The 72,089-nt window shown below is 41.1% G+C and overlaps 2 protein-coding genes and 1 long non-coding RNA gene across 3 annotated transcripts; 1 reads left to right on the top strand and 2 right to left on the bottom strand.

Annotated features, from left to right (window-relative positions):
- Positions 1-41,615: 41,615 nt before the first annotated feature.
- LOC307166750 (trace amine-associated receptor 13c-like) lies at positions 41,616-42,659 on the bottom strand (the record flags this gene model as incomplete). Its single annotated transcript, XM_079885373.1, has 1 exon — positions 41,616-42,659. Exon 1 carries the CDS (start codon positions 42,618-42,620, stop codon positions 41,616-41,618), a length of 1,005 nt encoding a protein of 334 aa, XP_079741499.1. The 5' UTR covers positions 42,621-42,659.
- Positions 42,660-59,361: 16,702 nt separating this feature from the next.
- Positions 59,362-60,408, bottom strand: LOC307172439 (trace amine-associated receptor 13c-like; the record flags this gene model as incomplete). The annotated part of the gene is made up of 1 exon (XM_079894818.1): positions 59,362-60,408. The coding sequence occupies exon 1, from the start codon at positions 60,364-60,366 to the stop codon at positions 59,362-59,364; it is 1,005 nt and encodes a 334-aa protein (XP_079750944.1). The 5' UTR covers positions 60,367-60,408.
- Positions 60,409-69,341: 8,933 nt separating this feature from the next.
- Positions 69,342-70,468, top strand: LOC307172153. The gene is made up of 3 exons (XR_013823665.1): positions 69,342-69,412; positions 69,676-69,883; positions 70,310-70,468. It is a non-coding gene; the product is annotated as an uncharacterized lncRNA (long non-coding RNA).
- The last annotated feature ends 1,621 nt before the right edge of the window (positions 70,469-72,089 follow it).

The following is a 72,089-nucleotide window of genomic DNA, read 5'->3' as shown; positions in this document are numbered from 1 at the left end:
CTACGTAAATAGTCATGCTATTGCATTTTATTTTCAGATTCAAAATAGCTCTTCACCAGCACTTACAGTTCTTCTTCCAACACACAATGTGAGACCACTACGCTTCACTAGGTCAGTCTCACAGGCACTCATTCCAGTTCCCCCATACAAAAATAACTACGGTCAGAAATCCTTTTTCTATATTTTTACTAAAATTTGGAATGACATTCCCTATCACATTCGAACACTATCATCCATTACATATTTCAAAAAGTCATATAAATTGTTTCTTCTTGATAGTCATATTTGTACGCACTGATTGTTCATGTATTGTTTTTAGTTTTGTTTTTCTGTATTTAATGTTTTATTTGTTTGTATTTGTTTAGTCAATAACAATGTCTTGTATAAATGTGCCGAAATTGTGATCATTGTTCTATGTTGCTGCAGAACAGGAACCTGCTGTAAACCAGTTTTTAAACTGAGTCAGGCCCGTTTATTGTAACTTAATTGTTGCTTTTAAATTTTCCTGTATAATAAATGAAATTAAAAATGAAATGAAAAATGCTTTGCTGCATACCTCGGTTGTAACGAGTGGTTATTTCAGTAAAAGTTGCTCTTCTATCAGCTTGAATCAGTCGGCCCATTCTCCTCTGACCTCTAGCATCAACAAGGCATTTTCGCCCACAGGACTGCCGCATACTGGATGTTTTTCCCTTTTCACACCATTCTTTGTAAACCCTAGAAATGGTTGTGCGTGAAAATCCCAGTAACTGAGCAGATTGTGAAATACTCAGACCGGCCCGTCTGGCACCAACAACCATGCCACGCTCAAAATTGCTTAAATCACCTTTCTTTCCCATTCTGACATTCAGTTTGGAGTTCAGGAGATTGTCTTGACCAGGACCACACCCCTAAATGCATTGAAGCAACTGCCATGTGATTGGTTGATTAGATAATTGCATTAATGAGAAATTGAACAGGTGTTCCTAATAATCCTTTAGGTGAGTGTATATACCTCTTTAATTAGTTTAATAAGCCATCTTATAAATATCCCCTTTATGTGGCCACGCTACACCGTTCATTTTGTGAATTGTGAATTTAAGTTTTGTCTGGGCGCAAAGAGATATAGAGCTGAGTATCATTGGCATAACAGTGAAAACTAATGCCATGCTTCCTAATAATATCTCCCAAGGGTAGCATGCACAGAGTGTGTGTGTGTGTGTGTGTGTGTGTGTGAGGGTAGCATGTACAGAGTGAACAGCAACGGTCCTAGTACTGAGCCTTGTGGTACACCATACTGAACTTGTGATCAATAAGACATCTCTTCATTTACTGCTACAACCTGATAACGGTCATATATGCCAACATAATTAGGAGTGAATTTTGGAGGCGGAACAATGAAGAAGGGGTGTGTCTGTTTGGGTTGATTTCAAACATCAACATTGACCAACAGCATTTTCAAAAACTACTAATCCCACCTTTAATAGTCAGCTTAAAAGTTTTCAGTACATATCCTGGTGACAAAGAAGAATTAATGATATTAAGGAGAGGATTTATGACCTATGGAAGCATCTCTTTCAGTAGCCTAGTCGGTATAGAGTCTAACATACATGTTGTTGATTTAGATGATTTAACGAGTTTAGACCATTCTTCCTCTCCTATTGCAATAAATAAATAGATTTTTTTTTTCTCAGGACTACAATGCACTGTTTGATGTGATGCTGTTGTAGACGGTTGCATAGTTATAATTCTCTCTCTAATTGTCATGACGCACTGGAAAAAGGAAGCAAATGCAGGCGATCTCAAGAATGTATGTTTATTAAACACTTAAGCACAGAAGTTCAGACGCAGGCAGATGGTGAGGGTCAGACGGCTGAAGCAGGGTGGCGCAGGGACTAGATGGTCGCGATGAATCCGGCGGTGAAACGGCGTGAAGGTGAAGACAGGATCCAGACACGAAGAACACACAGCACAGGACTCCAGGAAGAAACCAACTCACGGGAAACAGGAAACACAGCACAAACATCGACCAACGATCTGACAATGAGAGAAGAATTCAGTGAGTCTTTAAAGGAACTGGAGATGAGTGTCAGCTGGCGCCGAGCTGATTACAGATGAGATGACTGACTGATAATTGATACGGTGACACCCACACACACACGCACATGGCACACAGACAACAATAACAAATGCACGAGACAAGCAGGAAGCAGCGCACTCATGAACCGTGACAGTACCCCCCCTCCTAGGGACGCCTCCTGGCGTCCCCAGACTCCCTTACCTGTCGATGGAATTCATCAATAAGGGAGTGATCTAGTATGTCTCTCGCAGGAACCCAACTTCTCGCCTCCGGACCGTAACCTTCCCAGTCCACCAAATACTGGAATCCTCGTCCCCTCCGCCTGGTGTCCAGAATACGGTTAACCGAATACGTCGATTCCCCATCTACAAGACGCGGCGGTGGGGGAACCGGTACAGGCGGGTTAATTGCTGATCGAAACAGGCTTAATTTTGGAGACATGGAACACGGGGTGTATCCTCCTGTACGCTGGAGGAAGGTTGAGGCGGACTGCCACCGGACTAATAATCTTGGTGACAGTGAACGGGCCAATGAATTTGGGTGCTAACTTATTCGAGACGGAACGGAGAGGAATGTTCTTAGTAGAAAGCCACACTTTTTGACCGACGACGTAAACGGGAGGCTTAGACCGGTGGCGATCGGCGTTAGCCTTAGTGCGCGCCCCCACCTGGAGTAGAGTCTCACGGGCTATAGTCCAGGTGCGGTGGCACCTCTGGACAAAAGCGTGTGCGGAGGGAACCGCGACTTCGGATTCCAGACTGGGAAAAACAGGTGGCTGGTATCCTACACTACCTTCAAACGGAGAAAGGCCCGTGGATGACACTGGTAACGTATTGTGGGCGTACTCCACCATAGACAGTTGTTGACACCAGGAAGTCGGATTCTTGGAAACCAAACACCGTAACATTCTCTCTAAATCCTGGTTGGCTCTCTCGGTCTGGCCATTGCTCTGAGGGTGAAACCCAGAGGACAGGCTAACAGTCGCGCCCAGTAATTTACAGAATTCTTGCCAGAATTTGGACACAAACTGGGGACCCCTGTCAGAGACCACGTCAATCGGAAGGCCATGTAAACGAAAGACGTGGTCTATGACGGCAACCGCTGTCTCCTTGGCTGACGGCAATTTGGGCAAGGGAATGAAATGAGCCGCCTTCGAGAACCGGTCCACCACGGTCAAAACAACCGTGTTGCCCTGGGAGGGCGGGAGGGCGGTAATAAAATCTAGAGCGATGTGGGACCAGGGTCTCGAAGGGACTGGCAGCGGTTGGAGTAACCCATCTGGCGCGCGATTGGAAGTCTTACCAGTGGCACATACCGAGCAAGCCAATACAAAATCGTGAATGTCGCGGGCCATCCGTGGCCACCAGAATCGCTGCTTAACCAAAAACCTCGTGCGATTGATTCCTGGGTGACAGGCTATGTTGGAACAATGACCCCACTGAATAACCTCAGACCGTAGTTCCTCCGGCACGAATAAACGGTTCGGTGGGCACCCGACCGGGGGCGTTACCCCTTCTAAGGTCTTCTTGACCTTCGATTCGACCTCCCATACGAGTGTGGAGACAAATAGACTCTCCGGTAAAATGCACTCGGGAGTAACCAGGCGTTCGGAACGATCAAAAAGACGCGATAAAGAATCGGGTTTAATATTCTTGGAACCCGGGCGGTACGAGAGAGTAAAATCAAAACGACCGAAAAAAAGTGCCCACCGAGCCTGCCTGGAGTTTAACCTTTTTGCAGTACGAATGTATTCCAGATTCTTATGATCGGTCCAGACAATAAAAGGTACCCCCGACCCTTCCAACCAGTGGCGCCACTCCTCCAACGCTAGTTTGACGGCCAACAACTCTCTGTTACCAATGTCATAATTACGTTCGGCAGGAGACAGACGGTGTGAAAAATACGCGCAAGGATGCATCCTCTCGTCCGTGGGGGAACGCTGGGACAACACTGCTCCTACCCCCACCTCTGACGCGTCGACCTCCACCACGAACTGACGTGAGGAATCAGGGGCGATGAGAATTGGGGCCGAAACAAAGCGGTCCTTGAGTTTGGCAAACGCGGAGCCAGCCGCGTCTGTCCACCTGAACGTAGTTCGGGAGGAGGTCAAGGCGGTCAGAGGTGCGGCTAGTTGGCTGAAATTACGGATGAAACGTCTGTAGAAGTTGGCGAATCCCAGAAACCTCTGCAGGGCCTTGCGGGAATCTGGAATTGGCCACTCTACCACAGCCTTAACCTTGTCAGGGTCCATGCGAATCCCCTCGGACGAGATAACGTACCCCAAAAATTGAACCGACTGTGCGTGGAATTCGCATTTCTCCGCCTTGACAAAAAGCCCATTCTCTAGCAACCGCTGAAGCACTCGTCGGACGTGCTGCACGTGTTCCTGGAGAGATGAAGAAAAAATCAATATGTCATCCAGGTAAACATATATGAACTGATCTACCATATCTCGCAGCACGTCGTTGACGAGTGCCTGGAAGACCGCTGGACTGTTGGAAAGCCCGAAGGGCATAACCAAATATTCAAAGTGTCCCCGGGGGGTATTAAAGGCGGTCTTCCATTCATCACCCTCCCTGATGCGGACCAAATGATAAGCATTGCGTAAATCCAGTTTTGTGAAGAGAGTCGCTCCCTGCAACCTCTCGAAGGCTGAAGACATCAACGGCAAAGGATAAGTATTCTTTACCGTGATGTTGTTCAGTCCCCGGTAATCAATGCAAGGTCGCAGGGATCCGTCCTTCTTCCCCACGAAAAAGAACCCCGCCCCTGCAGGAGAAGAGGAAGGGCAAATGAACTTGGTTGCCAGAGAATCAGAAATATATTTCTCCATGGCCTCCCTTTCTGGAGCAGAAAGTGAATACAACTTGCCCTTAGGCGGAGATTTACCTGGCAGTAGATCTATAGCACAGTCGTAGGGACGATGAGGAGGAGGAGAAGCAGCTCGAGACTTACTAAACACCTCCTTCAGGTCGTGGTACTCCTCGGGCACGGTTGACAAGTCCGCTGCTTTCTCCTGTAAGACAGACACGGAAACAGACGAACAGGCAGACAAAAGACAAGACTTATGACATTCAGTGCTCCACTCATTGATAGTTCTGTGTTGCCAGTCTATTTTGGGATTGTGTTGAGTGAGCCAGGGGTGTCCAAGTACTATGGGGGCCAGGGGGGAGTCCATGATGTAGAAGGTGATGGTTTCAGTGTGGTTTCCGGAGGTGGTGAGTGTGAGAGGAGCAGTGGACAGGGTGATAACAGGGAGGTCTTGGCCGTTGAGTGCGTGGACAGAGATGCGTTGGGTGAGTGGTTGTAGAGGAATGTGGTGTTTGATGGCGAAGTGATGATCCAGAAAATTACCTTCGGCCCCTGAGTCCAAGAGAGCATGACAGTGGTGTTGGTGATGCGACCATCTAAGTCTAACCGGGAGGAGAGTAGATGTCGCTGATGGTATTCCTGAGGTCTTAGCAGCGGAGATCCCACCCGACAGTAGCCTCATAGTTACTGCCGGGCTGGGCCTTTTAACGGACACGTGTTCAGAAAATGTCCAGATCCTCCACAGTACAAACAAAGGCCCAGGGATCTCCGCCTCTCCTTCTCCTCCCGGGAAAGCCGAGCTCTTCCCACCTGCATGGGTTCGGTGTCGTGGATGGGGCTGACCGCGTCGGTGCCGCTGGACCTCGGGAAGTCGAGGAAGTGGACTGGACGTTCGGTTGGCGCGCGTCGACTCATCCGGCCAAGCCTGGAGTCCACCCGCAACGCCAGCTCTATCAGACCATGGAGGGTCGTCGGGAGGTCCAGGGCGTAGATCTCCTGATGTACGCGGTCAGCCAGCCCATGCAGGAACATGTCCCACTGCGCCGTGTCGTTCCATTGGCACTCGGCGGCCAGGGTGCGGAACTCAATGGCGTAGTCTGATACAGAGCGATTACCCTGTCTGAGTTCCGCCAGCCTCCTAGCAGCCTCCTTCCCGGCCGCCGCGCGGTCGAAGACGCTCTTCATGGCTTCCGCGAGTGCCTGGAACGACGTGCAGCAAGGGTCTCTATTCGCCCACACCGCCGTGCCCCAAAGGGCCGCCCTCCCAGTCAGGAGAGTGAGGACAAATGCCACCTTAGAAGTTTCCGTGGCAAACGTGCGTGGCTGTAGGGCGAAATGCATCTCACAACGGGTAATGAAAGCACGACAATAATCAGGTTCTCCAGCATACCTCTCAGGAACTGGCATACGAGGCTCGGACTGGGAGAGCGGATCAGCAGGAACGGGGGGCACGAACGGCGTGGGTGGCGCAGTGGGCATGCGCAGATGTTGAATTTGCTGGGTTAGCTCGGACACCTGCGCCACCAGTGCCTGTATGGCACGTCCGTTGTTGTTAAGCCCCTCCTCTTGAGCGTCCATTCGTTGAATGCTCGTGCCGATGAAAGCTTCCATCGATATCTGGGTCTCGCCTGCTGCTCCCATCGATTGGTCAGATCGTTCTGTCATGACGCACTGGAAAAAGGAAGCAAATGCAGGCGATCTCAAGAATGTATGTTTATTAAACACTTAAGCACAGAAGTTCAGACGCAGGCAGATGGTGAGGGTCAGACGGCTGAAGCAGGGTGGCGCAGGGACTAGATGGTCGCGATGAATCCGGCGGTGAAACGGCGTGAAGGTGAAGACAGGATCCAGACACGAAGAACACACAGCACAGGACTCCAGGAAGAAACCAACTCACGGGAAACAGGAAACACAGCACAAACATCGACCAACGATCTGACAATGAGAGAAGAATTCAGTGAGTCTTTAAAGGAACTGGAGATGAGTGGCAGCTGGCGCCGAGCTGATTACAGATGAGATGATTGACTGATAATTGATACGGTGACACCCACACACACACGCACATGGCACACAGACAACAATAACAAATGCACGAAACAAGCAGGAAGCAGCGCACTCATGAACCGTGACACTAATACTATCAATCTTGTAAGTAAAAAGTTCATAAAGTCATTACTGCTATAATTTTTATGAACTTCTCAAAACCCAAAACCTGCTTACTCGGGGTATGTCGGTTCCAAAACACCTGTGTCGAGTTAGTTTAATCAACCTACTGCTAATAACCTCGAGTTAATGCGCGCGCAAGGCGAACATATAAAGGCATTTTCAATGGAACTCCGAATTCAGGAGTCACCATGGAAACTAAGGGTGAAAAGTTACGTGCTGCGTACTTCTCCGAAGCGGAGTTAGAAGTTTTAATGTTGGCTTATGAGGAGTTCAAGCCCATTATAATGAAAAAAAGCAAGACAGCTGCATATGCGAGGGAAAGACAATTGGCTTGGCAAAAAATAACTGACAGAGTAAATACGTAAGTTTTTTTTTTTGTTACATTTTAAATATGCTTGCCTTTCTTTTGTTAATTTGCACAGTTGAACAATTTTCTTTTTGAGCATGTGGCATGACTTGACAAGCATTTACTTTTCTCTACATCAGTTTCTTAAGAATACAGTGCAATGTATATTGACAAGAAATATGTAGGCCTCTTGTTTTATAAGGTGTAATCCTTCTGGAGCCCTCTTTCCCAAGTCAAAATGAAACACAAAAACATTCTCCAAAAAGGTAATATTTTATTTTAACTGTTGTAAGATCAATGTCTTAAGTTACTTTTACAGTATTCTTCCTATATAGCTAATAGAAAGAAGGCTGAGGCCCGTCTAACTGGCGGGGGTCCACCTCCTCTCACCCCATCTGAGGAGTTGGCTCTTTCACTTTATAAAGGTCGCCCTGTGGTCGATGGTATTCCAGAGGGGACTTCGTCAGACTTTGCTACCTCCCACAACAACTCAAGTGACTTGGTAAATGTGATGGCCCCGATGCAGCCACACATCAGTGAGCGGTAATGTTGCGCACGCACACGCATACAAACACTTATTCATATGTTCTTGTAATTTATCCTGCACATTCTTTAGTATTTCGTTTTATTCTCTCAATAGTTTCTGTTTATATATTTATTTTAGTGGTGGGCCGTTATCGGCGTTACCTGCGTAACGCACGCGAGACTCTTATCGCGCGATAAAAAAAATATCGCCGTTAATCTATTCTCCAAGTTGGGTTGGGAGCGTTGGGAGCTGGCTCAAGCTACACAAGCTATGATGACGCAATCTACCCGCGGCCGCGAGGAACACCCGGCTGCAACGCATCATATTCGTCGTCATCTTAAGTAAACACGGCTGAAAGTGAAAGCTGGTGTAAAAGATCCGTGCAACATCCATTATTTGGACTTGGTTTGTATTTAAGCCGTCCGACGTAGACTGTGTGGTGTAACAGTTCGGTAAGTAAACACACGACTAATCCGTTCTACCACCTCAAATTCAAAACGAAACATATCACTGAATACCAGCGCGCCGCGCGCGTATTATTCCCAATATATCTTAGTGAGTGGTGTAGCACATAATCTCTTTTTATTAAAAGCGCCCGATTTTAAGAATCGTTGTTGTGTTTCTTTTTAACTGAAAATACATCAGTTAGACAATATTCTAATTTTAAATTTGGGGTTTCATAAGCTCCAAGCCATAATAAACATTAGACCTACTTAAGTCTCTGCAGCTAGTGTACTTAAATTTTATTTATCTGCAAAATTATGTTGTATACTTACAGTTTTGCACAATATATGTTCTCAAAACTACATACACCCTTTCAAAAAAACAAAAACAAAAAACAAATACATTTAGCAGTTGTTTAGCAGGGTCTGTGTAACCTGTTCTGAAATGGTTTTATTATAATATCGTTATCGCAAGAGGCTGCAATGTATATCACAATATGTATTTTAGGCCATATCGCCCATCCCTAATTGATAGCCTATAGTAGTTGATAATAACATAGGCCTACCTAATGTTGCCTACGGACGGTAACAGTACAGTAGTAACCTTTTACAGTCTATGAGTAGAACAGCTTTCTCAAGCAGTTTGTGATGCATTTTGGAAACAGGAGATGAGCCCCTGGTCTAATGCGCCACCTGGCTTGAGAAACCCGTTCTCAAAGACTTACTTTATAGTCATTATTTGGGTAGCACACATACTCTGAATGCCTTCGGCAGAATTCAAATGAGCCATTTTAATCTAGATTAATCTAGATTAATTTCAAAATTAATCTAGATTAATCTAGATTAAAAAAATTAATCTATGCCCACCTCTAATTTATTTGGCAATAAGACTCAAACACGGTTTATTTCTCATTAAGATATTTATTTGCGTTGTAGTACATCACTGACTGATTGAAGTGCACACAATTTAGTTGGTGTTGTGCAGTACACGCATCTATTAATATTACTTTCTTTGAGTTTAAGTTACCGTTGTGTTGCTGAGGAGTGGATGATTGGAGCTTCGGATGGTTCGGCTAGTTCCGGTTGTGGTCCGCGTGAATTAAGGGCCGGCATGCCGCCTCAACCGCTATTTTTGTTCCGCTTGCCGCTACCAACCAGCAGATTAACTGTGGGGGGGTTCTCAAATGTTTGTGTTTGTATTTTCTTTCCTAATTGCTTGTTCTTTTCTTAGATTTATTATTTGTGTTAAAATTATGCACTTAATTATAGTGTAATTATTTAACTGACCTTGGTATTGATTTTGTTGTTGTATTAGTGAAGTTGTTGTTTTTGTCTTCCCTTATGTGTTAATGTGGACTAGTCCATTTGTATAAATGTGTCCCTGATTGTTTAACTTGTAGGCAAGGCAAGTTTATTTATATAGCACATTTCATACACAATGGCAATTCAAAGTGCTTTACATAGAAGAAATTAAAATAATAAAAGAAATAAGAATAATTAAAACAGTTTAGAAAAATAAAATAAAATACAGTACAAACAGTCAGACGAACAGCGGCACAGTGCTCATTCAGTAAATGCACAGCTAAACAGAAGTGTTTTGAGTCTGGATTTGAATGTGACTACTGTAGGAGCACATCTGGGGGCTGTTCCATAAAAGACGCTTAGAAAAGCGGGGATTAAACTCCAAAACCGGACTTGAATGAGCCTAACAAATGAGTTGGGGCTAAAGTGGTTCCATAAAAGGTAATTGAAGCTCACGCAATCTCACTAATTTGATCCAGGTTTATCTAGTCTAGATAATTGCGTGTGCACGCGTTTCTGAAGCAGCCCATAGAGGTCGATCGTGGATCAAATCGATCCACCATCAAACAGCGTATATTTTGTGCTGTTTTATGCGTTTGTAATTGTAACATGTTTTTTTCCCCCTCAGTGCAAAACTTACATTTTACAGTTATATTCTCCATCTGTAAATGTTCGAAAGTCATGCAAATGTATCCATTTTGCTGCTAATTTTCATATTGAACGAGCGCTGCTGCGCGCATGTGCGCCAAATAGGAGCACAATAATTCTGACTAAAATATACATTTTGCTTGGAAAATTAATATGCGATATTTTATAACACTAGAAATATCTTCTAATTATAATAATTTATCTTTAGGATGTTGGATAAGTTGCACTGAACTTCTAGCGAACAGAAGTACTTCAGTGAAGTAGCCTATAATTCAGGGAAGATTTTTTAAGAAACTAAATGTATAGAGATACAAAATATAGTTTTGGGTATAGGACCTATGCTACTTAATAAAGATGATGTATACTTATTTAGAATGCTGAGAATTACAGCTTTTAATGCAATATTTTTTTGGAGAAAGCAAGAATCCCCAGTTTTAAATGAGTAGATTTAGTTTCTAAAGTACATTATGGAGAGGATAACATTAAATTAAGAGCAAATGTATACATTTTGAAAAGATATGTGCAACTCTAAAATTAAAGAATATTCCATAAAATAAAGGAATATATATTAGCCTACATTAACTACATTTTTATATAACCCTCCCTCCCTTTTATTTCTAGTTATTTGTTATTTTATTTATTTACTTATTTAATATTGAATATTTGATATTTAAATAATATTACTTGAATAACTATTAGGAATTATGTGTCATTATAAGAGTTTGATATAAATGTTAATGTTAAATTTTTATTACTATTTATTTATTGTTTTTGTCTTTTCCCCCTTAAATCATATGTAAAAGTGTCTAACTATGTACTTTTTGGTTATTGTTCTATTCATGTGTGTTTTTAGGCTATGTGTTGGTGGGTATTATCACAAAAGAAAAAAAGTAGAAGGAAAAATAAGGAATATTTATTGGGGGAAAATATGATGTCTTTAAAGGAACTGTCAATTTGTGTAATTGTGTTAAATGTGTTTGAATTGAAAGACATAATAAAGTACTATATATATATATATATATATATATATATATATATATATATATATATATATACTAAAATATTTGTTATTTGGACATTAGATGTGCCTTATTTAGAATTTTAAACCTGTGTATATTTTATGATAGCAATAACTGTAAAGGGACTATTGTAATGGGGTAAATCAAATGTAGGCTAATACTGTCTACTAAGCTCAGATTCATCTTACCAGTTAAAATGTATACTCTGCTTTTGTAATTATTTATTTTTAATTTTGTGATTTTAACTTATGCTTTACAAAGCTTTTTTCAGATTGTGTTCTAATGTCCTTCTAATCATAAACATGTACTACAGCTGCCAAACAAAACCAGAGAGAAATGTATTCATAAATCTTTAAAACAATAATTAAATCTTGGGCACAAAACATTCAGCCAGTAAAAAAAGAAAACCTGTAGTGTGTATATATATATATATATATATATATATATATATATATATATATATATATATATATATATATATATATATATATATATTGTATTTAGGCCTATCTATCTATATATATATATATATATAGGTCTATATTGTCTAATTTATCATTGTAGCCTTATTTAAGTTGATTTTCTGTATACTGTGTATTTATTTTTGGACTAATAGTGGTTAATAAAGTCCAATAATGGACTTGAGAGAATGAATGAGAGAGTCAGTGGTAATATCATTGTGTTCTTGTTGGTCAGTGTTAGAGGATCTGTGTAACAACTGAGGCTTAGCCTGACAGTTAGCCTGCCCTGGACCAGGCTAGTTTCCCAGCATAAGTTGCCAGGGTAACTGAGTTTGAACTATTTTAAGTTTGCTTTATGAAACAGAATCCACCGACAATAAGTCTGACTAACCGAAATAAGCCTGGCTTATACTCTAATCTTGTTTTATGGAACAGCCCCCTGATCTCCTCTGGAAGCTGGTTCCAGCTGCGGCTGGCATAATAGCTAAAAGCGGACTCGCCATGCTTAGAGTGAACCCTTGGTATTTCTAGCTGATGTGATCCTAATGATCTGAGTGATCTGTTGGGCTTATATTCAGTGAGCATATCTGCAATGTATTGAGGTCCTAGGCCATTGAATGATTTATATACCAGTAATAATACTTTAAAATCAATCCTAAATGTAACTGGGAGCCAGTGTAAAGACCTGAGGACTGGTGTGATGTGTTCATGTTTTCTGGTTCTGCTCAGAATCCTGGCGGCAGCGTTCTGTATGAGCTGCAACTGTCTTATGGTCTTTTTGGGAAGGCCAGTGAGGAGTCCATTACAATAATCCACCCTGCTGGTGATGAAAGCATGCACAAGTTTCTCTAAGTCTTGTCTGGAAACAAAGCATCTAATTCTTGCAATATTTTTCAGATGATAGTATGCTGATTAAGTTATTGCTTTGACATGACTACTGAAACTAAGGTCTGACTCTAGGGACACACCGAGATTCCTGACTTGATTTTTAGTTGTTTGACCCCTAGAGTGAAGGTATGCATTCACCTTGAGAACTTCATCTTTGTTTCCAAACGCAATGACTTCTGTTTTGTCTTTGTTTAACTGAAGAAAGTTTTGACACATCCAACTGTTGACTTCGTCAATGCATTGGCACAGGGAGTCAATGGGGCTGTAATCGTTAGGCGATAGGGCTAAGTAGAGCTGTGTGTCATCTGCATAGCTGTGGTAAGCAATTTGGTTCTTTCTCATTATTTGGCTCAATGGGAGCATATACAGGTTGAACAGGAGTGGCGCAAGAATTGAGCCTTGAGGTACTCCGCATGTCATGGATGTCCACTCAGACTTATGGTCACCTATACTCACATAATAACCTCTCCCATCTAAGTATGACCTGAACCATTTTAGGACTATCCCAGAAAGCCCCACCCAGTTTTCCAGCCTGTCAAGAAGTATGTTATGATCAACAGTGTCAAATGCAGCACTGAGGTCAAGTAGTACCAGCACTGATAATTTGCCTGAATCAGTATTTAAGCGAATATCGTTTATTATCTTTATGAGCGCTGTCTCTGTGCTGTGGTGTGGTCGGAAACCAGATTGAAAATTGTCAAAGTATCCATTCGAGCATAAGAATTTGTTCAGCTGATTGAAGACAACTTTTTCAATGATCTTGCCTATGAAAGGAAGATTTGAGATCGGTCTATAGTTGCTTAATATGGTCTTATCCAGATTGCTCTTTTTCAGGAGGGGCTTGACAACTGCAGTTTTCAGGGAGTATGGAAAACTCCCAGAGTGAAGTGAGACATTTACCACTTCTAGGAGATCTGCTTCTAAACTGTTTAACACACTTTTGAAAAATGATGTGGGAAGTGTGTCAAGAGCGCATGTTGATGTTTTAAGGTGCTGTACAGTTTCTTCCAAAATTTTACCATTAATTTCTTTGAAATCAGACATAGTAACTACTTTCTCAGGTGGTTTGATCTGTCTGACCTCAGTGCAACTCAAGGATGTGCTGATCACCTTTCTGATATTACTGATTTTCTCAGAGAAGAAAGAAGCAAACTCACTACACTTGTTCACTGAGAGCATTTCACTGGGAATCTGGCTTGGAGGGTTTGTCAGTCTCTCTACAGTAGCAAAAAGAGTGCGTGTGTTGTTTAAATTACTGTTTATAATATTTGAGAAGAAAGTCTGTCTAGCTTTGCCTAGTTCCATATTGAAAGCATGAAGGCTGTCTTTGTAGATGTTATAATGGACTACAAGTTTAGTCTTCCGCCACATGCGCTCTGCTTTTCTGCATTGTCTTTTCATATTTTGCACTGCTGTTGAGTTTCTCCAAGGTGCTTTTTGTCTGCCACTCTTCTTCCTGACTTTAACAGGAGCAATATCATCAATTATACCTTTAACTTTTGAGTTAAAAGAATAAAGGAGAAAATCAACAGAGTCAGCAGATATACTTGGTGTTAAGGATATAGCCTTCATAAATAGTACACTGGTGTTCTCATTTAAGCATCTCTTCTTGACAGACACAGATTTAGCTTCAATGGCAGGAGAGATCAATATATCAAAGAAAATACAGAAATGATCAGACAGTGCTACATCCTTAATAACAATTAATGAAATGTTTAGACGCTTACTGATAAGTAAATCTAGAGTGTGTCCACGATTGTGTGTGGGTCCATGTACATGCTGAGTCAGATCAAAAGTTTTTAAAACACTTTTGATTTCTTTTGCCATATTGTTTTCTGCATTATCTATGTGAATGTTAAAATCTCCAGCAATGGCAAAACAGTCAAACTCTGAGGTAATTGCTGATAACAGTTCTGTAAAGTCATCAGCAAAGGCTGGAGAGTATTTTGGAGGCCTGTAAATAATGATAAGTAAAATGCGTGGAGCACCTTTCAACACAATACCCAGATATTCGAAAGAAGGGTAATTCCCAAATGATATTTGCTTACATTGATAGATATCTTTAAAAAGAGCAGCTAGACCCCCACCTCTCTTAACAGCTCTGCAGACACTCATAAAAGTAAAGTTCGGAGGGGATGTTTCATTGAGGACTGTTGCACTGCAGCTGTCTTCTAGCCAGATTTCATTTAGAAGCATAAAATCCAGGTTGTTTGTGGTTATTAAATCGTTGACTAGAAGTGATTTATTTTTAAGTGAACGAATGTTTAAAAGTGCTAACTTAACAGTCTTACTTTTTGTCCCCACATCAATCTTACTTTGACGTGTAATAGGCACCAGATTAGTTAGGTTTGCTGCACGGCTATTGAAGGCCTTAGACTTTCTATCTTGTAATAGAGCAGCAATAGAGAAAGATACAGGCACACTGGGTTCCCGCTTGTTCTGTAAACATTTGAGAAAGTTACTGTTATCAGAGCGGGGACCCAAAACACATCACTGAGAGCTGGTATCAGTTGTTTTTGGTTCACCTCGAGCAGAAGGAGGATGGTGTGGGCCCTGGCGTTGTGGCAGAGGCCGAAGAGCTCTCACAGGAGGGGGAGGGCGAGCTGGGCCCGCAGGCTTTGGTGCGGGTGGTAATGGTGCCTGTCGTTTTTTAGTTGGTATCTGGGGGCTTGCAGCAAAGGAGTGGGATAGTCTGGTTCCAGCATACACCAGTTCTTCCATTTTCTGTGAGAAACACAGTAGTGGCGATGCTGGAGAGAGGGAGAAAGTGTCTGGTGAAAGGGGCTGTTGCTCTGGTGTTATAGGAGGCTGTGATATGCTGTCCTGGCTTCCCTGGCTGTTTTCCAGGAAGTCGTCCTTGGGTGCTGAATCTTCAAGCAGTTCTGATATGTCTCTCTGTGGGCAGGGCTCAGCTGAGATTGTGTCCGTGAGCAGAGGTTGTTGTGGCGGAGTGGTGTTATCATTGTCCTTGTGTGATATGTCAACCGCATGTCCATTTTGCTGCTGAAGTGAAGTCCCGTGGTCATTCATACTGTGTCCATGTGTGTGTGTGCCGTTCAGATTGAGTGGATTGGCACAAACTGCAGAAGGATGATTGAGGGAGAAGTAGAAATTGTCCTTTAACACTCTTGAACCAAGTTTGTTTGGGTGATGGCCATCCCGATGAAAAAGTTGTCTCTGACTCCAGAAAAGATTGAAATTGTCAATGAAGTTCACTCCTTTTATATTGCAGGTTTTTTGCAGCCATGTATTAAGCCCAAGCAACCGTGATAACCTGTTTGTTCCTCTTGCTGGGAGTGGTCCACTGATGAATGTTTGAACTTTCAGTCTTTTAAGTGTTTCAAAAAGTTCATGGAAATCCTTCTTAAGGAGTTCTGACTGCTCTTTATGAATATCATTCTTCCCCACATGTATGATGAGTCGATTTGCAGTCTTATGTTTCATCAGAATGTTCTGAAGTTCCCTGTTTACATCAGAAGTTGTTGCTTGTGGAAGGCAGCATGTAGTTGTATCCCTGCCGCTAATGTTTCTGATTATCGAGTCCCCCACTATCAGAGTCCTGGGCTCGGCTGCGCTCTGAGCTGAGTGCCGCTGTCTGCTCGACCTTGAGCGCCAGTTAGCATCAGTATTAGCTACTGGCCCATTCAGTCTGTGTTCGATCATATTCATCACATTTGGGGATTCCTCATTTACATTCATTAGTACTTCAAATCTGTTCTCAAGATGTATAGGCGGTGGTAGAAGACCAGTGTTTGCAATCCTTGTCAGAGCTGTTGAAAAGAAGGTTCTCTGCGCTTCTGTAATCCACAAACAATCCGGTGCAACCAGGGCAGGACAAAACGAACCAGACAAAAGGAATCGCCGGTGCAGCACAGATGTCTACTGATTAAAATATTTATTTAAGGTGCATAACAATGAATGACTAACGTTTCGATGTCAGAGCTGTATCTGGGGTAGAGGATGCTACTGCGGCAATATGTGATGCTCGTGACAATCTGATGTCTCGAGTGCCTTTGGGTCTAGCTCCCTGTTTGTGCCATCGATTAGTAAGTCGATCGGCTTGTTTCTCTACCTGTCGAGGAGCACTAGTTTCATGGGACTCACCGGTATGCTGAGGGTGTCCATGACGAAGCTCTGTTGTGTGCTCCGTCTGGTTTGGTGGTCCCATAAGTAACTTTGTTTCGAGAACTGCAATCCTTTGTAAAAGTCTGTGGCAGTTGGTGCAGCAAGTAGATTCTTGAACCTGAAGAGGCATTTTCTCTCTTATCCGTATGAATGTAGGCAGTTGTGTTTTCCTTTCCCGGAATGTAAGCTGGTCGGGTAAAAGAATTCTGCGTTTTTGTAGTAATCCAAACTTTGTTGTCTGAGCACTGTGCTGTTTGCTGAAGTTAAAATTAGATGATAAAAGGAAATAAAATATAAAATATAGGAGATAAAATGTAAAAGCGATAGAGCAAAGCGCGGAGCAGTAAGCAAGAGCGTCCGAACAGTGTAGATCAGTTCAGTTTGTCTTTACACGCACTCAGTTGTTTGAGTTTAGTTTGTTCTGTTGATCTCTTTTATAGGCCTAAACATTTGTTTTGATGATTTGGACTTTGTTTCCTTTTTGAAACTTTTGTATATGATTTTTTTTTTAATTTAGTAAAATATATTTTTGGAACATATTTCTATGATCCTCCTTCCTTGACTGCGTGGTCCCTCACAAGTGGTGGCAGCGGTGGGATCAGCCAGTAGGGGTCATAGTTTCCCAAAAATATATATAATTTTTTTTCCCCTCTCCCCTCTTGTCCCTGAGATGGAGATACTTTGTATGTCATGAGCCAGGGAGGAAGGAAGACAGCCTCAAAGCCTGCTCTAGCAGAGCGAAGTGAAGTATTCCAGGAGCTGGTGGAGGATGGAGTGATGCAGGAAGTAAGAGAGGTGGAGGATATGGAGCCTGGAAGCAGAGAACCCACACTGGCAGACTTGACAAACCTGTTCCGAGCACACATGGCAAAGATGGATGCTCAAGAAACCCACAGGAACCAAGAATATGTCCAGCAGGAGCGACGCTTTAAAGGTCTTCAACACCAGTTTAGTCTGTTGCAGCTGGAGGTGCAGACTCGCACAACTCCAACACCAAATCCCCTGCTGACTGCTGGGGACCCCTTGGAAGTTCCAGATGACGAGGAAGCTGTCTCGGGCCGTCCATTGTCTCCGTCTACTACTGGTCGGAGATATCTCTCAGAAACCCATGGTGCAGGTCAGTTTAAAGAGCCAAGACTTGAGAAGTTATCTGAATCTGATGACATTGAACACTTCCTAATTACTTTTGAGAGAATCGCAGCTGTCTGCCGGTGGCCGAAGGAGGATTGGGCCTTTCGTTTAATTCCCCTTTTGACGGGTAAGGCCAGAGCTGCTTACGTACATATGGATGTTGAAGATTCTCTTGAGTATGAGGAGGTTAAATCGGCCATCTTAAAGAAATATGACATCAACCAAGAAACATATAGACAACAGTTTCGTTCTCTGGATGTTGAACCCAATGAGAGCCCTAAAGAATTATATGTGCGGTTAAGGGAACTTTATGGGAAGTGGATTCAGCCAAAATGTAGATCAGTGGAGGAAGTTGGTGAAATCTTGATTCTTGAACAATATTTGAGGATGCTTTCTCCTGAGCTCCAGGTTTGGATCCGGGAACATGATGCTAAGACCGCTGCACAGGCAGCAACACTGGCCGATGTCTTCGTGGCTGCACGGAAGAGGAGTCAGTGGGCCTGGAAAGCCAGTAGGGATGATCGCCGACTAAATCTTCCCCAGCAAAGCCTGAGAAATTTCCCCAGTGCCGGTCAGTCTCTTGGAGGTCCTGCTTTTGCGACTCCTCTAAAGAATCCTAAGAAGGTGCCCATCTGTTATCTATGCGGTCAGGAGGGCCACACAAAACCGATGTGCCCTAAAAACACAGCCAAGACTACTCACTTATGTTATGTGCCCAGGGGTCATCCGAGTTCACAAGTAAAATCTGAGTGGGCCCCACAGATGGTAACAGTGGAGGTGAATGGAAGGGAATTGCAGGCCCTGGTGGACACTGGGAGTGATCAGACTCTGGTACATCACAAGTATGTCCCACCTGCCCTACTGAACTTCAGTGAAAAGAAAACCATTCGCTGTGTTCATGGTGATGAAAAACTGCTTCCTACCTCCAATGTATATATCAAAGTGAGAGGACAAACTTACCTTCTGGATGTGGGCGTAGCAGACAACTTACCGTTTCCATTACCTTACCATGACCTGCCAGTGCTCTGGGACTTGTTGCAGCCAGTACCCTCATGTAATTTTGTTGTCACCCGGGCTAAAGCGAGAAAAGGGGAAGAGGAACAGTTGCTTAGGGCCCTCCCTTTCTTTGACCATGCGGTAGACACTGTTGACTCTGCAAAGCCTAGGAAATCTCGTCGACAGAGACGGTTGGGAAAAGTTCAATATAATGCCTCTAAGATGCCAGCTGACTCTTTCTCTGATTTTTCCACAGACTTTAAATTACCGACTAACATTGCTCAGTTACAACAGGAGGATGCCAGTCTTGTTTCTTACCTGGAGCGGGCAGAGCAAGAGGATGTAGAGAATATTGAAGGTAACTTCATAAAGGAAAGCTATTATTTTCAGCAGGGAATACTCTATCGTCAGTTTGGTGTGACGACACAGCTGGTGGTGCCACAGAGTGTCCGTGAAGTTATTCTGATCCTGGGCCATTCGATTCCCTGGGCTGGCCACCTGGGGAACGGTAAGACTCTTGCTCGGATTAGAAGACACTTTTACTGGCCTGGCCTGAAAACTGAGGTAACCCAATATTGTAGAAGTTGCCCCGAATGTCAAAGGGTCTCAGCACGTGGACCATGTCGGGTTCCTCTTCAACCGCTTCCCATCATAGGCACTCCATTTGAAAGACTGGGAATGGATGTGGTCGGACCTCTTGAAAGAAGTCGTTCAGGTAACCGGTTTATGCTCGTTGTAACTGACTACGCTACCCGATATCCAGAAGTGTTCCCCTTGAGGTCCATCAAAGCAAAGTATGTGGCAACCTGTCTTGTGCAATTGTTCTCTAGAGTTGGGTTTCCTTGTGAGATCTTGACTGATCAAGGAACTAACTTTATGTCTACCCTTTTGAAGCAGGTATACAAACTACTGGGCATCAAGAGTCTAAGAACAACCCCGTACCATCCTCAGACAGATGGGCTAACAGAAAGATTCAACCAGACCCTTAAACAGATGCTTCGCAAGTTTGTCTCTGAGTCGGGTAAAGATTGGGACCAATGGCTCCCCTACCTTCTGTTTGCTTACAGAGAGGTACCACAATCGTCTACTGGCTTTGCCCCATTTGAACTCTTATATGGGCATGAGGTGAGAGGTCCTCTTGCTCTGCTTCGAGAAATATGGGAGGGAGACCAGAGAAGGGATGAGCCAGTGAACATTGTGTCCTATGTGGTGCAGATGCGAGAGCGCTTGGCGGAGATGACCGAGTTGGCCCAATCTCACCTGGCTGAGGCGCAAACACGCCAGAAAACCTGGTATGATAAGTCTGCACGGGAGCGGAATTTTGACCCAGGTCAGAAGGTACTGGTTATGCTGCCCAGTACTGAGAGTAAACTGTTGGCGAGATGGCAAGGCCCTTTTGAAGTCAGAAGGAAACTTGGGCCGACTACCTATGAAATTGCCAAGTCAGGCAAAGACGGTCCGGGAAGAATTCTGCACATTAACCTCCTTAAACAATGGGTTCCTCGTCCTGATCAGACTGTGCAGAGCCTGATGATTAGGCAGGTGGAGGAAGAAGAGGAACTGGATGACCAATACTTACCCCAGCCAGCTCTAGGAGATGTTAGTTTGAATCACTTGTCATCCCAACGGCAACTTGAGGTGAGGGCCCTTTGCTTACCTGAGGTTTTCTCAGAATATCCTGGGTTTACAACTGTAATTGAACATGACATCGAGTTGAAGCCTGATGCTGTTGTGAGGAGAATGAGCTATAGGGTCCCAGAGCGTCTCCAAGAATCACTGAAGAAGGAAGTGGATTTGATGCTGAGACTGGGGATCATAGAGCCATCCAAGAGTGAGTGGTGCCATCCTGTGGTCCTTGTTCCAAAAAAGGATGGCACAATAAGATTTTGTATAGACTTTCGTTACCTCAATTCTGTGACAAAATTTGATGCCTATCCCACTCCACGTATAGGTGACCTTACAGATCGCCTGGGTAACTCCAAGTTTCTGACGACCATTGACCTTTCAAAGGGTTACTGGCAGATTCCGTTGACTCGCTGTTCCCGAGAGCTCACCGCGTTCAAGTCCCCATTGGGGTTATTCCATTTTAAGGTCTTACCTTTCGGATTGCACGGGGCACCTGCCAGTTTCCAAAGACTCATGGACCAGGTATTACGGGGGTTAACCTTTACAGCTGCTTATCTAGATGACATTGTGATTTACAGCGACACGTGGGAGCAACATCTGCAACACATCCAGGAGGTTATGCAGCGCCTTCAGAGAGCTGGGTTGACAGTAAATCCACACAAATGTGCTGTTGCGAAGACCGAGACTGAATACCTGGGATTTTACCATTGAAATGTGCCCTCAGCCACAGACTCGCAAGGAGTTGCGATCGTTCCTGGGCATGGCTGGATTTTACAACAAATTTATCACCAATTTCTCAAGCAGGGCTGCAGCTTTGACTGATATGGTCGGTTCAAAAAGTCCAAATCAGGTCAGATGGACGAGAGAAGCGGAGGCAGCATTTGAAGACATCCGGACCGCCTTAAGCAGGAGTTCTTCCTTGTATAATCCTGACTTAACCAACCTTTCATTCTCCAGACGGACGCTTCGGATAGAGGCCTGTGGGCGGTCTTATTGCAGGGAGCTCCTGATGCTCGGTGGCCCATTGCGTTCCTCAGTCGCAAACTCTTCCCCAGGGAAGTCCGTTATTCCATCGTGGAGAAGGAATGTTTGGCTGTAAAATGGGCTTTGGACTCCCTGAAATATTACCTTTTGGGAAGGGAATTTGTTCTGGAGACGGACCACAAGGCTTTGCAATGGCTTCAGCAAATGAAAGACACCAACAGCCGAATAACCCGTTGGTATCTGGCCATGCAGCCCTTCCGCTTCTCTATTCAACATGTCCCTGGCAAGGAGAACTTGACGGCGGACTACCTTTCCTGCAGTGCCAGTGACATCTGTGAAGGGGAGGAGTATGTGATGGCCCCGATGCAGCCACACATCAGTGAGCGGTAATGTTGCGCATGCACACGCATACAAACACTTATTCATATGTTCTTGTAATTTATCCTGCACATTCTTTAGTATTTCGTTTTATTCTCTCAATAGTTTCTGTTTATATATTTATTTGGCAATAAGACTCAAACACGGTTTATTTCTCATTAAGATATTTATTTGCGTTGTAGTACATCACTGACTGATTGAAGTGCACACAATTTAGTTGGTGTTGTGCAGTACACGCATCTATTAATATTACTTTCTTTGAGTTTAAGTTACCGTTGTGTTGCTGAGGAGTGGATGATTGGAGCTTCGGATGGTTCGGCTAGTTCCGGTTGTGGTCCGCGTGAATTAAGGGCCGGCATGCCGCCTCAACCGCTATTTTTGTTCCGCTTGCCGCTACCAACCAGCAGATTAACTGTGGGGGGGTTCTCAAATGTTTGTGTTTGTATTTTCTTTCCTAATTGCTTGTTCTTTTCTTAGATTTATTATTTGTGTTAAAATTATGCACTTAATTATAGTGTAATTATTTAACTGACCTTGGTATTGATTTTGTTGTTGTATTAGTGAAGTTGTTGTTTTTGTCTTCCCTTATGTGTTAATGTGGACTAGTCCATTTGTATAAATGTGTCCCAGATTGTTTAACTTGTAGATCAGTTCAGTTTGTCTTTACACGCACTCAGTTGTTTGAGTTTAGTTTGTTCTGTTGATCTCTTTTATAGGCCTAAACATTTGTTTTGATGATTTGGACTTTGTTTCCTTTTTGAAACTTTTGTATATGATTTTTTTTTAATTCAGTTAAATATATTTTTGGAACATATTTCTATGATCCTCCTTCCTTGACTGCGTGGTCCCTCACAGTAAAATGTAGGTATACTATATTAGTACTTATGATTATTTAGTCATACGTTTGGACAAAACGATCATTAACTCTTGTCATTAGGAAGAAGGCTAAATGCTTCCCAAATGCAGTCATTGTTTCACTTGTGCATTATAATAATAATAATAATATGTTTATTTTATATAGCGCCTTTCTGAGGACTCAAGGTCGCTTTACAATGATTACAAATACACATAACATAGAAACATGACATAGAGATGATACATATAAACTGTGAAGGATAACACAGTAGAGGTATAGTACATATAGAATCAGAACATTCAGGGGTCAGGGAAACAAGTGACAAAAAGATGTGTTTTAATGTGGGTTTTGAAGTCTTGTAGTGATGAGAGATTGCGGATTTGTTGTGGAATTGAATTCCAGAGAGTTGGCGCAGCGGTGCAAAAAGCCCTTCCACCAAATGATGATAGTTTGTGACGTGGGATTGTCAACAGACTGGTATCGGATGATCTAAGTGTGCGGACAGGTGTGTATGTATGGATGAGGTCAGAGATATAGTTTGGGGCAAGACCATGGAGTGCTTTGAATGTAATAAGGAGTATCTTGTACTGAATGCGATAGCGGATGGGTAACCAATGTAGACTGCGTAAGATGGGGGTAATGTGGGAAGATTTCGTAGTGTAAGTGAGGACTCTAGCAGCAGAGTTCTGGATATATTGAATTTTATTTAATGATGAATTTGGTAGACCAAAATACAAATCTGTCATGTCTCTTTTATTTCAGGATATGAAGAACTAGAACACCTTAAATAAAGTGATTTTGACAAATCATGTCTCTAAGCATTCTGCCATCTCTGTGGTCTGCTAGATTCAATGGGTGTTGTTCTAGGTCATCTTCATCAGGACAGGGGGGATGCCTCTCTCCTCTTATTGTGGCAATGTTGTGAAGCACCACACAAGCAACTGTGATGTCACATGCCCTATTTGGAGTGACCCTGAGCCCACGCAGACACTGAAACCTCGCCTTCAGAATGCCTATTGTCACCTCCACATTGGCCCGTGTTCTGCTGTGAGACCGGTTGAAGCGTGTCTGTGGTCCAGGCTCAGGCTCAGGATCAGGGTAGGGTGTCATCATATAGGGGAGGCAAGGGTCTCCTCTGTCCCCCAGCAAGTAACCATAGAAGTGTCCTGTAATGTTTGAGGTGTTTTGTAAATGTAATAAAGACTACAAGCATTTGTCTAACAAAACGTACCTTGTTGAAATTTGTTGCACAGAGATGACTCTCTAAATATTCTGGCATCATGTACAGACCCAGGCCATTTTGCCTCAACATTAGTGATGAGGTGGGTTGCATCACATATTACCTGTGGAGAACAATAAGTTTATTATTTGTAACACCAATATTAAGGAGCCAAATATAGCTATTACCTGCACATTGACTCCCTAGAAAAACGATAGTGCTCCTGCAAATATTCGTTAGGATAAGAAAAGACATCGATACGTGGTCTTATCACCCTCTCACGGCGAAAAAACCCCGTATAATCTGTGCCTCTACGTCCACAGGATCCTCATCAAAAGGGCACGCCATGCTCGGAAACCTCTCTGAAACAAACTAACCCTGCAACATAACCTGCCCCGGAGCAGGTTATCCTCAGAGAGTCAGTTGCTATGGTTACTTACATAACCCGAAAGTTACCTCCGTTTTTGGAACCGAAAGCAGAGGTTATTCGCTTACTTACTCCTAAACTTACCCGGGTAAGTCACATAACCTGCTTTCTGGAATACACCCCAGAAGTAGAAGCTTTATTTCTTGTTAATTTAAACATCTGGGGCACAACACTGCTCGTGCGACTCATAACACAGACTCTATGTTTGATGTTTGTTTTGTTTATTTTATATCAAGTGTTTTGTAGTTTTCGTTTATTTATTATTAATATACGAGATGAATTCTGGGCCTTCTGGTGTTCATTTCTCAACCAATATTGACTTGTGGACAATGCCGACAACGCAGACTGGAGCATGTATATCAACCGTGAACAATCCGGTTTATTCACGTGGACTATTGCTGGATTTGTGCCCGCTTGCTGTTCTGTCGATAACGGATTCAACACTTTTTAAAAATGTCTCAAAATGTCTCTTGGTTGGCATCAGTTGGAAAAAGTCTAAAGCGAAAGGAAAAGGGGTTCGAGAGGAGGAATACTCAAAAGGCTACGGAGAAGAGGAAGTAGACTGCCCTTACCTGCTATCACCTTGTCAAATGTTAGATCCCTGAGAAATAAAATTGACGAGCTGTCTGCCTTGATAAAATATGATGGGGATTATCGATTCGTTCCACAAGCCTTTTCTGTTTTACTGAGACATGGCTCTCCCAGGAAACAGCGGATTTTCACCTTGATATGCTCACTGAATATAAACCCAACAGATCACTCAGATCATTAGGATCATATCAGCTAGAAATACCAAGGGTTCACTCTAAGCATGGCGAGTCCGCTTTTAGCTATTATGCTGGAACCAGCTTCCAGAAGAGATCAGATGTGCTCCTACTGTAGTCACTTTCAAATCTAGACTCAAAACACATCTGTTTAGCTGTGCATTTACTGAATGAGCACTGTGCCACTGTTCGTCCGACTGATTGTACTGTACTGTATTTTATTTTATTTCTCTAAACTGTTTTAATTATTCTTATTTCTTTTTATTATTTTAATTTCTTCTATGTAAAGCACTTTGAATTGCCATTGTGTAAGAAATGTGCTATATAAATAAACTTGCCTTGCCTTGCCTTGATGGATTAACTTTGATTCGGTTTGATCGAGATACTTTTAAAACTCAGAAAACTGATGGTGGGGGGCTGTGTATGGCTTCGAATAACAGATGGGCAACGAACTTTACGCTGAGGGAAACCGATTGCTCAAAACATTATGAAATCATGGTGGTTTCCTTTCGACCACATTATCTCCCTCAAGAATTTACTCAAATAACAGTGATACTGGTGTACGTCCCTGGACCTGATTTTATGTTAGCTGCTGAAAGCATTGCAGGCATTTTTAATAATATTATAAATAGCAGCCGGTGTTTCTGCTCGGAGATTTTAATCGATGTGACATTGCTACACACCTGCCGAATCTGGAGCAATATGTCACGTCTGTCACTATCATAATGCTGTTCTGCTTCTACCTCGATATAAGCAAAAATTAAGGAGGCCAAACAGCAATATAACCGTAAGTTCGAGGAAAAGTTTACAATGGGCAATGCACGGATGGCCTGGCAGGGCCTAAACACTATGATGGGAAAAAAACAGAAGCAATACATTATCCAGTGCCCAGACTCTGCCTGCTTTGCTACCGAACTGAATCAATTTTATGCATGTTTTAATATTAGCTATTCAGATGAGCACTGGACTCCTACAGAGCATCCTGACTTTCCCCCCATAATAATTGAGGAACAGATTGTGGAAAAGGTTTTAATGAAAGTAATCTAGTAATTTGGCTCATAGTCTTAGAGATAAAAAATGACAAATTGGGCACCAGGTCAGGAAGCAAACAGACTGGCTTAAGTCAAGTCAAGTCAAGTCATCTTCATTTATATAGCGCTTTTAACAATGTAGATTGTTTCAAAGCAGCTTTACAGAGATAAATGTATAATTTAACGTAAGATTGTTTTGGCTTTATAGCGGTTCTTTAATAAAGTTATTTTCCAGCTAAAGTTGGTTTTGATTGATTCGCTTCCGTCGCAACGATCATTTGTTATTAAATTAGGGCCGCCAAGACGACACCATTCTCTCTACACAGACTTTAAACGCGATCCTGTGAGAAACGCTGATGGCGTTCAGATGCGCATTAAGAACGGGTTCAATAGTTATGTGCGTTTGAATATATGTGTGCAGGTTTGGAATTCCCTACAAACCAAGCCTAAACAAATTACTGGTGTTTCCTTATAGTTTTGATTCAGAATTTTATTTTATTTTATCAATTTGGGGTAGATACGCGAATTGAGTTTCCCGACGACGCTTTATCTGTAGAGTGGTAGTGGGATCCTCCATAGGGAGAGACTAGTTGGCACTTCAGCACTGCGTTGTCATCGGTCCAGGCGAAGGTCCTTCGTCAGATCTGGAAACGGCCTGGATCCGGCAGGCTGCGGGGAAACCTTGGGATAAACAAAGACACTAAAATTAGCGTAGATGCCATTCTTCTCATGTTGTAACAAGTACATCAGGATTTATGGGAAGTGTTCCCGGTTCCAGCTGACCTAATCTATGCAGCCTAATATTGAATTATAGAAGTCTATAATGTATTATGTGAATGCTAGGTCAAAGAGATGTGTCTTTTAATCTAGATTTGAACTGACAGAGTGTGTCTGCTTCCCGGACAATGTTAGGAAGACTGTTCCAAAGTTTTGGTGCTAAATAGGAGAAGGATCTACCGCCAGCAGTCGATTTTGATATTCTAGGTATTATCAACTGGCCGGAATTTTGAGATCGCAATAGACGTGAAGGAGTATAATGCGTTAAGAGCTCGCTCAAGTACTGCGGAGCTAAACCATTTAGTGCTTTGTAAGTAATCAGCAATATTTTAAAATTGATAACCGACTGTCTGCTAGCAGCCTCGCGTCACCAAGGTCAGATAAATCCCATCACATAGAGCCTCTTTCACCTAGATATCATCATATAGAGACTGTGTCTGTACCCCGAATTTGGAAATCCAAAAAACGTCCAAACCCATCTAAGGTTAAAAATTTAATTGATGCTCAACAAATAAAAAACAGCTATAATACAAATGAGCAAATGCTAAAGCTTGGGTTGCTGAATATTCGATCCCTTACTCCAAAAGCACTCATTGTAATGATATGATTACTGACTATAATCTAGATGTGCTGTGTTTGACAGAAACCTGGCTAAAACCAAACGATTACATTACTTTAACCCTCTGGGGTCTGAGCTGTTTTCTGGGCCCTGGAGGTGTTCTGACATGCTCTGACATTTGTGCTTATTTCTGTTACTTGTGACATTTTCATGGCTAAAGTCTGATTACACTGTATTCAGCACAAACTCTGCTACAATAATATATGAGCAGCATGTATGTAAAAGTTTGTAGTTTTGAGATAATGACATTTATGCGTGGTTTGTGAAAATACAAAAAAAAATTGTCACTGAAATAAGGCCATGAAACCCATACTGATTAGTTCTTCACAAGACTTTTGAAAATTGTATCACGTTGCCTAGAATATTTGCTCCAAAACTATGTGAAAATCATCCTGACTGCTCATTCAGAGAAGACAATATATTGATTTAAAAACTGTAAGACGTGTTTTGTGTGATAAAGCTTTATGCGGGAGCTCATTAATATGTAAGCTTTTCACACCTGAGAAAGACAAAGACCCTCCCTAATGGCCCTATTAGGAGCTATCCTAATCCAAATATACACAACAAATGACAAAAAAGCACACTATTGAAAACAATCATCCAAAGACAGAGACCTTTGTCAAGTCAAGTCAAGTCAAGTCAAGTTTATTTATATAGCGCTTTTCACAACATAGGTTGTATCAAAGCAGCTTCACAGTAATAAATAAAAACAATACATCAATGTTTGTTTATAGTGGAACGTCCACGTTTGGTAATGCTGATCAATGGTATCGTTGATTGATTAATTCAATTAAATATCCCCAAATATCCCCAACTGAGCAAGCCAAAGGCAACAGTGGCAAGGAACCGAAAAACTCCATCAGGTGACCTAATGGAGAAAAAAAAACCTTGGGAGAACCCGGGCTCAGTCGGGGGCCAGTTCTCCTCTGGCGTTTATGAACTAGAGACCGGATTTAACTGTAAGATTAAAAGTATTATATAAATGCCTGGCTGAAGAGATGCGTCTTTAATCTAGTTTTAAACTGGGAGAGCGAGTCTGAGCAACGAACAGTATCAGGAAGGCTATTCCAGAGTTTTGGAGCTAAATGTGAAAATGCTCTCCCTCCTTTGGTGGATCTGGATATCCTAGGTATGACCAAAAGCCTCGAATTTAGTGATCTTAAAGAGCGCGATGGATTATAGGGCGATAGAAGATCGGTTAAATAGACTGGAGCTAAGCCGTTTAGGGCTTTATAAGTCAGTAGCAATACCTTGTAATTAATACGTGACTTTATAGGTAACCAATGTAGTGATGATAAAATTGGTGTTATATGATCATATTTTCTTGATCTAGTTAGAACTCTAGCGGCAGCATTTTGGACTAACTGTAGCTTGTTTATTGAGGATGCAGGACAACCAGCTAATAAAGCATTACAGTAATCTAGTCTCGAGGTCATGAATGCATGAACTAACTTTTCTGCATCAGAAACAGATAGCATATTACGTAGCTTAGCAATGTTTCTAAGGTGGAAAAAGGCTGTTTTTGTAACATATGAAATATGATTTTCAAAAGACAGGTTGCAGTCTAGTATAACACCCAGGTCTTTTACTGTAGAGGATGAAGTAACAGGACATCCTACTATGTTAAAGTTGTAATGTGAGAGGTTTTGTGGGTGGTTTTTTGAACCGATAAGTATCACCTCTGTCTTGTCTGGATTCAATAAAAGGAAATTGCGAGTCATCCAATCTTTTATATCTTTAACACACTCTGTCAATTTGGATAATTTAGCGTTTTCATCCGGCCGTGATGAAATATATATTTGAGTGTCATCAGCATAACAATGGAAACTAATTCCATGTTTCCTTATAATATTTCCAAGTGGCAGCATATATATTGAGAATAATAGAGGGCCTAAGACAGATCCCTGCGGCACTCCATAGTTTACTGGAGTTATGATCGATTTTTCTCCATTTAAATAAACAAAATGGTAGCGGTCAGATAAATACGATCTAAACCAGCTTAATGCTTGTCCTTGAACACCAGTATAATTTTGTAGTCGATCTAAGAGTATTGTATGATCTATAGTATCGAACGCAGCACTAAGATCAAGTAAAACTAGTATTGAGATACAGCCTTGGTCAGAAGCTAAAAGTAAATCATTTGTGATTTTAACGAGCGCAGTTTCAGTGCTATGATGCGGCCTGAACCCAGACTGAAACTTTTCATAGATGTCATTTTCTTGCAAGAAAGAGCCCAGTTGAGAGGACACAACTTTTTCTAGTATTTTAGACATAAAAGGTAGATTTGAAATGGGTCTATAATTTGCTAGATTATGTGGATCTAATTGTGGTTTCTTAATGAGAGGTTTTATAACTGCCAGTTTAAATGTTCTTGGAACATGACCTAAAGATAAAGATGAGTTAATAATATTGAGGAGAGGCTCTTCCACTACAGGTAACACTTCTTTCAATAATTTAGTTGGTATAGGATCTAATAAACATGTTGTTGTTTTAGATGAAATGATAAGTTTATTTAACTCTTTTTGTTCTATAGTTGTAAAGCACTGTAATTGTTCTTGCGGGGTTATAATTGAGGCCGAATTATAAGGCGCGATTGAGGATTGAACGTTTACAATTGTGGTTCTGATGTTTTCTATTTTCTCAGTGAAGAACTTCATGAAATCATTACTACTAAACTGTAACAGAATATTTTGTTCAGGAGACATCTGTTTATTTGTTAGTCTAGCCATGGTGTTAAATAAGAACCTAGGATTGTTATGGTTGTTTTCTATTAGATTGCGGAGATGCTCAACCCTGGCCTCTTTTAGGGCCTTTTTATAACGTGACATACTGTCTTTCCATGCGATTCTAAAGACCTCTAAGTTAGTTTTTTTCCATTTATGCTCTAAATTACGGGTTTCTCTCTTTAGAACATGCGTAGTATTGTTGTACCATGGTGCTTTACTTTTCTCTCTTTTTTAGTCTAATGGGTGCAACAATATCCAATGTACCAGAGAGAATGGTGCTCATAGTGCTAGTTAATTCCTCAAGTTCATCTGTTTGTTTGGGTTCACTGAGCAGCTGAGACAAATCAGATAAGCTATTTGAAAAATGATCTATGGTGGATGGAAGGATTGTTCTGCCTAATCGATAATGCGGCGCAGCATGATATATTACAGGGGTACGTAATATGCAAGTTACCATGTAATGGTCAGTGACATCTTTACTTTGTGGAATGATATCTATATCGGTTGGATCGGTTCCATGTGATATAATTAAATCGAGTGTATGATTAAAACGATGAGTTGGTCCGGTAACGTTTTGCTTAATCCCAAAGGAATTTAATAAATCTGTAAACGCAGCCCCTAGCGCATCATTTGAATTATCTACGTGGATATTAAAGTCTCCAACAATTAATGCTTTATCGAAATTAACTAATAGGTCTGAGAGAAAATCTGCAAACTCTTTTAGGAAATCAGCGTAAGGCCCAGGCGGTCTATATACGGTAGCCAAGGCTAGAGATAATAGGGATGTTTTTCTAACATCTAAGAGCGTAACATTTAGTACAAGTACTTCAAACAAAATAAACTTATAGCCCGTTTTCTGAGTAACATTGAGAATATCTCTATAGATTGTTGCAACACCGCCGCCACGACCAATCAGACGGGGTTCGTGCTTATAGGAGTATCCTGATGGAGTAGACTCATTTAGACCCAAATAATCATTTGGTTTAAGCCAGGTTTCAGTAAGGCAAAGTACATCGAAGCTATTATCTGTGACTAATTCATTTACAATAACTGCCTTAGGTGTGAGTGATCTAATGTTTAGAAGACCTAGCTTTAGAAATTGTTTTTGATTACTAATAGCAACATTTTCTGTTTTAATAACAATTAGATTTTTTCTAGATCCTGCAGTAGATTTATTATTTGATCTCACTAAACGAGGAATAGACACAGATTTTATGCAATGTTCAACACTATTTATATCAGTTAAATTGGTGCAGCAGAGACTATGATTTGGACTTTTGGTTACTAGTCAAAAGGTATTTAACGTTTTGGAGATGTTATCTGACAGAAGATCCGATCCGAATCTGCTTGGGTGTAAGCCATCAGCACGGTAAAGCCTAGGACGCTCCCAAAACAGATTCCAATTATTTACAAAGAGCAGTTTCTGCTCAGTGCACCATGACATTAACCATTCATTTAGCGCGAATAATCTACTAAACTTTTCATGACCTAGTCGGTACGTGGGAAGCGGTCCTGACACAATGATCGTTATATCAGGCGATGTGCTGCGTACCGTATCGATCAGATTCCTGAAGTCTTTTTTCAGAACTTCCGTCTGGCGCAGCCTGATGTCGTTCACCCCTGCGTGCAGGACAACAGTTCCGACGCGCTCGTTCAGAATCTCGGGAACGCGAGCGGCGATTTCAGAAACACGAGCACCAGGAAAGCAGTGACTATGCACCTTACTTTTATTTAACGTAGCGTGTACGTGTCGAACGATGGAATCGCCGATGATCACAGCATCGCGTTCTGTTTCGCGAAGAGGGGAGAAGCGGTTTTGTGTGGATATCTCGAAAACCGGGAGGGTCGGAGAGAGTTTTCTTGGTCTAGACCTGACTCGCGTCTTCCGCTGCGGAACTATCCAGGCTTCGTGGTGGCATGTTGGAGCCGGAGTGAACGAGACCATGGCTGATCGCGACCTCGACCTCGACGCTCGGGACCGATGTTGAGAAACGCACGGAGTAGACGAGGTCGGAGTCAGCGGGTTAGTAACGTTAATCTCTGATTTGTGTGCATCGGCGCGTGATGTTTCAAGAGCCAAACGCCGGTCTATCAGCTCGGCTTGTCTCACTAAAAGGTCGTGGATCTGTTTCTCAACAGCTTCCAGCTCAGACTGCACAGCGTGCAGCTCAAATGTGTCCTCACCTGCACCAAAAGGTAGACTACTTACATCTGATATATTTGCCATTTTAACAGATGGACAGTACGTTAAGTTAGCAACGACGCTACCAGTGATGCTATCAATATTAATACTAATTTATGGCTTAAGTCTTGGAAATAATCCGTCTTTTTAGTGGTACGGGTGTAGAGTAGACGCACGATAGGCGAAAAAAAGATGTTTGTTTGTAAATGAATGCGGAGAAGACGCGTTCAGCCGTGATCCACGGACGTAACCTATAAGAGTATCCAGCGTTGGATCACTAGGCTTGAGACGCGTCTGCTCAACAGTCCGCGTTGTAACTATGAGGTGAGGAAAAGTAGAAAATGTTCGTTGTAAGTGAGTTTAAAGAGAAATCAAGAATTATAAATTTTTATAAATAAAGAATTATAAACCTTTGTGCCATTCCTAAAAACATTGTACATACCTTTCATTTCCAAGGTGTTTGATTTTCACTTTACCATGTTCATGTACAGAGACTCATGTGAATGTTGAAGTCAGCAGGACTCAGTGGCATCTGGGCCCTGAAAGAAAAAAAAAGTGAACATACTGATATCAAGAGAAACTATAGGGAATATAGTTCTAAAATTTATTGGGAATAAATTTTAGATTTTTCTGGTTAAAATTGCTTTTTAAAATTCACAGAATACACACACACACACACACACACGTTTCCAACAATATATAATATAATGAACACCAGGTTTGTTGTGCCTTGTAGGCATAGGCTATGCACAGTGCTGCATAAAATAATAATAACAATAACCTATAGCAGCATATAAATCTTCCAAAAGATTTCAGTAACAAATACGCTAGAGAAAAATATATTGATTATCATATGTTACTTCAAATGTTTCCATTCGTTATGATGATATGAAATTAGATAATAGTAAAAACATGAAGCCTTTGTTTGGTGCGTTTTGCTTTTCAAAAGCGATCGTTTCAAACGCGATCGCGATACATTCAAAACCAGAGCTCGCTCCAAAATATGAAACATTATGGTTACCATATTATACATATCTACGTTTGAGCAGATATCCACAAACACAGTAAACACGGGTCTAAATATTATAATATTCACCATATATCTAGCAACAGTTCAACTGCAATGTGAAGTTTATGCTACAATAACATGAACTAATAATTAAGAATTTCTTACCTTACATCTTTCTTGTCTTCAAATCGCGTTCTTCTTCTTCTGAGGTAAAGCCAATGTAAGCTCACGGCACGTCTTTCAAACTCGACGAAAAGCAGAGACTGATGAAGTGTGGTGTTTTGTTTTTTGAGGTAATGAGCGCGTTCGCGTTCCATGTGGAGATTTGCATGTGAATCTCTTTTGCGCGAGTGGGCGTGTTCAAATTAAAAATAATGAGCAAGCACGTGAGAAGCTGGACATCTTGTTGGTTTTATACAAATTACTTAAACAGAGAATATTTGTTTTCAGTTTGAATCCGATCATTTAAAAGTACACACTTAAATGTTTATAAAGGTATATGGCTCATAAATGTGTGACAAGTATTCGCTGAGTTTTGTTTCAGTTTATAGACATGCTCAAGAAAAAAAAGTTCACCACAAGTTCATCTTTTCAGAAAGCACACCCTGTTTATTTTCTTTATTTTACAAAAGCACAATGTTTTGATTTGATTGTAAGTGGACACATACAAAAGTAGAAATATCACAGATTCTTTTTTCATATTTCATATTTTCTGTATGACCATAAATGACGGAGAAATTTAAGTTTATTTTGCTACTATGTGAAGAAAATCCAGCAAAACGCGCGGGCGCGTTTGTCGACCCCAGAGGGTTAAATGAGTCCACCCCGCAAGATTACTGTTATAAACATGAACCTCGTCTGAAACGCAAAAGAGGAGGAGTTGTTGTAATTTATAGTAATATTTTCAAAACCACTAAGAAATCAAGTTTTAGATATACTTCTTTTGAGGTGTTGGTGCTTAATGTAAAATTATATAGTGTAAACGATAAATCACGTTTGAGATTTGTGCTGGCTACTGTATACAGGCCACCAGGGCACCATACAGACTTTATCAAAGAATTTGCAGACTTTCTATCAGAATTAATATTGACTGCAGATAAAGTACTAATTGTTGGTGATTTTAATATACACACAGATAATGAAAAAGATGCATTGGGTTTGGCATTTAAAGACATTGTAAACTTAATTGGAGTTAACCTGGGCCCACCCATTTTAGGTCCGGCCCATCCATTTTGGCCCAGGCCTATGAGTAGTGAGTGATTTTCATTCTAGCGGTTCATCCAATAATCAGCGGCTTCTACCCCACGTGTGGACTCTGCATCGTCACCAGCAAGTGATCCAATGAAATGAATGATGTTGGCGCACGTCATTCATTCAAGACAGACACAGACAGTTTTGCTAATTCGTAAAACAAAACAAAGCAGCTTATTTTATTTTAAATTCAGCAAGAAATGCTCAGAGGAACAGCAGGAGGAAATTCCTGCAATTTTAAGTTGCGACTTGCCATCCTGCTCGGCCGCCCTCTCCCCATCAAGTCCTCCCGTAGTAGCCACACCCTCACACCAGCAAGGCAAGTAGGCTACTAAAAGTTAGGCTAACGTTAACGTTAGTGTCTGGCTGTCTATATGCACATTTTCTGGAGGGAAAATAATATTGGCAGTAGGCAGAGCAGAGGTAACTTATGATAGCGTTTTATGTGTTATAGGAGGAGACAGGGTTCAGCAGCCTAGCACAAACGCCGTTCCCCAAGAAGACCTGTCACAACCTCCGCTAGACCTGTCATCAATAGGTGAGGCTGCAAGCCAGCCCAAACTCCGTACATTCCCAGCCACACACATATCGGGGAAAGATAGGAGTTTTTCTGACAGGTGGTACTCAAAATTTCCGTGGCTGGAATACAGCATCTCAAGAGATGCTGTTTTTTGTAAGCCTTGTCGTCATTTCCCTGAAGCAGCTTATGAGGATAGATTCATTAATACAGGCTTCAAAGACTGGAAACATTTTTCTGAGGGTTGTGGCAAACATGAAGCCAGCAGGGCACATGCTGCAGCGCTGGGGAAAATGGATGGTTTCAAGCAAAGTCACCTGCCAGGACGGGGAAATATTATTAACCAGCTGAACAACGATGCCAGCGACAAGTCCTTAATTGATAGACATAGACAGCACATCATGATGGTTATAGATCTCGTCCTGTTCTGTGCAAAACAAGAAATTCCATTGCGTGGGCATCGGGAAAACCCAGATGCATTAAACAAGGGTAACTTTTTGGAACTACTTGACATGGTTTCTAAATATGGCCCAGAAATAAAAAAGCGACTGGATGAATTACCCAAGAATGGAAAACTACTCCACCACGCTATACAAAATGAGATACTGGAAATTGCAGCATCACTCCTTGTCAAAAAAATAAAGGCAGATTTGCATGATGAGCCGGACACATATTATGCGATTTTAGCAGATGAGTGCAAAGACGTGTCAAAACGAGAGCTAGTATGTGTCAGATACCTGCACAACGGCACATTGAAAGAAAGGGCTGTGGGATTTGTGGAAACGGACAACATGACGGCAGATGCTATATCAGCTAAGATTTTGGAAGTGCTGGAGCCATTGCAGCAGGACCCGGGGCTGTGCGTCGGATTTGGGTTTGACGGCGCATCAGTCATGTCGGGGAACAGAGGAGGGGTACATGTGATACTGAAGAAGACGTTTCCCCACGCTTTATATGTGCATTGTAACTCACATAGACTTAACCTTGTCCTGTGCACAGCAACTAAAGTGTCTCCTGGCATTTCAACGTTTTTTGATATTATAAACAGCTTGCATAACTTTATGACTGGGGCGCACAGACATGCCAAATTTCTGGAAATTCAAAACCAGATGCGACCAGGGCAAAAAACACTGGAGCTGGAGAGATCCTGTGATGTGAGGTGGAGCTCATGGTCAAATGCAGTCAGTAAAGTGTTGATGCTCCTGGGACCTATTTTGGAGACCCTCGCCACATTCTCAGAAAGTTCTGGCCAAACAAAAATTGAAGCTGACTCCCTACTGCACCAAATGCAAACGAAAAAGTTTTTGTTTCTGCTTGTCACATTCAACCAGTTATTTGAAGTCAGCGACTACGCCACTAAGGGCTTGCAATCTTCCACACTATCAGTTACAGATTGTATTGATCTGATTGAAGGACTCAAGGACAGCTACACACAATTCAGGAATGAGAATGATGCATTTGATAAAGTAATGGCACTGACAGATGAGCTGATGAATAAACATGAGATTGTGCGCTGGGATATCAGTGGATCACGCAAGAGGAAGTTGCCGGCCAGGTTAGCCAATACGCACGTTGATTCTACTCTGGGTAAATCATCACCTGTCCAGCAAAACTCGGACCTACAGAAATTATGGAATGACATACTGGACAAGCAGATGATGGAGCTGAACACTCGTTTCAAGCCCGACACATACGGCTTTATGAGAGCCGCTGCTGCCTGCTTGCCACAGTCAGACACCTTTGGTGACAAGGCTCTCATCCGGCCCGCTTGCGCGCACTTTTCCATTCCCGTGACAGAAGAGGAGCACACTGTGTTTGTGCAGCAGCTTAAAAGAAAGGCAAAGGCCAACAAGATCACAAACGAGAAAAAAGAAACACTCGTAGAAGTGCTCGACGCATGCCCCCGTGATATTTTCCCCAACATGAACAGTCTCCTGCGCACCCTCCTCACATTGCCCATGACGACATGTACTGTGGAGAGACTCTTTTCAGCTGTCAATCGGATAAAAACAGGCACCAGGGCAACAATGTTGACAGACAGACTGAACTCTTTGTCCCTGCTTTCATTTGAAAGGGAATTGACTGATTCACTGGAATATCAAGACATTCTTGCTGTGTTCAGCACGAAACCCCGCCGTCTCCTGCTGTAACAAGCCCCAAGTCCCACAAGCAAGTTTGAAATGAATTGTGTGATTGTGCATGTGTGATTATTTATCAGCTATCTCGGATTGTTATGCTGTTGTTTATATATGGTTAGATATGTTATTCATTTAATTATTCTGAAGAAATAAGCTACAGGAGAAATAATTTTGTATCGTTTTCCTGCTGTTTGTGTTTAGCAGCTGTGTCAGATTCAATGCTGCTGTTATTTCATGTCGATACAGTTCTTCTTGTCATTCTGAATGTATAAGAAACAGTTAAATAATTTTGGACAGTTCCCTGCCTGCCGTGTTGGGTAAATAAATGGAGAGAGAAACAGAACCTCCAAAGATATAATTCCATTTCAGTCGTTTTGTGTATTGAACGTTCAAAAGAGATAAATGACGTTAGGTTTACTGCCAACAATTAAGGTGTATGTCTTTGTCCGCTTCAGCACTGAGCTGAGGACAGCGATACAAGTTGCTGTGCTCAGTGCCGCAGAAAAGCGCTGGAACGGAGATGAAGGGAAACCCGTTTTTTTTTTGGGGGGGGGGGGGGGGCTTATTTTAACTGGCCCATTTTCTGGAGGGAATAATTGGGAATTAACCCCTGATAACATCACCACATTGAAATAAATTATATCTGTGAGGATTTTCAGTCCGGATTTAATACCATAGTACCGAGACAGCTCTAAACGAAACTTACCAATTCACAAAATTAACGGAATGCATAGCTGATATAAAAAATTGGATGACTAGTAATTTCCTACTACTTAATTCTGAAAAAACAGAGATTCTAATTATTGGACAAAAAACTTCCTCACGTAATAACCTAGAATACTGTCTAACACTTGATGGCTGCTCTGTTAAGTCTTCGTCGTCGGTTAGGAACCTGGGTGTGCTCTTTGATACCAATCTTTCATTTGAAAGTCACGTGTCTAGTATCTGTAAAACCACATTTTTCCCTCTTAAAAATATATCTAAATTACGCCATATGCTCTCATTGACAAATGCGGAACAATTAGTTCATGCCTTCATGACCTCAAGGCTAGATTATTGTAATGCTCTACTGGGTGGTTGCCCTGCACGCTTAATTTACAAACTACAGCTGGTCCAAATGCAGCAGCTCGAGTTCTTACCAGAACCAGGAAGTATGACCATATTAGCCCGGTTCTGTCAAAACTGCATTGGCTCCCTATTAAACATCGCATCAATTTTAAAATATTGCTGATCACTTACAAAGCACTAAATGGTTTAGCTCCGCAGTGCTTGAGCGAGCTCTTAATGCATTTTAGTCCTTCACGTCTATTGCGATCTCAAAATTCCGGCCAGTTGATAATACCTAGAATATCAAAATCGACTGCTGGCGGTAGATCCTTCTCCTATTTAGCACCAAAACTTTGGAACAGTCTTCCTACCATTGTCCGGGAAGCAGACACACTCTGTCAGTTCAAAGCTAGACAACAGATCACTCAGATCATTAGGATCATATCAGCTAGAAATACCAAGGGTTCACTCTAAGCAATGAGAGTTTGCATTTAGTTATTATACTGGAACCAGCTTCCAGAAGAGATCAGATGTGCTCCTACTGTAGTCACTTTCAAATCCAGACTCAAAACACATCTGTTTAGCTGTGCATTTACTGAATGAGCACTGTGCCGCTGTACGTCTGACTGTTTGCACTGTATTTTATTTCCTTTTTTATTATTCTTATTTCTTTTGATTATTTTAATTCCTTCTATGTAAAGCACATTTAATTACCATTGTGTATGAAATGTGCTATGTAAATAAACTTGCCTTACGAATGGTTTGCTTGGTGACTGTGGTCCCAACTGCCTTGAGATCATTAACAAGCTCTTCCAAGCAATGCGTTATCCCGCGGCCTATCCCCTGTGTAAGATGACTACCATGTCTGTGGTCAAAGTTTTAAAACAATTTATTTCTATTTTCGGTATGCCCAAGATCATTCAGAGCGATTGAGGGACCAGTTTTACATCTTGAATGTACAACCAGTCTTGCGCATATAATTCGGTGCATTAGAGCGTTTTTATCAGTCTCTGAAGTCGTTGTTACGCACTTACTGGGTTAATTGAATCAGGATTGGGAAGAGGGTCTGTCTTGGTTGATGCTCGTAGCCCGAAGGTGACACAGGAGTGTTTGGGTTTTAGTCCAAATTTTTTTTGGTCACACAGAGCAGGGGCCAATTAATACCCACGGCTCTTGACGATACATTGAGGTCTTAAGAAGCGAAACAATCGGCCTATGCAAGAAACTGAACATCATTTACAACATTTTTACATGTAATTCACAGCCTCAGCATATAGTTCTGAGTGCATTCATAGCAGACTGGAGCACGAGCTTCCTGTCGCTTAATGACGTATGCGCAGTCAAGTCAAGTCAAGTCATCTTCATTTATATAGCGCTTTTAACAATGTAGATTGTTTCAAAGCAGTTTTACAGAGATAAACGTAAAATTTAAGGCAGGGGTGCCCAATCCTGCTCCTGCCGATCGACTGTCCTGCACAGTTCATCTCCAACCCTCATCAAACACACCTAAAGCAACCAATTAAGGTCTTTAGGATCACTTGAAAATGAAAGGCAGGTGTGTTTGATGAGGGTTGGAGATGAACTGTGCAGGACAGTCGATCGGCAGGAGCAGGGTTGGGCACCCCTGATTTAAGGTAACAGAGGAGCAGGACTCACACATGAGCTGACGCTGTGTTTGTTTTCAACAAAGAGGGAAGACCCGTGTGTTGTTTTGTTCATCAAAATTGTACTTGTGCTTATCCTGGATGTCGTAACCTATATAAAAAATATGATTTCGTTCACTTGCACAATCTCAATCGGGAAGATTGACTTTTCACCATATTCCCAATGTTTGAGCTGATGCGCATACGCCATTAAAATAAATGTTTCATTTAGAATTGTTACATGTAGTCTCTTTTTTTGTTGCAGCTCGTGCCCTCTAAGTTTCATTTTGTCAACTTTGACCATTGGGTGGCACATATCCCTTTTGTTGTTACACAGCAGGAAAGGAAGGAAACAATAGGAAGCAGTGCTGGTAGAATGCATGAAGTGAAGTTGCCACTCAGGACTGTTCACTTGTCGGTTGCCTGGCTACCAGTTTCTTTGAAGCTGTTGATTTGTCAAACATGCAATGGCAAGTTTCTCATTTATTCCTGTCAAACACAGTATTAGTATGGTGTTCCTAATAATCCTTTAGGTGAGTGTATATCTCCTGAACCTAACCCTACCTCTAAACACAACCCTCACAGAAAACTTACATTTTCAAGTATTCAAAGGCAGGTGTGCTGAAGCAGGTTGGAACTAAACTCTGCAGGACAGTGGCCCTCCAGGAGCAGGATTGAAGACCTCTGATTTATAACATGTTTTCTTCATGGGGACCATAACATTTTTTTCCACAAGGACAGACATTTCTGATATTACTATCTTTGTGGGGACATTTAGGTTTATCAGGACACACACACACACACATTGTGATTTCTAATCCAGGAACCATGTTTGAGAACTTTGGGAGCCTTGGTGGAAGAGTGGGGTAACATCTCACAGCAAGAAAAGGCCAGTCTGCTACAGTCCATGAGGATGATCTGTGGGACTTACAGCAGCTCCTGGCTACACCAGATATGACTGCTTATTTTCATATTGTTCAGGGACTCATTGTTCCATTGCTTTTCATCAAATGTCTGCAGAACTTGTTTAGTTTATGTTTATGTTGTTGAATCTTTTTTATGTTCATACCAATATTTATACATAAAGACATTTTCTGGAAATAAAAGCAGCTGAAAGTTAGAGGACATCACTTTTTTTACCGAGTTTAGTTCTGTATGACTGTCCCTTTTTTGTCATAATGTTTTTGATAACACAGATGCAACATGACTGATGAAAGTGATTAAGCATAAAGCACATAATATCTACATTTACCATTTATTACAGTACATTGAGGATTTATGCTGCGTGCTCAGTTTATTAAATGAACTAATTTAATACAATTTATGAACATTGTGTCGATTTATTTCAATGTGTGTGGAAAGAAGTTTAATTGCACATCAAATGCAGAAAACATACTCTCTGAAATAAGCTACATACTAAGATACATGTAGTGTAAATTACAAATATAAATCCTACAAAGATAATCATATCCTTTATGAGTGACAGCTTTACCAGTTTAATTACAATTGATGCTTTGTAAAAATATCGACCAGAGAGGATGCTGGCTGAAATATTTTCAGAGTTAAGATGTGTTTAACTGTCTTTTTAAACCAGGGATAAAATAAAGCATAGATCAGTGGATTCAGTCCTGAATTTGTGTACAAGACCCATGTCAAAACATTTATGGTTGTGGAAGAGTTTACTGACATAGAACAGATATAGTATGGTATAAAGCAAAGCATATAAACTATCACAATGATTCCTAATGTCAGAGCAGCTTTATTCTCAGATTTCCTCCTCAATGAACCATCTGTTACACATTTACCACCCTTCATCAGAGAGTTTATAACTTTCACTTGCTGATGTACTACATAGAAAATCCTCAAATATAAAGTTATGATAAGGGTACATGGAAGAATAAAAGACACGAACAGATCAGTGACAAACCAGGCAAATCCCCCCACAGGAAAACACTTTCCATAACACATGTCTGTTCTGAGTGAAGTGTCAACATATTCATTATCAATTACAAGGATAGTGTTATAAGTTGAAAAACAAACCCAGCTCAGACAGATGCTCACTAAAGTTTTAGTTGTGGTTATTTTCTGTGGGTACTGTAAAGGGTGATACACAGCCACATAACGATCAACAGCAATTAAAACTAAATTACTGAGAGATCCTGAGAAAACCAATCCAAGGATTATCATAAACAGTCTACAGAAAGTGTCTCCAAAGTACCAACACGTCTCAATCTGCCTAGAGCCCTCTATGGGTAAAAGAACTCCCATAAGCATGTCGGCCACAGCCAGAGAGAGAATAATCAGGTTTGTCGGAGTGTGAAGCTTCTTGAAGTGAGAGATGGAGATGATCACCAGCAGGTTCAGAAACACAGTCCATGCTGACAGCAATGATACAAACACATACATGATATTGTATTCATATTTAGAGCGTTTTCCCTTGATACATGATGAGTTGACGGCAGGAAAGCAGTATTGAGTCTCATGATCCTCTGTCTCATAGGCCATGAGTGAGTCTCCTCATGTTAGGAGTTTGTTCTGCTCTCTTTCTTGTCTATAATTTATACAGTGTCTGGATCAGACGGCCCACCCATCTACTGCCCACTGATGATGTAACATTCAAATGTTTTTTTTTTTTATCTTTTTTTTTTTTTTAACATTAGCTTTGAAATGCAATTAATTTCTTCAGTCCAGATTAGAATTCTCTTACAGTGGTCATTTTTTGTTTTTTGCTTCATTTCTTCGCTGTCTTGGTATAGTTTAGGATTTCCACATGAAAGCAAAGCACAGGTGGAACTGAACTGAACACAGGTGTGGTGGTTTTTGCTTTAATCAGTAATCAGCCACTGTAGATCACTCTTCCTTTGAGCGGCTCCTGGAACTCATCTGAGGGGTCCCTTGGTGTGGTTAAGGTGATTTCTGTGAATTAGGAATGGGGTCCAGAAATAAAGGGGTTATGTCACCCATTGGAACTCAAGAATGCTTGAGCTGTCCATAACCCTCCCAGTTTACCCTGTGAAATAACTATTGCAATGTAATAGGTGGGCAATAACTGTCCCCTATACAGAACATTATCAAAAATGGTGAAATAATCTTTATACTGTAGAGTGAAAAAGCTATTGAATTGAACATATGTGTAATAAAAAGGTTTCAGTTCCCAATGACATCCATTATATGGACAAAAAAATACATTAAAAGTCAGTGGGAAGCGAAACTGTCTGGTTACCCACATTCTACAAAATATCTCTTACCGGTTTGGTAAGACATGAGTGCGAGGGCTTTTTACAATACAGATGTCAGGGTTCTGTCACTTCTGTCTAGTCTATTTCTTGGTTTTGTGATAGAGCCCTGACACTCCTGTTTTGTCTTGTCTGTGGGCCTTGTTTCATGCTGCTTGTGTTTATCATTGGCTGCGTGTTCATGTCTCGTTTTGAGTTTTTGTCATGTTTGGTGTGAGCACCATGGCTTGTCATGTTTGTTTCCTTGTGCCATGTGCTCTCCTTTCGATTGTCTAGCCCCTCCCATCTTGTTACCTGATTATTGATTCATTTGCCCCACCTGTCCTCCCTCGTTACCCTCTTTTGTTTGCTTCCCTATTTATTCTCGTTGTGTTAGCACTCCTGTGCTGGTTCGTTGTCTAAGGCAGTGGTTCCCAAACCTGTCCTGAAGGCACCCCAACACTGCACATTTTCTTTGTCTCCCTAATCAAACACACCTGATTCAACTCATCAGCTCATTAACCCATGTGATAATGAGCTGATGAGTTGAATCAGGTGTGTTTGAATAGGGAGACAAAGAAAACGTGCAGTGTTGGGGGTCCTTCAGGACAGGTTTGGGAACCACTGGTCTAAGGTACCCTCATGTTTCTTGTTTCCTGCCAAGTCCAGTCTGTAAAGTTTTGCTACCTGCCTTGTTTTCCCCTACAGGGTTAGTTTTGGTTTGTTTTTGTTTAATTGTTTTACTTAATAAAAACCCATTGTCTTGCACTTGAGTCCTCGCTACTTCCACCTACCCAAACCCTGACAACAGTTTTAAAGCAGCTTTAAAATAATGCAACAAAGTTTGTTTCCTGAAGAAAATAGTGTCACAGTAAGTTCAGTGATCAGTGATTCAGTTTTATTTTTGTTGTAAAAAAGTTATTTCGTTAATTTGTATATATAGCCGCTCTGGAGAAAACAGTGATGTCTTCATCCAGCTCAGTTAGGTTCTCATAAAATAGTGTCAATGCAGGCAGATCAATTATATTGTTGAATATTAAATAAAATGTTGCCAACTAAGCAAGCCAAAAGCCAATGGCGACAAAGGCAACAGTGGCAAAGAACCAAAACTCCATCAGGTGACAGAAAGGAGAAAAAAACCTTGGGAGAACCCAGACTCAGTCGTGAAGTGAAGTGAAGTTGATCAGCTGAAGTATGACGTCACAGGGATTCCCAGGTGTAACGATTAAGACTCTGGCTCAGAAAAAAACAGTAAGACCAACACTCGACAGGGGCAACAAAAACCCAGGGATTCTTTAATATAAGAACATTTGACATATATACCTCTTTAATTAGTTTAATAAGCCGTCTTATAAATATCCCCTTTACGTGGCCACGCTACACCGTTCATTTTGTGAATTGTGAATTTAAGTTTTGTCTGGGCGCAAAGAGATATAGAGCTGAGTATCATTGGCATAACAGTGAAAACTAATGCCATGCTTCCTAATAATATCTCCCAAGGGTAGCATGCACAGAGTGTGTGTGTGTGGGTGTGTGAGGGTAGCATGTATAGAGAGAACAGCAACGGTCCTAGTACTGAGCCTTGTGGTTCTCCATACTGAACTTGTGATCAATAAGACATCTCTTCATTTACTGCTACAACCTGATAACGGTCAGATATGCCAACATAATTAGGAGTGAATTTTGGAGGCGGAACAATGAAGAAGGGGTGTGTCTGTTTGGGTTGATTTCAAACATCAACATTGACCAACAGCATTTTCAAAAACTACTAATCCCACCTTTAATAGCCAGCTTAAAAGTTTTCAGTACATATCCTGGTGACAAAGAAGAATTAATGATATTAAGGAGAGGATCTATGACCTCTGGAAGCATCTCTTTCAGCAGCTTAGTCGGTATAGAGTCTAACATACATGTTGTTGATTTAGATGATTTAACGAGTTTAGACCATTCTTCCTCTCCTATTGCAATAAATAAATAGATTTTTTTTCTCAGGACTACAATGCACTGTTTGATGTGATGCTGTTGTAGACGGTTGCATAGTTATAATTCTCTCTCTAATATTATCAATCTTGTAAGTAAAAAGTTCATAAAGTCATTACTGCTATAATTTTTATGAACTTCCCAAAACCCAAAACCTGCTTACTCGGGTTATATCGGTTCCAAAACACCTGTGTCGAGTTAGTTTAATCAACCTACTGCTAATAACCTTGAGTTAATGCGCGCGCACGGCGAACATATAAAGGCATTTTCAATGGAACGCCAAATTCAGGAGTCACCATGGAAACTAAGGGTGAAAAGTTACGTACTGCGTACTTCTCCGAAGCGGAGTTAGAAGTTTTAATGTTGGCTTATGAGGAGTTCAAGCCCATTATAATGAAAAAAAGCAAGACAGCTGCATATGCGAGGGAAAGACAATTGGCTTGGCAAAAAATAACTGACAGAGTAAATGCGTAATTTTTTTTTTATTACATTTTAAATATGCTTGCCTTTCTTTTGTTAATTTGCACAGTTGAACAATTGTCTTTTTGAGCATGTGGCATGACTCGACAAGCATTTACTTTTCTCTACATCAGTTTCTTAAGAATACAGTGCAATGTATATTGACAAGAAATATATAGGCCTCTTGCTTTGTAAGGTGTAATCCTTCTGGAGCCAAAATAACTCTTTCCCAAGTCAAAATGAAACACAAAAACATTCTCCAAAAAGGTAATATTTTATTTTAACTGTTGTAAGATCAATGTCTTAAGTTACTTTTACAGTATTCTTCCTATATAGCTAATAGAAAGAAGGCTGAGGCCCGTCTAACTGGCGGGGGTCCACCTCCTCTCACCCCATCTGAGGAGTTGGCTCTTTCACTTTATAAAGGTCGCCCTGTGGTCGATGGTATTCCAGAGGGAACTTCATCAGACTTTGCTACCTCCCACAACAACTCAAGTGACTTGGTACAATGTAGGTATACCATATTAGTACTTATGATTATTTAGTCATACGTTTGGACAAAACGATCATTAACTCTTGTCATTAGGAAGAAGGCTAAATGCTTCCCAAATGCAGTCATTGTTTCACTTGTGCATTATGCATACATATTCTATTTTACAGCATATGCTGTATACAGTAATCTGTTTTTTTTATTCTTGCATGTTCCTAATGCCTTTATTCAGTGTCTGTCATACTGTAGTAATTTACACATTGAGTATCTTTTTTTCTTGCAGTTGCTGATGGACGCATTGTATTATTGGATCTTCCTGAAACCACACAGTCTGTCACAATTGTTAGTTATGCATTTTAAGAACCAGTTGCTTTTAGATCTTTCACTTTGTCTGCCAGACAAAGTAACCTTGCATATTTCCACTCTAGGATGATGATGAGTCCGGGCTCAGGATCAGGGTAGGGTGTCATCATATAGGGGAGGCAAGGGTCTCCTCTGTCCCCCAGCAAGTAACCATAGAAGTGTCCTGTAATGTTTGAGGTGTTTTGTAAATGTAATAAAGACTACAAGCATTTGTCTAACAAAACGTACCTTGTTGAAATTTGTTGCACAGAGATGACTCTCTACATATTCTGGCATCATGTACAGACCCAGGCCATTTTGCCTCAACATTAGTGATGAGGTGGGTTGCATCACATATTACCTGTGGAGAACAATAAGTTTATTATTTGTAACACCAATATTAAGGAGCCAAAATATAGCTATTACCTGCACATTGACTCCCAAGAAAAACGATAGTGCTCCTGCAAATATTCGTTAGGATAAGAATATAAACCCAACAGATCACTCAGATCATTAGGATCATATCAGCTAGAAATACCAAGGGTTCACTCTAAACATGGCGAGTCCGCTTTTAGCTATTATCTTGGAACCAGCTTCCAGAAGAGATCAGATGTGCTCCTACTGTAGTCACATTCAAATCCAGACTCAAAACACTTCTGTTTAGCTGTGCATTTACTGAATGAGCACTGTGCCGCTGTTCATCCGACTGTTTGCACTGTACTGTATTTTATTTTATTTCTCTAAACTGTTTTAATTATTCTTATTTCTTTTTATTATTTTAATTTCTTCTATGTAAAGCACTTTGAATTGCCATTGTGTAAGAAATGTGCTATATAAATAAACTTGCCTTGCCTTGCCTTGATGGATTAACTTTGATTCGGTTTGATCGAGATACTTTTAAAACTCAGAAAACTGATGGTGGGGGGCTGTGTATGGCTTCGAATAACAGATGGGCAACGAACTTTACGCTGAGGGAAACCGATTGCTCAAAACATTATGAAATCATGGTGGTTTCCTTTCGACCACATTATCTCCCTCAAGAATTTACTCAAATAACAGTGATACTGGTGTACGTCCCTGGACCTGATTTTATATTAGCTGCTGAAAGCATTGCAGGCATTTTTAATAATATTATAACTAGCAGCCGGTGTTTCTGCTCGGAGATTTTAATCGATGTGACATTGCTACACACCTGCCGAATCTGGAGCAATATGTCACGTCTGTCACTATCATAATGCTGTTCTGCTTCTACCTCGATATAAGCAAAAATTAAAAACTGAGAAAGTGCAAACTAGGACTATCCAGGTATGGGACTTTGATTCCACTGAAATACTAAAAGGATGCCTTGAAGTTACAGATTGTAATGCACGGATGGCCTGGCAGGGCCTAAACACTATGATGGGAAAAAAACAGAAGCGACACATTATCCAGTGCCCAGACTCTGCCTGCTTTGCTACCGAACTGAATCAATTTTATGCATGTTTTAATATTAGCTATTCAGATGAGCACTGGACTCCTACAGAGCATCCTGACTTTTCCCCCATAATAATTGAGGAACAGATTGTGGAAAAGGTTTTAATGAAAGTAATCTAGTAATTTGGCTCATAGTCTTAGAGATAAAAAAATGACAAATTGGGCACCAGGTCAGGAAGCAAACAGACTGGCTTAACCGATTGTCTGCTAGCGGCCTCGCGTCACCAAGGTCAGATAAATCCCATCACATAGAGCCTCTTTCACCTAGATATCATCATATAGAGACTGTGTCTGTTCCCCGATTTTGGAAATCCAAAAAACGTCCAAACCCATCTAAGGTAAAAAATTTAATTGATGTTCAACAAATAAAAACCAGCTATAATACAAATGAGCAAATGCTAAAGCTTGGGTTGCTGAATATTCGATCGCTTACTCCAAAAGCACTCATTGTTAATGATATGATTTCAGATAATAACATAGATGTGCTGTGTTTGACAGAAACCTGGCTAAAACCAAACGATTACATTACTTTAAATGAGTCCACCCCGCAAGATTACTGTTATAAACATGAGCCTCGTCTGAAACGCAAAGGAGGAGGTGTTGCTGTAATTTATTAGCCTGGCTAACGTCAGACCACTTTCTCTTGAGACGTGGTCTGGGAACCACATGTACATTTTCTCATATTTGAGGCGTGGTTTACGAATGCCCAGAGCCGTTTATTGGGCGCTACAAATGTCTATCAAATGCGCCTGTACGTAGCTCATAGCCAATCGTTTCAATTATACCAGATGACGTATGTAGAGCGACAGATATTCGAAGAAGACGACGGGTCAGAGATTTATGTGTACACCAGAGTCCTGCACGGGTCCGATTTTGTAAATCCGCACCCGCCCGTACCCACAGTGCTTAAAACCGCACCCGAAATAAAATCAGTTTAGACTATCACATTATAGACACACTTACAAAAATGCTTATTGCCAGGTCATACAGAAGTTATTACACGACAATTAACACAAGGACAACTTCAGCCGAAGCTGTCAAAAGACCAGTACATGAAGAACATGGCTAACGTTACCACAAAACTGAGTAGCCTTATAACATTTTACCAATCGAACAGACGCGGCTGCAACACTATGCCACGCAATTTCGTCTAGCCTACATCTGACCATTTTGGGTTCAAACCATAGACTGTAAATGTTCAAACACGCCCTGAACACCACGCATACTTAGTGTTAAATATGAAAAATACCGTTCGATAGAACTGCTTTCTTACCACAGTTATCTGCGTGCTTCCTCAGGGATGAAGCTCCACATCTGCTGCTATCCAACACGAACATGTTTGCAGCAAAGCCTTTCGCAATATTTTCTTCAGATAACTCCAAATTTCTCCCACACACTGGACTTGATTTTTGATGACGTATTGTCGACAACTTTACAATCTCCACTAGCTATTCTTTTCTTCAACTCCTCAGCATCCATCTCGACAACTGCAAGCAGATCGCGCGCGCGGTTATGAGGAATTTTTAGTGAAAGTAGCCTAGGTATCGTTATAGATCCTGGGAGGGCGTGGCGCGTGGGCACAAATAAACTGATGTGGATTTTAAATTATTTTATCAACTTGAAATACAGACATATTTTTGTAGATGTGTTCCTAAAAATATGTATATATTTTTACGTCTGTCATGTTGGATCCATAGATAAACAAACTGCTTCGGTGTGTCGCAGCAGACGTCGTCATCGTCTTGCTGCTCCCTCCCCGTTCTGTGATTGGTTCCCTATTTGAGGGGAAAATCTTGTCCATGGTATCCAGGCTGCCTAGCAGCGTGAATAAAATCGCGCAGCATGGGGAAACCCAGGCTAGTAATTTATAGTAATATTTTCAAAACCACTAAGAAATCAAGTTTTAGATATACTTCTTTTGAGGTGTTGGTGCTTAATGTAAAAATATATAGTGTAAACGATAAATCATGTTTGAGATTTGTGCTGGCTACTGTATACAGGCCACCAGGGCACCATACAGACTTTATCAAAGAATTTGCGGACTTTCTATCAGAATTAATATTGACACCAGATAAAGTACTAATTGTTGGTGATTTTAATATACACATAGATAATGAAAAAGATGCATTGGGTTTGGCATTTAAAGACATTGTAAACTCTATTGGAGTTAGACAACACGTGTCAGGACCTACTCATCGTCGTAATCATACTCTAGATCTAATATTATCACATGGAATAGATGTTGATGCCGTTGAAATTCTGCAGCAGAGCGACGACAGAAACTTTTAACTCTCTCGTTTCCAGCACTTTAGACACAGTTGCTCCATTGCGCTTAAAGAAGATTAAAGAAAATAGTCCAACGCCGTGGTACAACGAGCACACTCGGGCCCTTAAGAGAGCAGCCAGAAAAATGGAGCCCAACTGGAAGAAAACAAAACTAGAGGTATTTCGCATTTCATGGAAAGAGAGCTCGATTGCTTACAGAGAGGCTTTAAAAGCTGCTAGATCTGCTTATTTTTCAACCCTATTAGAAGAAAATAAACATAATCCTAGGTATTTATTTGAAACAGTGGCTAAACCAGCCACGGCGCTACCATTGGGCCCGAGTGGGCCTGGGCCCACCCATTTTAGGTCCGGCACACCCATTTTGGCCCAGGCCTATGAGTAGTGAGTGATTTTCATTCTAGCGGTTCATCCAATAAGCAGCCCGAGGAAAGCTTTGAGTGAAAGCTTCTCAGCCAATCAGCGGCTTCTACCCCACGTGTGGACTCTGCATCGTCACCAGCAAGTGATCCAATGAAATGAATGACGTTGGTGGACGTCATTCTTTCAAGACAGACACAGACAGTTTTGCTAATATGAAACGTAAAACAAAACAAAGCAGCTTATTTTATTTTACAATCAGCAAGAAATGCTCAGAGGAACAGCAGGAGGAAATTCCTGCAATTTTAAGTTGCGACTTGCCATCCTGCTCGGCCGCCCTCTCCCCATCAAGTCCTCCCGTAGTAGCCACACCCTCACACCAGCAAGGCAAGTAGGCTGCTAAAAGTTAGGCTAACGTTAACTTTAGTGTCTGGCTGTCTATATGCACATTTTCTGGAGGGAAAATAATATTGGCAGTAGGCAGAGCAGAGGTAACTTATGATAGCGTTTTATGTGTTATAGGAGGAGACAGGGTTCAGCAGCCTAGCACAAACGCCGTTCCCCAAGAAGACCTGTCACAACCTCCGCTAGACCTGTCATCAATAGGTGAGGCTGCAAGCCAGCCCAAACTCCGTACATTCCCAGCCACACACATATCGGGGAAAGATAGGAGTTTTTCTGACAGGTGGTACTCAAAATTTCCGTGGCTGGAATACAGCATCTCAAGAGATGCTGTTTTTTGTAAGCCTTGTCGTCATTTCCCTGAAGCAGCTTATGAGGATAGATTCATTAATACAGGCTTCAAAGACTGGAAACATTTTTCTGAGGGTTGTGGCAAACATGAAGCCAGCAGGGCACATGCTGCAGCGCTGGGGAAAATGGATGGTTTCAAGCAAAGTCACCTGCCAGGACGGGGAAATATTATTAACCAGCTGAACAACGATGCCAGCGACAAGTCCTTAATTGATAGACATAGACAGCACATCATGATGGTTATAGATCTCATCCTGTTCTGTGCAAAACAAGAAATCCCATTGCGTGGGCATCGAGAAAACCCAGATGCGTTAAACAAGGGTAACTTTTTGGAACTACTTGACATGGTTTCTAAATATGACCCAGAAATAAAAAAGCGACTGGATGAATTACCCAAGAATGGAAAACTACTTCACCACGCTATACAAAATGAGATACTGGAAATTGCAGCATCACTCCTTGTCAAAAAAATAAAGGCAGATTTGCATGATGTGCGTCGGATTTGGGTTTGACGACGCATCAGTCATGTCGGGGAACAGAGGAGGGGTACATGTGATACTGAAGAAGACGTTTCCCCCACGCTTTATATGTGCATTGTAACTCACATAGACTTAACCTTGTCCTGTGCACAGCAACTAAAGTGTCTCCTGGCACTTCAACGTTTTTCGATATTATAAACCACTTGCATAACTTTATGACTGGGGCGCACAGACATGCCAAATTTCTGGAAATTCAAAAGCAGATGCGACCAGGGCAAAAAACACTGGAGCTGGAGAGATCCTGTGATGTGAGGTGGAGCTCATGGTCAAATGCAGTCAGTAAAGTGTTGATGCTCCTGGGACCTATTTTGGAGACCCTCGCCACATTCTCAGAAAGTTCTGGCCAAACAAAAATTGAAGCTGACTCCCTACTGCACCAAATGCAAACGAAAAAGTTTTTGTTTCTGCTTGTCACATTCAACCAGTTATTTGAAGTCAGCGACTACGCCACTAAGGGCTTGCAATCTTCCACACTATCAGTTACAGATTGTATTGATCTGATTGAAGGACTCAAGGACAGCTACACACAATTCAGGAATGAGAATGATGCATTTGATAAAGTAATGGCACTGACAGATGAGCTGATGAATAAACATGAGATTGTGCGCTGGGATATCATTGGATCACGCAAGAGGAAGTTGCCGGCCAGGTTAGCCAATATGCACGTTGATTCTACTCTGGGTAAATCATCACCTGTACAGCAAAACTCGGACCTACATAAATTATGGAATGACATACTGGACAAGCAGATGATGGAGCTGAACACTCGTTTCAAGCCCGACACATACGGCTTTATGAGAGCCGCTGCTGCCTGCTTGCCACAGTCAGACACCTTTGGTGACAAGGCTCTCATCCGGCCCGCTTGCGCGCACTTTTCCATTCCCGTGACAGAAGAGGAGCACACTGTGTTTGTGCAGCAGCTTAAAAGAAAGGCAAAGGCCAACAAGATCACAAACGAGAAAAAAGAAACACTCGTAGAAGTGCTCGACGCATGCACCCGTGATATTTTCCCCAACATGAACAGTCTCCTGCGCGCCCTCCTCACATTGCCCATGACGACATGTACTGTGGAGAGACTCTTTTCAGCTGTCAATCGGATAAAAACAGGCACCAGGGCAACAATGTTGACAGACAGACTGAACTCTTTGTCCCTGCTTTCATTTGAAAGGGAATTGACTGATTCACTGAAATATCAAGACATTCTTGCTGTGTTCAGCACGAAACCCCGCCGTCTCCTGCTGTAACAAGCCCCAAGTCCCACAAGCAAGTTTGAAATGAATTGTGTGATTGTGCATGTGTGATTATTTATCAGCTATCTCGGATTGTTATGCTGTTGTTTATATATGGTTAGATATGTTATTCATTTAATTATTCTGAAGAAATAAGCTACAGGAGAAATAATTTTGTATCGTTTTCCTGCTGTTTGTGTTTAGCAGCTGTGTCAGATTCATTGCTGCTGTTATTTCATGTCGATACAGTTCTTCTTGTCATTCTGAATGTATAAGAAACAGTTAAATAATTTTGGACAGTTCCCTGCCTGCCGTGTTGGGTAAATAAATGGAGAGAGAAACAGAACCTCCAAAGATATAATTCCATTTCAGTCGTTTTGTGTATTGAACGTTCAAAAGAGATAAATGACGTTAGGTTTACTGCCAACAATTAAGGTGTATGTCTTTGTCCGCTTCAGCACTGAGCTGAGGACAGCGATACAAGTTGCTGTGCTCAGTGCCGCAGAAAAGCGCTGGAACGGAGATGAAGGGAAACCTGTTTTTTTTTTTTTTTTAGGGGGGGGGGGGGGGGCTTTTTTTTTAACTGGCCCATCCAGTTTTCTGGAGGCCCACCTACAATAAAAATCCTGGCGCCGCTAGTGGGCTAAACTAACAAAAAATAAAGCTTCAAGCCCAGAAATTTCCAAGCAACACAGCAGTAATGACTTTATGAACTTCTTCACTTATAAGATTGATAATATCAGGGACAAAATTATACTGTAACTATGCAACCGTCTACTACAGTATCGCATCAGGCAGTGCATTGTAGTCTCCCTGAGGAAAAATTTGATTCATTCATTGCTATAGGAGAGGAAGAATTTACTAAACTCATTAAATCATCTAAATCGACAACATGTATGTTAGACCCTATACCGACTAAGCTACTGAAAGAGATGCTTCCAGAGGTCATAGATCCTCTTCTTAATATCATTAATTCATCTTTGTCTCTAGGATACGTACCAAAAACCTTTAAGCTGGCTATGATTACACCGCTTGTTAAAAAGACGCAACTTGATCCTACAGAATTAGTCAATTACAGGCCGATCTCGAATCTGCCTTTTCTGTCAAAGATATTAGAAAAAGCAGTGTCTTCACAACTGTGTTCCTTTCTTGAAAGAAATGATATCTGCGAGGATTTCCAGTCCGGATTTAATACCATAGTACCGAGACAGCTCTAAACGAAACTTACCAATTCACAAAATTAACAGAATGCATAGCTGATATAAAAAATTGGATGACTAGTAATTTCCTACTTCTAAATTCTGAAAAAAACAGAGATTCTAATTATTGGACAAAAAACTTCCTCACGTAATAACCTAGAATACTGTCTAACACTTGATGGCTGCTCTGTTAAGTCTTCGTCGTCGGTTAGGAACCTGGGTGTGCTCTTTGATACCAATCTTTCATTTGAAAGTCACGTGTCTAGTATCTGTAAAACCGCATTTTTCCATCTTAAAAATATATCTAAATTACGCCATATGCTCTCATTGACAAATGCGGAACAATTAGTTCATGTGTTCATGACCTCAAGGCTAGATTATTGTAATGCTCTACTGGGTGGTTGCCCTGCACGCTTAATTAACAAACTACAGCTGGTCCAAATGCAGCAGCTCGAGTTCTTACCAGAACCAGGAAGTGTGACCATATTAGCCCGGTTCTGTCAAAACTGCATTGGCTCCCTATTAAACATCGCATCAATTTTAAAATATTGCTGATCACTTACAAAGCACTAAATGGTTTAGCTCCGCAGTGCTTGAGCGAGCTCTTAACGCATTATAGTCCGTCACGTCTATTGCGATCTCAAACTTCCGGCCAGTTGATAATACCTAGAATATCAAAATCGACTGCTGGCGGTAGATCCTTTTCCTATTTAGCACCAAAACTTTGGAACAGTCTTCCTACCATTGTCCGGGAAGCAGACACACTCTGTCAGTTCAAAGCTAGACAACAGATCACTCAGATCATTAGGATCATATCAGCTAGAAATACCAAGGGTTCACTCTAAGCAATGAGAGTTTGCATTTAGTTATTATACTGGAACCAGCTTCCAGAAGAGATCAGATGTGCTCCTACTGTAGTCACTTTCAAATCCAGACTCAAAACACTTCTGTTTAGCTGTGCATTTACTGAATGAGCACTGTGCCGCTGTTCGTCTGACTGTTTGCACTGTATTTTATTTCCTTTTTTATTATTCTTATTTCTTTTGATTATTTTAATTCCTTCTATGTAAAGCACATTTAATTACCATTGTGTATGAAATGTGCTATGTAAATAAACTTGCCTTACCAATGGTTTGCTTGGTGACTGTGGTCCCAACTGCCTTGAGATCATTAACAAGCTCTTCCAAGCAATGCGTTATCCCGCGGCCTATCCCCTGTGTAAGATGACTACCGATTGTGGCATAAGAGCGGTATTACAGGAAAAATTTGCGACTACGCCACCCGGGGAATTTCGCCCCGGGAAATATAGATTAAACTCAAATAATTCTTAGGTCACTCAGGTTCGACTCTCTTTAATGAAGTAGGCAGAAACGTGGGTATGAAAACGTACAAAATATTTATTAATACAAAATTTAAAGCAAGATGATAAATCACAATAATGAGCAATGATTGTACAGACTCAAAAAGCCATTAGGCCGACAGTTTAAAAATAAACAAAATCACAACCACACTCAAACATTTACTTGGCTGATACACAATTTACAAAGACACAAAACACACACAACTTACAGGGCTGAGGTCCACCATAGGAGAGATCACTAAGCTGAGCAACCAAAAGCACACTCACACACACACCACTGTGCACTTCAGATCACACCACAACACTTCAAAAGTGTCACACGGCAAAGGTTCAGAGGAGCACCACCACCATAGAAGATCCTACAACCGTGGGACCCCAGCGCCTGAAAGTAAATCAAAATTTATAAACAGACTTTTAAAAAACGTACATTCAACTCACATTTTGTCATGGTGTAATCATGAAACAGATACTCATAAAAATACAAGCAGCCACAGTTTGATGGCCTCCGGTGCAAGTTGCAATACACGGTCTTTAAATAAATGAAAACAATTTAACTCAATTTGTTAAACTATCAGAAAAGAACAGGCAAACCAGACAGCAACAATTCCCTCCGTATACTGGGAAGATACGATGTTTTCGCCGTACAGCAGCAGAGAAACAACCAGGCTGTAATGTTAACTGTAGCGACAGTATAGAAAGCGACGCCACAGACGAGAAGTGAATCTGAGTAAATACAAAGAACAGCACTACTAAAAATGTTATGCCTCAATGCTAAATGTTAAACTCGTAACTTAGTTACATGCATGTTAAACTTACCGAAAGAGGATGATACAAACGCACAGTGCGTTTCCCTTTCGTCACACAGACGCTCTGATTTCATGCGATCAGCTGTTCAGCTGGAGTACAGGGACACTGCACACAGCTCCAAACATCAGACGATCCCAAACCAAAACAAATAGTTCGCCCTACACAACCCATTCGCACATACCTGATTGTAAAGCAGCGCACAAATGTCCCGATCAAGACAATGCCAAGGACCAGGCGGAGAGCAGAGACAGGCTAAACATAACACGAATAGTCAGTGCCATACACACAAAGATAAAAACAACCATTGCTATAGCTAACGCACATACCTACAGTCACTGCAAACAACGGACGGAGGCGGAGTCGGACGTGATGCATCCCAGGCTACAGCCAACCAGCTCTTAAATAGGAGGGACTCCCAGCTGATAGGTGCTCACTAATGTCAATCTCATTCATTTGGTTACACATGTCTGTGGTCAAAGTTTTAAAACAATTTATTTCTATTTTCGGTATGCCCAAGATCATTCAGAGCGATTGAGGGACCAGTTTTACATCTTGAATGTACAACCAGTCTTGCGCATATAAGTCGGTGCATTAGAGCGTTTTTATCAGTCTCTGAAGTCATTGTTACGCACTTACTGGGTTAATTGAATCAGGATTGGGAAGAGGGTCTGTCTTGGTTGATGCTCGTAGCCCGAAGGTGACACAGGAGTGTTTGGGTTTTAGTCCAATTTTTTTTTGGTCACACAGAGCAGGGGCCAATTAATACCCACGGCTCCTGACGATACATTGAGGTCTTAAGAAGCGAAACAATCGGCCTATGCAAGAAACTGAACATCATTTACAACATTTTTACATGTAATTCACAGCCTCAGCATATAGTTCTGAGTGCATTCATAGCAGACTGGAGCACGAGCTTCCTGTCGCTTAATGACGTATGCGCAGTCAAGTCAAGTCAAGTCATCTTCATTTATATAGCGCTTTTAACAATGTAGATTGTTTCAAAGCAGTTTTACAGAGATAAACGTAAAATTTAAGGCAGGGGTGCCCAATCCTGCTCCTGCCGATCGACTGTCCTGCACAGTTCATCTCCAACCCTCATCAAACACACCTAAAGCAACCAATTAAGGTCTTTAGGATCACTTGAAAATGAAAGGCAGGTGTGTTTGATGAGGGTTGGAGATGAACTGTGCAGGACAGTCGATCGGCAGGAGCAGGGTTGGGCACCCCTGATTTAAGGTAACAGAGGAGCAGGACTCACACATGAGCTGACGCTGTGTTTGTTTTCAACAAAGAGGGAAGACCCGTGTGTTGTTTTGTTCATCAAAATTGTACTTGTGCTTATCCTGGATGTCGTAACCTATATAAAAAATATGATTTCGTTCACTTGCACAATCTCAATCGGGAAGATTGACTTTTCACCATATTCCCAATGTTTGAGCTGATGCGCATACGCCATTAAAATAAATGTTTCATTTAGAATTGTTACATGTAGTCTCTTTTTTTGTTGCAGGGTTGTAACAATATTTTTTTTTTTCTGCTCGTGCCCTCTAAGTTTCATCGTGTCAACTTTGACCATTGGGTGGCGCATATCCCTTTTGTTGTTACACAGCAGGAAAGGAAGGAAACAGTAGGGAGCAGTGCTGGTAGAATGCATGAAGTGAAGTTGCCACTCAGGACTGTTCACTTGTCGGTTGCCTGGCTACCAGTTTCTTTGAAGCTGTTGATTTGTCAAACATGCAATGGCAAGTTTCTCATTTATTCCTGTCAAACACAGTATTAGTATGGTGTTCCTAATAATCCTTTAGGTGAGTGTATATCTCCTGAACCTAACCCTACCTCTAAACACAACCCTCACAGAAAACTTACATTTTCAAGTATTCAAAGGCAGGTGTGCTGAAGCAGGTTGGAACTAAACTCTGCAGGACAGTGGCCCTCCAGGAGCAGGATTGAAGACCTCTGATTTATAACATGTTTTCTTCATGGGGACCATAACATTTTTTTCCACAAGGACAGACATTTCTGATATTACTATCTTTGTGGGGACATTTAGGTTTATCAGGACACACACACACACACATTGTGATTTCTAATCCAGGAACCATGTTTGAGAACTTTGGGAGCCTTGGTGGAAGAGTGGGGTAACATCTCACAGTAAGAAAAGGCCAGTCTGCTACAGTCCATGAGGATGATCTGTGGGACTTACAGCAGCTCCTGGCTACACCAGATATGACTGCTTATTTTCATATTGTTCAGGGACTCATTGTTCCATTTCTTTTCATCAAATGTCTGCAGAACTTGTTTAGTTTATGTTTATGTTGTTGAATCTTTTTTATGTTCATACCAATATTTATACATAAAGACATTTTCTGGAAATAAAAGCAGCTGAAAGTTTGACCGAGTTTAGTTCTGTATGACTGTCCCTTTTTTTGTCATAATGTTTTTGATAACACAAGATGCAACATGACTGATGAAAGTGATTAAGCATAAAGCACATAATATCTACATTTACCATTTATTACAGTACATTTAGGATTTATGCTGCGTGCTCAGTTTATTAAATGAGCTAATTTAATACAATTTATGAACATTGTGTCGATTTATTTCAATGTGTGTGGAAAGAAGTTAAATTGCACATCAAATGCAGAAAACATACTCTCTGAAATAAGCTACATACTAAGATACATGTAGTGTAAATTACAAATATAAATCCTACAAAGATAATCATATCCTGTATGACTGACAGCTTTACCAGTTTTATTACAATTGATGCTCTGTAAAAATATCGACCAGAGAGGATGCTGGCTGAAATATTTTCAGAGTTAAGATGTGTTTAACTGTCTTTTTAAACCAGGGATAAAATAAAGCATAGATCAGTGGATTCAGTCCTGAATTTGTGTACAAGACCCATGTCAATACATTTATGGTTGTGGAAGAGATTACTGATATAGAACAGATATAGTATGGTATAAAGCAAAGCATATAAACTATCACAATGATTCCTAATGTCAGAGCAGCTTTATTCTCAGATTTCCTCCTCAATGTACCTTCCGTTACACATTTACCACCCTTCATCAGAGAGTTTATAACTTTCACTTGCTGATGTACTACATAGAAAATCCTCAAATATAAAGATATGATAAGGGTACATGGAAAACTAAAAGACACGAACAGATCAGTGACAAACCAGGCAAATCCTATCGTAAGAGAACACTTTCCATAACACATGTCTGTTCTGAGTGAAGTGTCAAAATATCCATTATTAATTACAAGGGTAGTGGTATAAGTTGAAAAACAAACCCAGCTCAGACAGATGCTCACTAAAGTTTTAGTTGTGGTTATTTTCTGTGGGTACTGTAAAGGGTGACACACAGCCACATAACGATCAACAGCAATTAAAACTAAATTACTGAGAGATCCTGAGAAAACCAATCCAAGGATTATCATAAACAGTCTACAGAAAGTGTCTCCAAAGTACCAACACGTCTCAATCTGCCTTGTGCCCTCTACAGGTAAAAGAACTCCCATAAGCATGTCAGCCACAGCCAGAGAGAGAATAATCAGGTTTGTCGGAGTGTGAAGCTTCTTGAAGTGAGAGATGGAGATGATCACCAGCAGGTTCAGAAACACAGTCCATGCTGACAGCAATGATACAAACACATACATGATATTGTATTCATATTTAGAGCGTTTTCCCTTGATACATGATGAGTTGATGTCAGGAAAGCAGTAAAGAGTCTCATGATCCTCTGTCTCATAGGCCATGAGTAAGTCTCCTCATGTTAGGAGTTTGTTCTGCTCTCTTTCTTGTCCTATAATTTATACAGTGTCTGGATCAGACGGCCCACCCATCTACTGCCCACTGATGATGTAACATTCAAATGTTTTTTTTTATTATAATTTTTTTTTTTAACATTAGCTTTGAAATGCAATTAATTTCTTCAGTCCAGATTAGAATTCTCTTACAGTGGTCATTTTTTGTTTTTTGCATCATTTCTTCGCTGTCTTGGTATAGTTTAGGATTTCCACATGAAAGCAAAGCACAGGTGGAACTGAACTGAACACAGGTGTGGTGGTTTTTGCTTTAACCCTCTGAGGTCTGAGCTGTTTTCTGGGCCCTGGAGGTGTTCTGACATGCTCTGACATTTGTGGTTATTTCTGTTACTTGTGACATTTTCATGGCTAAAGTTTAATTACACTGTATTCAGCACAAACTCTGCTACAATAATATATCAGCAGCATGTATGTAAAAGTTTGTAGTTTTGAGATAATGACATTTATGCGTGGTTTGTGAAAATACAAAAATAAATTCTCACTGAAATAAGGTCATGAAACCCATACTGATTATTTCTTCACAAGACTTTTGAAAATTGTATGACGTAGCCTAGAATATTTGCTCTAAAACTATGTGAGAATCACCCTGACTGCTCATTCAGAGAAGACAATATATTGATTTAAAAATTTTACGACGTGTTTTGAGTGATAAAGCAATATGCGAAGGGGCGGATCATCTCATTAATATGAAAGCTTTCCACACCTGAGAAAGACAAAGAACCTCCCTAACGGCCCTATTAGGAGCTTATCAGGGCCCATCATTCTGACCACCCTTGCATAAAGAATGAGGAGATTTAAAAAAGAATGGCTTTTAAAATTGTTTGGATTTATTTACAACACAACATAATCCAAAGATACACAACAAAAAAGTACCATGTTCATGTACAGAGACATGTACTGTGAACGTTGAAGTCAGCAGGACTCAGTGGCATCTGGGCCCTGAAAAAAAAAAAAAAAAAAAAAGTGAACACACTGATATCAAGAGAAAGGCCTGCACGATTTTGGGAATACATTTTAGATTTTTCTTGTTAAAATTGCTTTTTAAAATTCACAGAATACACACACACACACTCACACAAATGTTTCCAACAATATATTATATAATGAACACCAGGTTTGTTGTGCCTTGTAGGTATAGGCTATGCGCAGTGCTGCATAAAATAATAACAATATAGCAGCCTATATATATTTTCAAAAAGATTTCAGTAACAACTAAGCTAGAGAAAAATATATTGATTATCATGTTACTTCAAATGTTTCCATCCGTTATGATGATATGAAATGAGATGATAATAAAAACATGAAGCCGTTTGGTGCGTTTTGCTTTCATCCAAAATATGATGTGTACATTCAAACGCGATCGCGCAGGAAAATATGATACATTCAAACGCGATCGCTATCAAAAATATGATACATTCAAACGCGATCGCGCTCAAATATAAAACATTATGGTTACCATATACATATCTACGTTTGAGCAGATATCCACAAACACAGTAACAGTAAACACGGGTCTAAATATTATAATATTCCCCATATATCTAGCAACAGTTCAACTGCAACGTGACATTTATGCAACAATAACAAACTAATATGTAAGAATTTCTTACCTTACACCTTTCTTGTCTTCAAATCGCGTTCTTTTTCTTCTGAGGTAGCCTAAATCCAATGTAAGCTCAGGCACGTCTTTCAAACTCGACGAAAAGTGAAGTGAAGTGTTTTGTTGTTGAGGTAATGAGCGAGACGCGGTCCATGTGGAGATTTGCATGTGAATATCTTTTGCGCGAGTGGGCGTGGCCAAATTAACTGTAATGAGGAAGCGTTTGAGAAGCTGGACATCTTGTTGGTTTTATACAAATTACTTAAACAGAGAATATTTGTTTTCGTTTTGAATCCGATCATTTAAAAGTACACACTTAAATGTTTATAAAGGTATATGGCTCATAAATGTGTGACAAGTATTCGCTGAGTTTTGTTTCAGTTTATAGACGTGCTCAAGAAAAAAAAGTTCACCGCGACGGAGAGGCAGAACGCACACCCTGTTTATTTTCTTTATTTTACAAAAGCACAATGTTTTGGTTTGATTGTAAGTGGACACATACAAAAGGAGAAATATCACAGATTCTTTTTTTATATTTCTTTTTTCTGTATGACTATAAATGACTGAGTAATTTAAGTTTATAGTGCTACAATGTGGAGAAAATCCAGCAAAACGCGCCCACGCGTTTGTCGACCTCAGAGGGTTAATCAGTAATCAGCCACTGTAGATCACCCTTCCTTTGAGCGGCTCCTGGAACTCATCTGAGGGGTCCCTTGGTGAGGTTAAGATGATTTCTGTGAATTAGGAATGGGGTCCAGAAATAAAGGGGTTATGTCACCCATTGGAACTCAAGAATGCTTGAGCTGTCCATAACCCTCCCAGTTTACCCTGTGAAATAACTATTGCAATGTAATAGGTGGGCAATAACTGTCCCCTATACAGAACATTATCAAAAATGGTGAAATAATCTTTATACTGTAGAGTGAAAAAGCTATTGAATTGAACATATGTGTAATAAAAAGGTTTCAGTTCCCAATGACATCCATTATATGGACAAAAAAATACAATAAAAGTCAGTGGGAAGCGAAACTGTCTGGTTACCCACATTCTACAAAATATCTCTTACCGGTTTGGTAAGACATGAGTGCGAGGACTTTTACAATACAGATGTCAGGGTTCTGTCACTTCTGTCTAGTCTATTTCTTGGTTTTGTGATAGAGCCCTGACACTCCTGTTTTGTCTTGACTGTGGGCCTTGTTTCATGCTGCTTGTGTTTATCATTGGCTGCATGGTCATGTCTCGTTTTGTGTTAGCACATGGCTTGTGATTTGTTTTACATTTACATTTACATTTATTCATTTAGCAGACGCTTTTATCCAAAGCAACTTACAAATGAGAACAATAGAAGCAGTTAAACTAACAGTAGGACAACAAAATGCATTTACAAGTGCTATGACCCTTCCAAGTGCTATGACAAAATGCATTTACAAGTGCTATGACCCTTCTCAGTTTAATCTAACGCAGAACTTTTTTTTTTTTTTTTTTTTTTACATTTATAGAACAGAATAGAATAGAGTAGTAGAGAAAGTGTAGTATTACTGGATCAAGTGCTGTCGAAAAAGAAGCATCTTCAGCCGTTTCTTGAAAGTGGCTATGGACTCAGCAGCTCTGGTTGAGTTAGGCAGATCATTCCTCCAGCAGGGAACAGTCATGGTAAAGGTCCGAGAAAGAGATTTTGTGCCTCTTTGAGATGGCACCACAAGACGCCGTTCACTTGCAGAGCGCAAGTTCCTGGATGGCACGTAAGTCTGAAGTAAAGAGTTAAAGTAAAAGGGAGCAGAACCAGTGGATGTTCTGTAGGCAAACGTCAGTGACTTGAATTTGATGCGAGCGGCAACTGGCAACCAGTGCAATTTTGTGAGGAGAGGAGTGACGTGTGCCCTTTTCGGCTCGTTAAAGACAACTCTAGCTGCGGCGTTCTGGATCAGTTGCAGAGGTTTGACTGTGCAAGCTGGAAGACCGGCCAGAAGAGCATTACAATAGTCCAGTCTGGATAAAACAAGCGCTTGGACAAGGAGTTGAGTAGCATGTTCTGATAGGAAGAGCCTGATCCTCCTAATGTTGTACAAGGCAAATCTGCAGGACCGGGCAGTTCTAGCAATGTGGTCTGTGAAGTTCAATTGATCATCAATTACCACACCAAGGTTCCTGGCTGACCTAGATGGAGTTATGGATGACGAGTATAGATGAATGGTGAAGTTGTGGTGAAGTGTTGGGTCGGCCGGGACCACAAGTAGCTCTGTCTTCGCAAGGTTTAGTTGAAGGTGATGGTCCTTCATCCAGCCAGAAATGTCTGTCAGGCAGGCTGAGATACGATCAGCTACCGTCGGATCGTCAGGCTGGAATGAGAGGTAGAGTTGTGTGTCATCAGCGTAGCAGTGATAGGAAAAGCCATGTTTCTGAATCACAGATCCTAGTGATGTCATGTAGATGGAAAAGAGAAGCGGTCCCAGCACTGAGCCCTGAGGCACTCCAGTAGCTAGATGTTGTGTCTTAGACATCTCACCCCTCCACGATACCCTAAAGTACCTACCTGAGAGGTAAGACTTGAACCATTGGAGTGCGGTTCCCGAGATGCCCTTCATCTTTAGGATTGACAGGAGGATCTGGTGATTAACTGTGTCAAAGGCAGCAGACAGATCCAGCAGGATGAGAACTGAGGATTTGGAGGCTGCTCTTGCCAGTCTCAGAGCTTCAATTACTGAGAGCAGGGCAGTCTCAGTTGAGTGTCCGCTTTTGAAACCAGATTGATTGTTGTCCAAGAGGTTGTTCTGTGTAAGGAAGGAAGAGATCTGGTTGAAAACAACTCGTTCAAGTGTTTTAGCGACGAATGGAAGGAGAGATACCGGTCTGTAATTCTCCAGATGTGCTGGATTTAGAGTGGGTTTCTTAAACAGTGGGGTTACACGAGCCTGCTTAAATGCTGTGGGAAAGGTACCAGTGTGAAGAGAGGTGTTTATGATGTGTGCGAGTGTGGGTACAACCGAGGATGAAATGGCTTGAAGTAGGTTAGTGGGAATAGGATCAAGAGGACAGGTGGTAGGGCGACTGGAAAGGAGGAGATTGGAGACTTCTGCCTCTGAGAGTAGAGAGAAGGAGGGTAGAGAGTGTGTGTTAGCTGGAAAAGTGTGTGTGTCAGTTTGTGGATTGGTAAATTGGCCGTGGTTGGAGGTTGTTTTATTTATAAAGAATGTAGCAAAATCGTCAGCTTTTAGTGTTGATGAAGGAGGAGGAGGAGGAGGGCTGAGAAGAGAGGAGAAGGTTTTGAAAAGCATGCGAAAGTCTGAAGAATTGTTAATTTTGTTGTGATAGTAAGTAATTTTAGCAGTAGAGATATTATCAGAGAAGGAAGAGAGGAGGGACTGATAAAGACCAAGGTTAGTAGGATCTTTCGATTTGCGCCACTTCCTCTCTGCAACACTGAGTTTAGAATGATGTTCACGGAGAACATCAGATAACCAGGGGGCAGAGGGTGTGGCGCGGGCTGGCCTGGAGGAAAGTGGGCAGAAGTTGTCCAAGCATGATGTTAAAGTGGAGAAAAGATTATCAGTTGCACTGTTAGTGCAACTAACTCAGTTGCACTGTTAGTGCAACCTGCAGCCGGTGTGGCAGTGTCCTCTGGTCTGATCCAGGTCTCAGTCAGGGCCAGTAGGCTGAGACACAAATGACTAGAAATAGATGTAATGAAATCAGCTTTGTTTACAGCGGACTGGCAATTCCAGAGACCAATAGGAAAAGAGAATATAGTACTAGAAGACACCGGAAAAGTACGCAGGTTGTTAGGATTGGACTGCCTCTGACGTGTGACATTTGATTTACGCGCGTTAGTAATAGTAGGGATTTGAAAACACATAGTGTAAGAGGGGTCACAAACAGACAGATGAGATGAAAAGTTGTGTAGAAGAGAAAGGAAAGGAAAAAACAAGAAAATTAATACTCAAGTGCTTTGTCGGTGTCCTTGCTCGGTGGAGTCGCACAAGTAGAGTCGTTGGTCTTTACACTCTTAGACCGAAGATGTGGTCGTTTTATTTGCCATGTGCTTGAGTTTTTGTCATGTTTGGTGTGAGCACATGGCTTGTCATGTTTGTTTCTTTGTGCCATGTGCTCTCCTTTCGATTGTCCATGGTAGATCTAGTTACCTGATTATTGATTAATTTGCCCCACCTGTCCTCCCTCGTTACCCTCTTTTGTTTGCTTCCCTATTTATTCTCCTTGTGTTAGCACTCTTGTGCTGGTTCGTTGTCTAAGGTACCCTCATGTTTCTTGTTTCCTGCCAAGTCCAGTCTGTAAAGTTTTGCTACCTGCCTTGTTTTCCCCTACAGGGTTAGTTTTGGTTTGGTTTTGTTTAAATGTTTTACTTAATAAAAACCCATTGTCTTGCACTTGAGTCCTCGCTACTTCCACCTACCCAAACCCTGACAACAGTTTTAAAGCAGCTTTAAAATAATGCAACAAAGTTTGTTTCCTGAAGAAAATAGTGTCACAGTAAGTTCAGTGATTCAGTTTTATTTTTGTTGTAAAAAAGTTATTTAGTTAATTTGTATATATAGCCGCTCTGGAGAAAACAGTGATGTCATCATCCAGCTCAGTTAGGTTCTCATAAAATAGTGTCAATGCAGGCAGATCAATTATATTGTTGAATATTAAATAAAATGTTGCCAACTAAGCAAGCCAAAAGCCAATGACGACAAAGGCAACAGTGGCAAAGAACCAAAACTCCATCAGTGACAGAATGGAGAAAAAACATTGGGAGAACCCAGGCTCAGTCTGGGCCAGTTCTCCTCTGGCCAACGAGCAAACAGTGTATGATTATGATCCAGGCACCGTTACAGGTCAGAAGTCAGATTGGATCAGAACATTCAGAATATTATCCAGTTCCATCTGGAGTCATCACGCATGTATGGAGACGGGTTTGTTGATGATCAGTGCCGATGGCTGTCGTGTCAATGAGGCCTTCACAGGGGAGAGTCTGGTTGACACAATCTCTGCTGACACTTCAGAGATGTGTTGTGGTCGTGTCTATGCGCAGGTCCTCCATCTGATCTGGATATGGCCCAGATCCGGCTGACTTCATCATGCGTTGTGGTCGTGTCTATGCGCAGGTCCTCCATCTGATCTGGATAAGGCCCGGAACCAGCTGATTACAGTAAACCTCGGAATAAACAAAAAGACTAACATAAGCGCAGATGCCATTCTTCGTATGATGTAACAAGTACATCGGGTGTTATAGGAAGTGCTCCCAGTTCCGGCCATTATATATGCAGCCTAATAATCATTTAACTGATTTGAATAATAGTTATGTATAATGCTCTATGTGTATGCAAGGTTAAAGAGATGTGTTTTTAGTCTAGATTTAAACTGAGAGAGTGTTTCAGCTTCCAGGACAATATTAGGAAGACTGTTCCAGAGTTTAGGTGCTAAATAAAAAAAGGATCTACCATCAGCAGTCAGTTTTGATAATCAACTGGCCAGAACTTTGAGATTCCAAAGTCCCTTTCACACAGAGATTCCGGAAAATAGTCAATGACAGCCAAGCTGTGTAGTGCGATCAATCGCTAATCCACAAGAGCAATAGTAAAGTTGCTCCCGAATGCCGGTAAGCCGGCTCCCTTTAACGGAAGTGAAGTTGATCAGCTGAAGTATGACGTCACAGGGATTCCCAGGTGTAACGATCAAGACTCTGGCTCAGAAAAAAACAGTAAGACCAACACTCGACAGGGGCAACAAAAACCCAGGGATTCTTTAATATAAGAACATTTGACATATATACCTCTTTAATTAGTTTAATAAGCCGTCTTATAAATATCCCCTTTACGTGGCCACGCTACACTGTTCATTTTGTGAATTGTGAATTTAAGTTTTGTCTGGGCGCAAAGAGATATAGGCATAATCATCGTATAGGAGTATCATCGGCATAACAGTGAAAACTAATGCCATGCTTCCTAATAATATCTCCCAAGGGTAGCATGCACAGAGTGTGTGTGTGTGTGTGTGTGAGGGTAGCATGTACAGAGGGAACAGCAACGGTCCTAGTACTGAGCCTTGTGGTTCTCCATACTGAACTTGTGATCAATAAGACATCTCTTCATTTACTGCTACAACCTGATAACGGTCAGATATGCCAACATAATTAGGAGTGAATTTTGGAGGTGGAACAATGAAGAAGGGGTGTGTCTGTTTGGGTTGATTTCAAACATCAACATTGACCAACAGCATTTTCAAAAACTACTAATCCCACCTTTAATAGCCAGCTTAAAAGTTTTCAGTACATATCCTGGTGACAAAGATGAATTAATGATATTAAGTAGAGGATCTATGACCTCTGGAAGCGTCTCTTTCAGTAGCTTAGTCGGTATAGAGTCTAACATACATGTTGTTGATTTAGATGATTTAACGAGTTTAGACCATTCTTCCTCTCCTATTGCAATAAATAAATAGATTTTTTTTCTCAGGACTACAATGCACTGTTTGATGTGATGCTGTTGTAGACGGTTGCATAGTTATAATTCTCTCTCTAATATTATCAATCTTGTAAGTAAAAAGTTCATAAAGTCATTACTGCTATAATTTTTATGAACTTCCCAAAACCCAAAACCTGCTTACTCGGGGCATGTCGGTTCCAAAACACCTGTGTCGAGTTAGTTTAATCAACCTACTGCTAATAACCTTGAGTTAATGCGTGTGCACGGCGAACATATAAAGGCATTTTCAATGGAACGCCGAATTCAGGAGTCACCATGGAAACTAAGGGTGAAAAGTTGCGTTCTGCGTTGGCTTATGAGGAGTTCAAGCCCATTATAATGAAAAAAAGCAATACAGCTGCATATGCGAGGGAAAGACAATTGGCTTGGCAAAAAATAACTGACAGAGTAAATGCGTACGTTTTTTTTTTATTACATTTTAAATATGCTTGCCTTTCTTTTGTTAATTTGCACAGTTGAACAATTTTCTTTTTAAGCATGTGGCATGACTTGACAAGCATTTACTTTTCTCTACATCAGTTTCTTAAGAATACAGTGCAATGTATATTGACAAGAAATATATAGGCCTCTTGCTTTGTAAGGTGTAATCCTTCTGGAGCCAAAAGAACTCTTTCCCAAGTCAAAATGAATCACAAAAACATTCTCCAAAAAGGTAATATTTTATTTTAACTGTTGTAAGATCAATGTCTTAAGTTACTTTTACAGTATTCTTCCTATATAGCTAATAGAAAGAAGGCTGAGGCCCGTCTAACTGGCGGGGGTCCACCTCCTCTCACCCCATCTGAGGAGTTGGCTCTTTCACTTTATAAAGGTCGCCCTGTGGTCGATGGTATTCCAGAGGGAACTTCATCAGACTTTGCTACCTCCCACAACAACTCAAGTGACTTGGTACAATGTAGGTATACCATATTAGTACTTATGATTATTTAGTCATACGTTTGGACAAAACGATCATTAACTCTTGTCATTAGGAAGAAGGCTAAATGCTTCCCAAATGCAGTCATTGTTTCACTTGTGCATTATGCATACATATTCTATTTTACAGCATATGCTGTATACAGTAATCTGTTTTTTTTATTCTTGCATGTTCCTAATGCCTTTATTCAGTGTCTGTCATACTTTAGTAATTTACACATTGAGTATCTTTTTTTCTTGCAGTTGCTGATGGACGCATTGTATTATTGGATCCTCCTGAAACCACACAGTCTGTCACAATTGTTAGTGATGCATTTTAAGAACCAGTTGCTTTTAGATCTTTCACTTTGTCTGCCAGACAAAGTAACCTTGGATATTTCCACTCTAGGATGATGATGAAGAGACCACATCTGCTGTGACTGAATTAGAAAGTGCTGGGAGACCCACAGAGGTATGATGCATATACTGGACAATGCATAGCTTTTTAGATGGAGTGAAAAATGTGTCATTTGTCCTGTGACAGAATCTAGCTGGGGATGTACATGCAGATGAGGGTCCATCTACCTCTACACATAATCTTAGCAGTGTAAGAACTTGTCCCTGGTTGTCCTTATTTACTTTGCCTTCCTAGTTGTCTGCAAAGGAGCTGTATAAGGTCCATCTATTAAGGCAAATAAAAAAAAAACTGACATGGACGTGGACCTTATACAGCTTCAGCTAGAGGAGAAAAGGCTGGCCATTAAAAAGGCCAAACTTGAAATAGAACTACTGGAGCATTGCCTTAAGGTGAGAATCATATGTGAACATGAATCTGTTATTTTTTTGTGTGTGTGTATAAAGCAATAAATACAAATCTGTCATGTCTCTTTTATTTCAGGATATGAAGAAATAGAACACATTAAATAAAGTTATTTTGACAAATCATGTCTCTAAGCATTCTGCCATCTCTGTGGTCTGCTAGATTCAATGGGTGTTGTTCTAGGTCATCTTCATCAGGACAGGGGGGATGCCTCTCTCCTCTTATTGTGGCAGTGTTGTGAAGCACCACAAACGCAACTGTGATGTCACATGCCCTATTTGAAGTGACCCTGAGTCCACGCAGACACTTAAACCTCGCCTTCAGAATGCCTATTGTCACCTCCACCTTGGCCCGTGTTCTGCTGTGAGACCGGTTGAAGCGTGTCTGTGGTCCGGGCTCAGGATCAGGGTAGGCTGTCATCATATAGGGGAGGCAAGGGTATCCTCTGTCCCCCAGCAAGTAACCATAGAAGTGTCCTGTAATGTTTGAGGTGTTTTGTAAATGTAATAAAGACTACAAGCATTTGTCTAACAAAACGTACCTTGTTGAAATTTGTTGCACAGAGATGACTCTCTAAATATTCTGGCATCATGTACAGACCCAGGCCATTTTGCCTCAACATTAGTGATGAGGTGGGTTGCATCACATATTACCTGTGGAGAACAATAAGTTTATTATTTGTAACACCAATATTAAGGAGCCAAAATATAGCTATTACCTGCACATTGATGCTATGCACAGACTTCCTATTAACATAGTCTCCCTCATTGATAGATTGAGCTTTAATAGGAATGTGGGTGCCATCAATGCATCCAATCACATTTGGGAACCCTGAAATTAAGATTAATTACAAGTTTAAGAAGTCTGTGTAGCCTTTATGTGTGTGTGTGTGTGTGTGTGTGTGCTGTCAAAATAAACCTATTAAGAAATGTCATTTAATTGAAGTAGATGACAGAATTTCTGAGAGCAAACCTGCCACCCTGTGGAATTCTTCTTTAATAAAGCGCACAGGTTTATGGCCAGGGAACTGTACAAAAGTGTGTAGAAACCGTTTCAGTGCCATGCATACTGTACGAATGGCTCTACACACGGTTGCCTTTCCCACATGCTCTGCTGCATCGCCCACATTGTAGAGAAAACTCCCCGTAGCAAAAAAGCGCAGAGCAATATAAAGAATTTGTTCGGCGCTAAACGCTGACCCGCGGTTTGTCACGTTTGAGATGTGTGGTTTTAGTAGGTTTGTTAAATAAATTAACGACTCCCTAGAAAAACGATAGCACTCCTGCAAATATTCGTTAGGATAAGAAAAGACATCGATACGTGGTCTTATTACCCTCTCACGGCGAAAAAAACCCCGTATAATCTGTGCCTCTACGTCCACAGGATCCTCATCAAAAGGGCACGCCATGCTCGGAAACCTCTCTGAAACAAACTAACCCTGCAACATAACCTGCTCCGGAGCAGGTTATCCTCAGAGAGTCAGTTGCTATGGTTACTTACATAACCCGAAAGTTACCTCCATTTTTGGAACGGAAAGCAGAGGTTATCCGCTTACTTACTCCTAAACTTACCCGGGTAAGTCACATAACCTGCTTTCTGGAATACACCCCAGAAGTAGAAGCTTTATTTCTTGTTAATTTAAACATCTGGGGCACAACGCTGCTTGTGCGACTCATGACACAGGCTCCATGTTTGATGTTTGTTTTGTTTATTTTATATCTTTTATAGTTTATAGTTTTCGTTTATTTATTATTAATATACGAGATGACTAACTTCTGGGCAATTCTGTGCCTTCTGGTGTTCATTTCTCAACCAATATTGACTTGTGGACAATGCCGACAACGCAGACTGGAGCATG

Source organism: Squalius cephalus (assembly GCF_949319135.1).
Source record: "Squalius cephalus genome assembly, chromosome: 1".
NCBI lineage: Eukaryota > Metazoa > Chordata > Actinopteri > Cypriniformes > Leuciscidae > Squalius > Squalius cephalus.
The sequence above is the reverse complement of the archived record's forward strand: the minus strand, read 5'-3'. Positions and strand labels throughout refer to the sequence as shown.